We start from the raw sequence: 53,934 nt of genomic DNA, 5'->3' as shown, positions 1-53,934 counted from the left end.
AGTTTAACCTCCAGTTTAACCTTAAACTGGAGGTTAAACGCCAGAAGTGAGAATCTCACCAGGGGAGCAATTCCACGTTTAGCCTCCAGTTTAACCTTAAACTGGAGGTTAAACGCCAGAAGGAAGAAAGGCACCAGGAGCATTCCACGTTTAAGCTCTAGTTTAACCTTAAACTGGAGCTTAAACGTGTTCGACTATTTTTCTCCTCCAGGGTTGCTTTCTCAATTAAATTCATGCAATCACCCCATCCCTTTTAATTTCAGCAATTTAGCTTCTCGCTCTTTAATTCATGCAATTTTACATTCCGCAATTCTCATCTAAATTTTGATTCCGCTCAACTAGAACACACTTCTAATCTGAATTGCTCACTCAACCAATCCTTGTGGGATTCGACCTCACTCTATTGTGAGTTTTTACTTGACGATAACCGGTGCACTTGCCGGAAGGAATTTTGCCGATCGTGCAATTTCCTACATCGTGGCATAACTAGTTTATGCGCATCACGTGATCCACGCAGACGCGTCGTAGCGGCAAAAAACCTGTGTGGCAGATTTCATCTCCAGCAATTTCTAGGCTGTTTTCGACCCAGTTTGCGGCCCAGAAAACACATATCAGAGGCTATAAAGTGGGGGAATGCATTCATACATGTAAAAAAGCTCCCAATTCGCAATTTTAGGAGTAGGTGTAGTTTTTAGAGAGAGGTTCTCTCCTCTCTCTTAGGATTTAGTTTTAGGATTTAGAATTATTTCTTCTTCATCACAGGTTCAATGTTCTTTTTATTTATTTTCCTAATTTAATTTATGAACTCTTCCATGTTACATTTGATATCTTTATTAGTGCTAATTGAGGTATTTCAGAATTATGATTGCTTTCTTTTATTTATTATATAAATAATTTGGATTTTTCCCTTTTGGCTTTGGTTGAATCATTGGAGACTCTTGAGTTATCAAACTCATTGTTAATTGAAACTTTGAATTCTTCAAGAATTAATTCGAGTTCCACTAACCCTAACTTTTCCCAAGGAAAGACTAGGACTTGAGGAATCAGAATTAATTCATCCACTTAACTTACCTTCATAGTTAGAGGTTAACAAAGTGGGAGAAAAATCCAATTCTCATTACAATTGATAAGGATAACCAGGATAGGACTTTCAGTTTTCATACCTTGCCAAGAGTTTTATTATCTATTTAATTTAATACAATTTACTTTCTTGCCATTTACTATTCTCGCTTTTTATCTTATACATTAAAAAACCCAATTTACAAACTCATAACCAATAATAAGAACACCTCCTTGCAATTCCTCGAGAAGACGACCCGAGGTTTAAATACTTCGGTTATCAATTTATCTAGGGGTTTGTTACTTGTGACAACCAAAACGTTTGTAAGAAGGATTGATTGCTTGGTTTAGTAACTATATTTACAACGAGAGTTTACTATAACTTCTAACCCATCAATCTTCAGTTCTTCAAAATGGCACCGTTGCCGGGAATTGCAAACGTGTGCCTTATTATTGGTTATTGTAAATATTTGCTTTTTACTTGTTTATTTATTTTTATTTTTGTTTTTATTTTTTCTTTTTCATAAATTAAGAGGTTATTGATTTTTATTTAATTATAAAAAAAATTTAAAAAAATTTTTTTTTGGTGTTCATCTTGATCTTCAAGTTGTTCTTCCTGTTCATCTTGACCTTCAAGTTGTTCTTAGTTGTTTTCTTCGTTTTGATCTAAAATATTTTAAGTTTGTTGTCATTTTATTGTTTTTCTCTTTCCTTATTAAATTCAAAAATTCAAAATTTAAAAATCAAATTTCATAATTCAAATTTAAAAATTTTCAAAATTCAATTTTAAAAATTTTTTCAAATTTCAAATCTCAAATTTCAAAATTCAAATTTCAAAAATTTAAAATTCAAATTTCAAAAATTCAAATTTCAAAATTTCAAATTTCAAATTTCAAAATTTAATTTTCAAATTCAAAATTTAAATAACCTTTTAATTCAAATTTGTTTTTATTTTTATTTTTAATTTTTATTTGCTACTATGAACTCTCACCCCTTTGGCTATGAGTCTGGTTACAATTATGTTGCAGGAAGAAGAAATTACAATGAGAACAGGCATCAAGGTTGGAACAATCAAAGATGGGAGGAGCCACAAGGATTTGATCAACCCTCATGGAAACAACCACCTCTAATGGACTATCAACAACCACCACCATATGCCTATGAAACCTTTCCTCAACATGACTTTGGACCACCAAACTCACAAGCCCCTTTACACCATTTACCTCCATATGACCCTAACCCACATCCACCATACCAACCACCTTATGAACCAAATGAACCAAACATAGATCCACCCCAACCTCCATTGGATAATAATACACTCATCTCTAACATCATTGGTCTCACCTCTACACTCTAAAATCTTATATCCCGCATGAACCAACCCTCTACCTCCAATATTCAACCCTCAAGCTCTAGTGTACTTCCTTTTCAACCACATAATGATCTTTTCATCCCATCACCACCCTCCATGGAACAGCACCCACATCCATCAATCCAAGAGCAAGATGATCCCATTTATGCTATTGATATGGAACAGGAAAGAAGGAATCATCTTCGTGAATCCATACTTCATAAAGAGCTAGAGGAGGCCCTACGGGTAAAGGTAGGAGAGACCCTTGAAGATGAAAGAGTAGTTGAAAGGAGTTGTCATGGAAAGCAAATCATCGAGGATGAGTACAATTTTATACTTAAACAACTGGACAAAGCAGCAATTATTAAAAAGGAAGAAGTGGTTGCAGACTTAAGAGATGCTGTACCTCCATTGGAAAGTCCAGTCACAGAGCCTCCTTCCATGCCCTTGGTGAGCAATGAAAAAGAGATTGAACTGGAAGAAAGCTACCAAGAGGAAGAGGTTAATATTGAAGAAACTTGCAAAGAGGTGGAAGTTGTCAAAGAGCACAAGGGAGTGGAGCTTGAAATCACCTTGCCAAAGTTATTGGAGACCCCTCCCCCTAAGTTTCCATCATCCTTCACAACATTCAAGTGGGTAAAATTCATATCCCTTAGCTTTCTAATTCCACTTGAATATGGGCTACTGGAGACGAATGGTCAACTTAGAGCTCTTTGTGGCATACCGAGTAAGAGAAAGATGGTCAGTGGTAAGAATTATCCTGCAAGGTTCATTATGGTTGGAAGCCTTAAGTTTAAACACAAAGGTTGGTGTAGAGCTCAATTGAATGGGTCTAGGAAGCTGTTTAGTAGCTGCAGTGAGAATTCAAATTACTTATCACCCGGCTGGAAAAATACAAATCCCAACAAAAATGGGTGTAAAAGCAAGATTTGGGATCCTGGAATCTGCTCTGACATTTGTCACCCCGGGAGCCTAAGAATCTGTTTGAAGCTTCTTAAGGGCTTTACATGCCTAGTTTGGGACCCCGGAAGTTACTGGTGATACAAACATTGGTGGAGATTCCTGGATGAGTTCAAGCACAAGCCACCATAACAGGGAGCTCACCAAATGTCCAACTTAAGGACTTTAACTAAAAGTGCTAGGTGGGAGACAACCCACCATGGTATAATCGTTCCTTTTTCAATTTTAATTTTATTTTGTTTTGTTTGTTTTTCGTTTTATTTTATTTTTATTGAACCTGGAATTACTCATAACATCCATATCATACTGCATTCTGCATTTTGCATAAAAAAAAAGGCACGCACACGACGCGGCAGCGTCGTTGACGCGTCCGCGTCACCAGTGCATTTTGGAAGAAAAGAATGGAACAGAGAGTCACGCGAGAGCGTGGCTGGAGGCACGCCTTTATTATAATTTGACCCCACGCGACCGCTTCGCTGACGCGACCGCGTCATTAGCGAAATAGCCTTCCCACGCGTCCGCGTCACCTACGCGACCGCGTGGCCCTGTAAATCGATGTAAATGGGTGTATGGCAGTAAGTTGGGATGGAATGAGGCTGGACCCATGCTGGAAGCACAAGCCCACTCACGCGAATGCATGCCCCACGCGTTCGTGTCGTTTTTCAAAAATGGCCATCCACGCGATCGCGTCAACCACGCGACCGCGTCACCCTGGATTTTGGCAATACTAAGTTTCAAACAGAGAGTTGTGCGAGCGCGAGGCTGCCCTCGCGCCAGTAGCATAAATTGTGTCACGCGACCGTGTCAATCCGTATAAGTGCAAATCACGCGACCGCGTGCCCCACGCGTCCGCGTCGCTTGCACCACACAGCTTATCCTAATTTGCCAAATATCTTATCTTTTCTTCCCCAAATCCTAATTTCTTTCTCTTCATCTTTTTAACTTCTCATTCCTTTTTACCTTCATTCTATTTTACTTAATTTATTTGCATATTTCATTCATTGCATCTCAATTTTGTGCATATTTTTATTTTGTTTTCTAAATTAATTATTTTTCCTTTGGTGTTAAAATTTTCTTATTTAACTATTGCATCTTCTCTTGAATTAATTTAGGTGCTTAGTGACTTGTTTTATTCGGATTGAGTAATATTATTTAAATCAATGCCAATCTTTTATATCTGTATTACTTTTGCATTGACATGAATTTATATTATCTCTCCTTCCCCACTCTCTCCCCCATTGTTGCAAATTCTGCACCATTGGTATGCCATGGCTTCTATTGTTTTCTCACGTACATGTTGAAGCTTCCATGTAAATGAGACCCTTTTCATTTGGCATTAACCCACCCATACTTCATTTATTTTCTTATCTTTATTTCAGGGTTACTGTTCTTCTTTTTCTCTTCTTTCAGGCTAGCCACCGAAGACGGAAAAGGGGAGAAACTTCTAAAAGGGGAGACAAACAAGTCCATCTGCACAATCCTTGAAGAAAAGCATCAGTTGGAACAACCCGTCCACCTGCTCTTCTCAGCATGCACTGAGGACGGTGCAATCTTTAAGTGTGGGGAGGTGGATATCGATCTCCATGGGTTAGTTACTCTTCTATCTCAACACCAATGGTTTATTTTCCTTGTTAGTTATTGCATTTGCATGTTTGATTGCATGATTATTTGATTTTGTGCATATTTTACCACATGGTTGAAGTAATATTTTCTTTTTCAAGAAACTTTTTATAATACTTCACTAATTTGAATAAAATTTTTTGTTACAATTTTTCGAAGAAATATTATTTTAGAACATGGTTTAGAGCTCGAACACACAAAACCTGTGAGATTTTTGAGCTTATATAAATTGGTTTCATTTTATCAACCAATATTCTGTTTTAGTGTGTATTTTTCTCTCTAAAATTGTGATCTTTGTCTTGCTTAATTCTATATTTCCATGGTTTGATGTATACATACACTTACATGATTGAGGCCTTTGTTTCACTGAGCTTACATACCCATATGGTCTTGACCTTTCATTATCCCTTGCAAACCAATTTTGAGCCTATTATACCCCTTTTATTCTTTACTTTAGCACATCATTAACTATAAGCAAAAAATAATAATGCCCTTAATGTGAATCATTGGTTAGCTTAGACTATTGAGAGTGCTTATGATTTAAGTGTGGAGAAATTGGCTTTGGAAACATTTGGTTTGAGAATTCTAACTGAAAATGTGAAAGAAATGTTTGGGACATGTTCATGCATTCAATAATTTAATCATATGCATTGAGAAAAACAAAAGAAAATAAAAATATAATATAAAAAAAAGAGAAAAGAGAAAAAAAAAAGAAGAAAAATAGAAAAAGAAAAGATAAAGAACAAATAAGAAAAAGGGGACAAAATGCCCCAAAGTAAATGATGAAAGCAATGCATATGTACTGTACTCAAAATCGGATGCATGAATATGTGGAAAACATAGTTAATCGGTAGTTAGATTTTGCATTGTAATTACATAAGTTAGGTGGGAAAAGTTTAAGTTAATTAGGGATTCAGATTTTAGTCCACTTGCCCAAATACAATCCTACCTTGACCCTAACCCCATTACAACCCTTAAAAGATCTCTTGATATGTGTATCTGTGCATTAAATTTATGTTGATTGTTAGATGAAGAGCAAGCCTTAGAAAGCAAGGTTAGTAGATAATTGAGAGAATCGAACCTTAAACACTTGAGTGATTAGAGTGTATACACTACAAGTGAGGGTTCGATGCTCGATTCCTTGTTCCATGCTTTCATTAGCTATTTTCTTCTTGCAAATTTATTTGTACTTCATTTTCATGATTTGAATTAGTGAAATCCAGTTCATATTTCTTCTTGAAAGATTTGTTTACTTTTAACTAAGTAGGTAGAAACATTTTGCATGTGGTTGCATTCATATAAATAGGTTGCATTTCATACATTCTTACTTTCCTCTTCATTCCTTTATAGCTTCTCTTGAGCTTAACATGAGGACATGCTATTGTTTAAGTGTGGGGAAGTTGATAAACCACTATTTCATGGTTTATCTTGTGCTCAATTGAGTGGTTTTTATCAACTCTTTACCCACTTATTCATACTATTTGCATGGTTTTACATTTGCCTTTCTAATTATATGCTTTGATTGAAAACATGCTTCTTTGGCCTTAAGTTCCCTATGTTTAAATCCTCTCTTATTACCATTAGATGCCTTGATATGTGTGTTAAGTTATTTCAGAGATTACAGGGCAGGAATGGCTCAGAGGATGGAAAGGAAGCATGCAAAAGTGGAAGGAATACAAGAAGTTGGAGAAATTGCTAAGCTGTCCAGCCTGACCTCTTCGCACTCAAACGGCTATAACTTTAGCTACAGAGGTCCGAACGACGCGGTTCCAGTTGCATTGGAAAGCTAACGTCCGGGGCTTCAATTTGATTTATAATATGGCATAGTTTTCCTGACGCTAAGCGACGCGGACGCATCGCAGTGCGAAAAACCAGCGTGGCAGATTTCATCTCTAGCGATTTCTGGGCTGTTTTCGTCCCAGTTTGCGGCCCAGAAAACACATATTCGAGGCTATAAAGTGGGAAAATGCATCCATACATGAAAAAAAGCTCACAATTCACAATTTTAGGAGTAGATGTAGTTTTTAGAGAGAGAGGTTCTCTCCTCTCTCTTAGGATTTAGTTTTAGGATTTAGGATTATTTCTTCTTCATCATAGGTTCAATGTTCTTTTTATTTATTTTCCTAATTTAATTTATGAACTCTTCCATGTTACATTTGATATCTTTATTAGTCCTAATTGAGGTATTTCATAGTTACGATTGCTTTCTTTTATTTATTATATAAATAATTTGGATTTTTCCCTTTTGGCTTTGGTTGAGTCATTGGAGACTCTTGAGTTATCAAACTCATTATTAATTGAAAATTGGAATTCTTCAAGAATTAATTCGAGTTCCACTACCTCTAACTTTTCCCAAGGAAAGACTAGGACTTGAGGAATTAGAATTAATTCATCCACTTAACTTACCTTCATAGTTAGAGGTTAACAAAGTGGGAGAAAAATTCAATTCTCTACAATTGATAAGGATAACCAGGATAGGACTTTCAGTTTTCATACCTTGCCAAGAGTTTTATTATCTATTGAATTTAATACAATTTACTTTCTTGCCATTTACTATTCTCACTTTTTATCTTATACATTAAAAACCCCCAATTTACAAACTCATAACCAATAATAAGAACACCTCCCTGCAATTCCTTGAGAAGACGACCCGAGGTTTAAATACTTCAGTTATCAATTTATCTAGGGGTTTGTTACTTGTGACAACCAAAACGTTTGTAAGAAAGGTTGATTGCTTGGTTTAGTAACTATACTTGCAACGAGAGTTTACTATAACTTCTAACCCATCAATCTTTAGTTCTTCAATCGACCCTTACTCACGTAAGGTGTTACTTGGACGACCCAGTGCACTTGCTGGTTAGTTGTATGGAGTTGTGAAAAGTGTAATCAAAATTTTGTGCACCAAGCACAAATTGGGAGACAATCATGAAACCATGCTATTTTATTGAATAAATGTGGGTAAAAGATCATAAAATCTCCTAAATTAAGCGCAAGATAAACCCTAAAAATGGGGTTTATCACATCACAACACCAAACTTAAATCTTGCTTGTCCCCAAGCAAGCAGTAGAACCTGAGAAGAAATGCAAGAAAACAGAAAAGCATGTTTGTCCTTATTTGAAAGCACTCATCCTAGGTTCATGGGGTTTCATGCAAACTGTAATTGAAGCTCGACTTTTATTAGTTTTCAGTATTGAGATGTCTCTTCAAGTGCTAACTAAGTAGATGCTATGAACCTTGTTATTCATCCATCCTTGGTGTTTGATTTTTTTTTTGTTTTTCTTTTACTGAGAAGCTTACACTTTTATTTGCAGCTAAGTATTATGTGTTGCAACAGCTTTTTAACTTTGTTTTTCAATCAACACATACACACCACAGACACTTGGCTCATTCTTCTCAAGAACATTGATGACCAACACCTCTTTAGGTTACTAAATGCTTTGTAATTAGGTTGCTCTTGATAGTGGATTTTCGGTTGATAATCCCGGATTAGTTAATCCAAGTTACTAAGTTTTAAAATACTTCTTAGAACTTAATCATGCAAGCAGATCCTAATACAATAGCACCACAGGCATGTGTCTCAAGGTCCAAGCCATTGGTGTCTAGCTTTATTATTTGTTTCTTTCATTTTTGTTGCCAATTCTTGGCTTTTCTTCCTATCCTTTTTGCTTTTTATTTTTCCAAGGATCTTTATTCACTAAGATTACACAGACAGCAACCAAGTTTATACTTAAAAAGAGCACTCTACTCTTCTTCTTTATTAGTGAGCTTACTTAAACAATCTAGCACATACCACCACTGAACTTTATTCGTATTCCTATCAAATTGGACAGTTTTCACTTTCTATTTCAACATTTTCTTTTATTTATGCAGAGGGGAACAAGACATACATTCAAGTAGGATGAGTGATCCAGGCAAACTATCATAATAATGCAGAACATGAAAACTTATTCAAAAACATAAATTCAAGCAGATGTGAATGGAGTATATACTTCGGCTAGATCACTTAATTGAAGAATAAAAAGGCAGTAAATAAACATAATGCAGACTACTTAAACTAATCTACTCAGCAGGGGTGCATTTAAGCTTCCAACTAAAGGAGTTTAAAGAAAAAACAGTTGAGTAACAATACAACCTTTTAGCATTTTCTTGCTTAGTCCTTCATCATCCTTCTCAGCTCTCATGCTTTCCTTGCTGATGATGTATAGTACTTCCAAGAAGTTGAATGATTTTCTGCACTGATAGTGGAAGTTGCTTGTCCCCCAAGCACCTAAATGATGGTTAGCATGCATGAATGGTTGTAGGCTTTTGAACTTACTTTGGTGTGTGAACACCAAACTTAATTCCTTGCCACTACCTGCTATGCATCAGATTAATCTCATACATGAAACCTTGTGCTTTTATTAAAGAAAACAAACTGTAAACTAGAAAGCAAACAATGGTTAAGTAGTTTCCATGATTGTTTGGAGCCAGTGACTATTTATGCAGAGGGTTGAAATGTGTTTTTAAATGAAATTTTTGGTGGAACACCAAACTTAACATCTGGTACACGGAATCGTGATCTCACACTTTTCTCACAACTCCGCGCAACTAATCAGCAAGTGCACTGGGTCGTCCAAGTAATAAATCTTACGTGAATAAGGGTCAATCCCACGGAGATTGTTGGCTTGAAGCAGGCTATGATCATCCTTATAAATCTCAGTCAAGCGGATTCTGAAGGTTATGAGGTTTTGATAATTAAAAGATAAATAAAACAGAAAATAAAATAAAGTTACTTGTGTAATTCACTAGTGGGAATTTCAGATAAGTGTATGGAGATGCGTTGTCGCTTCTGAACATCTGCTTTCCTATTGCCTTCTTCCAACCATGCGTTACCTCCTTCCATGGCAAGCTGTAAGATCCTCTCAGTGAAAATGGTCTTCTACGGTTTTTGCACAGCTAATCAACTGTCGGATTGCTCGTCTCGGATGAAAAATACCAGGTACAGCTACCGCATGGCTAATCATCTGTCAGTTCCCGCTAGCATCGGAATAGGATTGATAAACCCATATTTTATGATATATTTTGTGCTTAGTTTGAGTCATTTATTCAATCCTTCACCCACTTATTCATATTAATTGCATAGTTTTACTTTCCCTTCCTCATTATGTGATGTATGTGAAAAACATGTTTCCTATGCTTTAAAACTAATTATTTTAATTACCTTTAATTCCATTCGATGCCGTGACTAGTGTGTTGAGTAGTTTCAGATCTTCTAAGGTAGGAATGACTTAAAGGAAGGAAAGGAAACATACAAAAATAGAAGAAAAGCACAAAACGGAGTTTCTAAAGAAACTGGCATCCACGCGATTGCATGGGTGACGCGGACGCATGCCAAGCGCGAATCAACAGCAATGCGGCACATGACTGACGAGACCGCGCGCCTTAAGCAAAACACATATGATGCGGCCGCATGACTGACGCGACCGTGTGACAAGAAAAGCTCCGAATGACGCGACCGCGTTACCCACGCGGACGCGTGACAGAGGCCACGCACCAGAAATTTCAGAAAACGCTCCCAGCGATTTCTGAAGCCCTTTTTGGCCCAAATCCAAGTCCAGAAGGCATAGACCAGAGGTTATGATGTGAGGGAATGCATCCATTCATAGAGAGACGCCTTTAGTTTTAGTTTTCATGATTTATATTTAGTTTAGAGAGAGATTCTCTCTCTCTTTTAGGATTAGGATTTAGGATTTCTCTTAGTTTGGGAGTAACTCTCGATCCCAGGTTTAATGTTCCTTTACTTTAAGCTTCTCTTTTACTTTTATTCATCACTTTAGTTGATTATTTACTTTTGCAATTTCATTTATGAATTCTTCCATGTTACAGATTATTATTTTGGATTAATGTTATTTGAGGTATTTCAGTTAATGTTGCTTTCTTTTATTTATTAGTTACAATTATTCCCAATCTGAAGACATTCTTATTCCAGTAGATTTACTTTTCTCCTTTTGGTTTTGGTTAAAAAATCAGTAACCCAGGAGTTATCAAACTCAAACATGCTTGATAATTGTTATCTTTGTTAATTGAATTGAGCTTCAAGAATCCCAATCTTTTCTTAGAAAATAAAATAGGACCCGAAGATCAATCCAATTAATCCCTTGACCTTCCTTTATCTTAGTAAAGGCTAACAAAGTGGAATTAAGATTCAATTATTATCATCATTGATAAGGATAGCCAGGATAGGACCTCTAATTTCTCATACCTTGCCAAAAGTTTATTTACAGTCATTTATTTATTTCACTTGCTATTTAAATTACTTGTTCTTCATTTACTTTAATTGCCACTTAGTTTACTTGCTCCTCATTCTCAAAACTCCAATTTACAATCTCCATAGCCAATAATAAGAACATACTTCCCTGCAGTTCCTTGAGAAGACGACCCGAGGTTTGAATACTTCGGTTATCAATTTATTTAGGGGTTTGTTACTTGTGACAACCAAAACGTTTGTATGAAGGGATTTCTGTTGGTTTAGAGACTATATCTACAACGCGACTGTTTTTGTAAAATTCTTTACTGGCAAAAATCCTAACGTCAAAATAGCGCCGTTTACGGGGAGCTGCAATCGTGTGCCTTATTATTGGTTATTGTAAATATTCTTCTTTTATTTGTTTATTTGTTTTTATTTTCCCCTTTTATTTTCATCAGCTACTATGAATATTCACCCCTTTTGATTTGAGTTTGGTTCTAATGTTATTGAAAGGAATGAAAGTTATAACAGGAATATGCATCAAGGTCAGAGCAATCAAAGATGGATAGAGCCAAGAGGATCTTATCAACCCTTTAGGCAACAACACCCTCCAAGATATCATGGACAAAGACCATTCTACAATGCATACCAAGCAAATAGACATGGTGGACAACCTTGTAACTACCAACTAGCCCCACCACGTGCTTATAGGCCATCCTTTCAATATAACTTCGAGCTACCACGCTCACAAGCTTCTTTTCACCATTCACCACCACATGATCCTCATTTACCCCAGTTCCAATCCAATCACTCCCAAACACTACCACTTCCCCCTGTGCCATATCCAAATCTATCACCCCGAGAATCAGAGCTTCGCCTCAAGGAAACAGTAAATCGACTTCAAACAACCCTTCATCAACTGGAGCAAGCAATAAGTCAATTATCTCCTAGATGTTCGAACATTCAAGGACCTTCCACAGCCCCATGTGGACAGTCTAATGAAGAGCGTAGCATGAAGGAAATACTAGAAACTCCAGTGGACAAGACAAAGCATGGCTTCGTACTGGAACAAGTAGAAGAAGCTGTCATTATTGAAGAAGAAGAGTTGGTTGAAGACTTAGGAGACACTGAACTCCCATGGGAAACCAGAGTTGTGGAAAATTCTGTCAAGGATGTTACAATTGATGCTAAGGAGGATTGTGCGCAATCCCCAAGGCAGGTATTTCCTGAAGAACTAGACAGAATAATCCAGGAAGCAAGTTTCCTTGATGATGATAATGAACTTGCATCCGCAAGTGAATTCTCTGAGATTGAAGAATCTTCCCCAAGCGATTACGAAGATGATACGGAGGTAGATTTCTTTCAACCTCCAGTCTATGACACAAGTGATGAGGAGGACATAGATGGATTTGATCAGGATATGGAAACATTTGAAGAATCTTGCAAAGAAGTGGAGAATTTTACAGAAGAGCACAAGGGAGTAGAACTCACAGATCCACTGGAACCACCTACCCCAAGGCCATTACCACCCAATACAAGCTTCAAGTAAGTACAATCCTTAACTTTTAACTGTATTTTTCCACTTGAATATGGTTTGCTTGAAATAGATGGCTAGCTTAGAGCTCTCTGTGGCTTTAATAGTAAAAGGAAAATGGCTCGTACTCAGAGCTAGTGCACAAGGTTCGATAAGGTTCCACACTTCAACTTGAAGTGCACGGATTGGCATCATGATCAACCGGATGGATCTCGGAAAACGTTTGGTTATCCTGGTGAGAATCTAATCTCTAAACCGCCCAGATGGAAAAGTATAGATCAAGACGAAGGCGGATTTAAAAGCAAAGTTTGGGATCCTGGAATCTATGCTGACATTCGTCTCCACGGGAGTCTGAAAATCTGTTTGAAGCTGCTCAGAAGCTTCACGTGCCTAGTTTGGGACCCCAGAGGCTATTGGAATTCCAAGCATTGGTGGAGATTTCTGGATGAATTTAAGCATAAGCCGCCATAACAGGAAGCTCATCCAATGTCCAACTTAAGGACTTTAACTAAAAGTGCTAGGTGGGAGACAACCCACCACGTTATGATCATTCATTTTTCAATTTTTATTTCGTTTTGTTTGTTTTTATGTTTTATTTTATTTTATAATATTAAACCTGGAATTTTGCATCGCATTGATATTAATCATTGCATTCTGCATACTGCATAAAAAAAAAAGAAGGTGCTCCAAGCGACCGCATCATCCATGCGATCGCGTCAAAAGGCGTAAAACATTACCCACGCGACCGCGTCATCCACGCGGCCGCGTGACCTGGAGATCGGCGTAAAGATCCAACGTCCAGAAAGTTAGGCTGGAATCGTGCGTCCATTTTGCGTTTCGCACAATTGACCTACGCAATCGCGTCACCCACGCGATCGCGTCGCATGGATTGCACCACACACCAAAAAGAGACAGAGAGTTGCGCTGAAACGACGCTGGATTTGTGCGTTTAGCACAAATTCCAGCGACGCGATCGCATGCCCCAAGCGATCGCGTCATTCACTCTTTTTGCCCTCCACGCGATCGCGTCATCCACGCGATCGCGTCACACCCTTTTTTCGCTCCAGCCACGCGACCGCGTCCCCCACGCGGTCGCGTGGATTCAAATTTATAACCCCCAGCCACGCGAACCCTACCAGTCGCGCCCCCCCAAACCTTTCTTCTCCCTCTCTTCTCCTCCAATCCAACCATCACCACCCAGCCACCACCACGCCACCGCCGACCACCCAGAACCCGCCGCCACCCACCCCCTTCCTCCTTCCCCCTTCTTTCTTCTTCTTCCTTCTCCTCCCTCCCTCCAACGCCACTGCCCCCTTCCACGACCACCACCCACCGCCACCGACCCATCCCAGCCGCGCCCCCTGATGACAAGTCATCTTAGCCTATTTTAACTAGTCTTTTTCTTTTGTTTTCATTAGAATTATGCACTTTCTTGAGCTACAAGTGTCCCTCCGAACAGCATCACCGCCGCCGCGCCGCCCTTCTCCGCCGCGCCAGATGCCGTCACCACTACCCCTAGCCACCTTTCTGCCCACTCTCCCTAGTTCACCTACCAGGTTCCGCCGAACGCCACCCTTTTATCCTTTCATCGTTAGTTCCTATTTTTTTCTGTTATTGTTCATCTTTAGGCTAGTTAGATATGCATGTTGTAGTGGATTTTAGGATGTTAGGTAGCCTAGGATGTGGTTAGTGGACTTAAGTCTGTTTAATTACACTGTTCTTGTTTCTTGTTTCATTATTTTCACAATTCTACTGATGTTGTGCTGTTAGTTTTGTTCATATGCTATAATTTCTTGTTTCCTGCTGCTCTTTACACAGAATTTTCATGTTTATATTCCTTATATGTAAGTACAGCTTTAATTTTGATTCATATGAACTATTTGACTGTTGTTTATTTTCTGGGACAATCCAATTTTAGCCAGAATGCTGCGCAAATTTCTGTAAAATATTTCCATTCATGTTTTGGTTTTGACATTTTGAAATCTGTTTTACTCTGCTTTAACCAAACCATTCGTGAATGCCCGGGAAAGTTTTCTTATCCTTTTTGATTTCCTGGTTCCTACACTGCATTTTTGATGTTTGATTCCAATTTCTGCTTTCTCTGTATATATTTGAATCATCATCAAACTATTTTACTTGTTTGGATATGAGTTACTTATCGCTTCTAACTGTGAATACTTGTTACTTGGAATATTTTCTTTATGTCACTTACTTTAACCCACTTCTACTAACTCACTAATTTTCACTTCTTAAACTCTTTTTCAATTCTAACTAACCTAACCTTTCAAAAACTTCTTTTCTAATTTTCTTTCACTTTCTCTTAACATTCTAACGTGGCATGATGTTTATTTTTCTATTTAACATGAATTTAATTACATTTTGGATTGTAAATTCTTCTTTTCGAACTTTTAACTCCTATTCAATCCTTAATGCACATTTACTTAGCTCATATTCATTACTCTCCTGCTCCTTTGCCACTATGTGCTTCTTTTGCTAATTGCCTCCTTATTTTCCTATTTTTATTATATCCTTGAATTCTGTTTTTCAGGATATCGGACTCCCAAAGAAAAGGGAAAGGAAAGGCAACAACTGGCAAACAGAAAAGAGGAGAAGCCTCTATGTCTATCATAGATCTCATGCATGATGCCTCCTTGCGGGAGAAAAATTTTACCCCGCAGGAGAAGGCCGACCAGCTAATCCCTGCTACTGATCCAGTAAAGTTTGCAAACCGATACTGTGAGCTGAGGTATCCGGTGTTTGCAACCTCCAGGAACCTATACCTGGAGAGGACTCTAAAGATCCCAGAAGAACTCCAGCAATACACCTCTGAGCAAATCAAACAAAGAGGCTGGTTCTTCCTGGAAAGACCCCTGACTGAGGTCAATGCATCTTGGGTTCGAGAATTCTACTGCAATTACTTCAAAACTTCCCTAGATGCAGTGAACCTTAGAGGAAAGCAGATTCTGGTCATTGAAGAGGCCATTGAAGAAGTTTTGAAGCTTCTGCCTAAGACTGATCAGCTGGATGGTTATCAGAAAGCTGAGGAAGACATGCGCTTCATGCGATTTGATTGGGATGCAGTAAAGGCCCGGATAGCCCTTGACCCAACCATTCCTTTGATTATGGGTCAGAACACCACCATGCCAAAGGAAATCAGGCGGATCTACTTGAATGATGAGGCTCAGCTATGGCATCAGATTCTTAGTAACTTTATTATGCCGAGTACTCACGAGACTGAGATACCAGCCGCTATGATCACTCTCCTATGGTGTGTGATGGAGGGTAAAGACATGTACCTGCCACGCTTTATCCGGAACTATATGGCCAGGGTCCACGTCCGAGGCACTCTTCCCTTTCCTTATCTGGTTACACAGCTAGGCCGTCGAGCTGACGTGCCTTGGGAGGATGCTGATGAAAAGCCACCTGCTGCAGAATGCAAGAAGATTATCCCTCACAGCAAGAACTTTCTGGCTTTGGGCTACAGACCTCCTTTCCTCACTGCTACTGCTGACACAGCCACACCATCTGCCGGCCCCTCTTCTTCCACAGCTACCCCTGCCACCACCACTGCACCTCCACCTGCCCCAGAGCCCATCTATCATCTAGTGCACCGCCTGTTTCGACGGCTTGACCAGATGGAGCATCGCAACAACCGACGCTATGAGCACCTGAAGCTGATGATACGATCTGGCGACATCCCCTCCGAGCCTAACACACCATCCGAGGCATCTGAGGAGGAGGCGGATGCGCCCGAGGCAGAGACCCACTCACAACAGGAGGTAGAGCAGGCAGGCACCTAGCAGGCAGCACACCATCAGGAGGCTCCGCCTCAGATTCTGGCTGTAGACCCTGAGATCCCTCTTCAGTCAGCACCTCCTCCACAGCAGTCAGACCCTCAGATCACCACCTCCGAGACCCCAGCTACCCACCCTTCCAGTGATGACACCCCTTCACACCCTGCTTGAGTGAGCATCGGGGACGATGCTACATTTTAAGTGTGGGGAGGTCGCCATCTCTGGCGTATATTTTTTTGGTAAACCACTACATACTCTTTCTATTTTACTACTTTTTATGTATTTTCTCCTTATTTTTATTTTCATTTTCTTAGTACTTATACATTGTTATTTTTATGTATTTTTACTCTATTTTCTACATGTTGCATTTTAGTCATATTTTCGCCATTTAGTTTTAGTTGCAATTCTAACTTATTAGTTGTAGAAATTGTGGATTAATTAGTATAGTTTACCCTTTTTAGCATAAGATAGCTTAGTTTAAATTGAAAAATATAAAAAGGAAGTAAACTAGGAACTTAAACACAATAGAAACAATCCACACACCTTGTATATATAGCATTACATGTTAGTTAGTTAACAACATTTCATCAAGGAGAAACACTAGAACTTTAAAGCCATTCAATATAAGTTTTACGTTGAGAATAATGAGAATTTTTAACTAAACCTGCATGACATACATAACTGATAAATGATTTTTGAGCTAGAGAACACACAGCCTTTGAGTTTTGAGCTTAATTGTATGGTTACATTCAAACCATAATATTTTATTCCTGTGTGTTCCGCCCTTCTTGTTTATTCTGGTGTTCTTTACTTTGTTTTAATCTATATGTCCGATTATAGAATAGAAATACATACCAAGAGAGTGATTGAGGCCATTATTTGATTTTAGCTAACTTATCCCAAAATAGCCTACCCTTTACATCACCCTTGTTAGCCCCCTTGAGCCTTTAAATCCCCTTTTATTCTATCAGCCACATCACTAGCCTTAAGCAGAAAAACAAAATAAAATCCCAAGTTGAATCCTTGGTTAGCTTAAGATAGAAAATTATGTATAGTTTAAATGTGGGAAAACCTATTGGGAACATGGATGATAAAAACAAATGGGTAGAAAAGAATTAAAATAATTCAAAATAAGAATTTTTGGGAAGCATGCTTATGTGAAATCAAAATAATTGAATTACCATGTGCAATAAAAAAAAAGAGATTCTATTTTTTAGTATTTGAATAAAGGGAACACAAAAGAATTCCAAAATTGTGAAATAAAGCAATGCACATGGGATAAAAATAAATATTGAGATATGAGCATGTAACATCAAAAGTGAGAAAATATGGAAAATAGGTAAAGAAGCTTTGATTTAGAAAGTATGTATGTTAGGTGAGATCTTAGTCTAATTAAGGATTCACTTATTAGCTCACTTAGCCTTATACATATACCCTTACCTTTACCTTGGCCCCATTACAACCTTACTTAAAGACCTCATGATTTTTGGTATGACTATATTCTATGATTGTTGATTGGTTAGATGAAGAACAAAGTTATAGAAAGTAAGAATAAAAAGAAGAATAGAGTGATTAACCCAATAAACACTGAGTGATTAGAGAGTAAACACAAAATCCAGTGAGGGTTCAATAGCTCATTAACATTTATCTCTGTTTAAATTATTAATTGTCTTGCAAGTTTATAAAATGCTTTTCTCTCCCATTTCAATTGTAAAGGCACTTTATCACTATCTAAGGCATGGCTATATATATATATATATATATGATTCCTTGAGAATGTGAGTTAATTCAACTACATGAAAGCTTTATATACAAGTGAATAAAAATTAGAATTGCATGATGCATCATTCATTTAGGTAGTTACATTTAGATTAGATTGCATTACATGACATTCCATCACTTTAACCTTACTTTTCACCTTGGATTTAGCATGAGGACATGCTATTGTTTAAGTGTGGGGAGGTTGATAAAACCATATTTTATTATATATTTTGTGCTTAGTTTGAGTGATTTATTCAATCCTTCACCCACTTATTCATATTAATTGCATAGTTTTACTTTCCCTCCCTCATTATGTGATGTATGTGAAAAACATGTTTCCTATGCTTTAAAACTAATTATTTTAATTACCTTTAATTCCATTCGATGCCGTGACTAGTGTGTTGAGTAGTTTCAGATCTTCTAAGGCAGGAATGACTTAAAAGATGGAAAGGAAACATACAAAAACGGAAGGAAAGCACAAAACAAAGTTTCTAAAGAAACTGGCATCCACGCGATCGCATGGGCGACGCGGACGCATGCCAAGCGCGAATCCACAGCGACACGGCTGGATGACTGACGCGACCGCGCGCCTTAAGCAAAACACATATGACGCAGCCGCATGACTGACGCGACCGCGTGACAAGAAAAGCTCCGAATGACACGACCGTGTGACCCACGCGGACACGTGACAGAGGCCACGCACCAGAAATTGCAGAAAATGCTCCCAGTGATTTCTGAAGCCCTTTTTGGCCCAAATCCAAGTCCAGAAGACATAGACCAGAGGTTATGAAGTGAGGAAATGCATCCATTCAGAGAGAGACGCCTTTAGTTTTAGTTTTCATGATTTAGATTTAGTTTAGATTGAGATTCTCTCTCTCTTTTAGGATTAGGATTTAGGATTTCTCTTAGTTTGGGAGTTACATCCTAGGTTTAATGTTCCTTTACATTAAGCTTCTCTTTTACTTTTATTCATCACTTTAGTTGATTATTTACTTTTGCAATTTAATTTATGAATTCTTCCATGTTACAGATTATTATTTTGGATTAATGTTAATTGAGGTATTTCAGTTAATGTTGCTTTCTTTTATTTATTAGTTACAATTATTCCCAATCTGAAGACATTCTTATTCCAATAGATTTACTTTTCTCCATTTGGTTTTGGTTAAAAAATCAGTAACCCAAGAGTTATCAAACTCAAACATGCTTGATAATTGTTATCTTTGTTAATTGAATTGAGCTTCAAGAATCCCAATCTTTTCTTAGAAAATAAAATAGGATCCGAAGATCAATCCAATTAATCCCTTGACCTTCCTTTATCTTAGTAAAGGCTAACAAAGTAGAAGTAAGATTCAATTATTATCATCATTGATAAGGATAGCCAGGATAGGACCTCTAATTTCTCATACCTTGCCAAAAGTTTATTTACAGTCATTTATTTATTTCACTTGCTATTTAAATTACTTGTTCTTTATTTACTTTAATTGCCACTTAATTTACTTGCTCCTCATTCTCAATACCCCAATTTACAATCTCCATAGCCAATAATAAGAACATACTTCCTTGCAGTTCCTTGAGAAGACGACCCGAGGTTTGAATACTTCGGTTATCAATTTATTTAGGGGTTTGTTACTTGTGACAACCAAAACGTTTGTACGAAGGGATTTCTGTTGGTTTAGAGACTATATTTACAACGCGACTGTTTTTATAAAATTCTTTACTGGCAAATATCCTAACGTCAAGATCCATTGATACTTTTGCACACTGTCACTTGCACCTAACATTCGCAGGTTTGAAGCTCTTTACAGTCATCCCTTTCCAGATCCTACTCAGAATACCACAGACAAGGTTTAGACTTTTCGGATCCCAGGAATGCTGCCAATAATTCTAGCCTATACCACGAAGATACTAATCTCACAGACTCGGTCCGTGTATTAGATATCCAAGAGAGTATACTCCAACTGTCGTCCAACGACTACGTTGAACATCATGTAGACCGCTTTGTGGTTGTCAGGCACGCGATCCTGGCTAAGCGAGTAACGAAGATTTGGTGATTGTCACGGGTCACCCCTTCATTCTGACTGAACTGAATTAAGTACGAGAGTATATCTTGGAGAAGAAGTAGGCGTGAATTGAGTAGAAAATAGTAGTAATTGCATTAATTCATGAAGAACAGCAGAGCTCCACACCTTAATCTATGGGGTGTAGAAACTCCACAGTAGAAAATACATAAGTGAAAAGAGGTCTAAGCATGGCCTTGAGGCCAGCCTCCAAAAACGTGTACAATGGTCTATGATAACATAAGATAAAAGCTGTAAAATAAGTCTCTAAAAGTAGTTTTTATACTAAACTAGTAACATAGGTTTTACAGAAAATGAGTAACTAAGTGCGGATAGTGTAGAAATCCACTTCCGGGGCCCACTTGGTGTGTGCTTGGGCTGTGCATTGAAGCTTTTTCGTGCTTAGGCTGTTTATGGAGTTAAACGCCAGCTTTGGTGCCAGTTTGGGTGTTTTACGCCAAGATGTTTTAGGCTAACTTTGAACGCCAGTTTGGGTCATCAAATCTCAGGCAAAGTATGAACTATTATATATTGCTGGAAATCTCAGGATGTCTACTTTCCAACACAATTAAGAGCACGCCAATTGGGCTTCTATAACTCCAGAAAATCCATTTCGAATGCAGCAGGGTCAGAATCCAACAGTATCTGCAGTCCTTTTTCAGCCTCTGAATCAGATTTTTGCTCAAGTCCCTCAATTTCAGCCAAAAAATACCTGAAATCACAGAAAAACACACAAACTCATAGTAAAGTCCAGAAATGTTATTTTTAAATAAAAAACTAATAAAAATATAATAAAAAGTAATTAAATCATGCAAAAAACTATGTAAAAAGAATGCCATAAAGGGTATAAATTATCCGCTCATCACAACACCAAACTTAAATTGTTGCTTGTCCCCAAGCAACTAAAAACAAACTAGGATAAAAAGAAGAGAAAATACAATGAATTCCAAATATCAATGAAGCTCATTTCCAATTAGATGAGTGGGGCTTGTAGCCTTTTTACTTCTGAACAGTTTTGGCATCTCACTTTATCCTTTGAAGTTCAGAATGATTGGCATCTATAGGAACTTAGAATTCAGATAGTATTGTTGATTCTCCTATTTCAGTCTGTTGATTCTTGAACACAGCTACTTTATGAGTCTTGTCCGTGACACTAAGCATTTTGTTTTCCAGTATTACCACCGGATACATAAATGCCACAGACACATAACTGGTGAACCTTTTTAGATTGTGACTCATCTTTGCTAGAGTCCCCAGTTAGAGGTGTCCAGAGCTCTTAAGCACACTCTTTTTGCTTTGGACAATGACTTTAACCGCTCAGTCTCAAGCTTTTCACTTGACACCTTCACGCCACAAGCACATGGTTAGGGACAGCTTGGTTTAGCCACTTAGGCCAGGATTTTATTCCTTTGGGCCCTCCTATCCATTAATGCTCAAAGCCTTGAATGCTTTTTACCCTTGCCTTTTAGTTTAAAGGGCTATTGGCTTTTTCTGTTTGCTTTTTCTTTTTCTTTCTTTCTCTTTTTTTTTGCCAAAATTTTTCTTTTTTTCTTTTTTTTTGCAAGCTTTTCACTGCTTTTTCTTGCTTCAAGAATCAATTTTATGATTTTTCAGATTATCGATAGCATTTCTTCTTTTTCATCATTCTTTCAAGAGCTAACAATTTTAACATTCATAAACAACAATATCAAAAATATGCACTGTTCAAGCATTCATTCAGAAAAAAAAAAGTATTGCCACTACATCAAAATAATTACATTATTTTCAAGATGTAATTCGAAATCCATGTACTTCTTTTTCTTTTGCAATTAAAAACATTTTTCATTTAAGAAAGGTAAAGGATTCATAGGACATTCATAGCTTTAAGACATAGACACTAGACACTAATGATCATGTAATAAAGACACAAACATAGAGCATAATTTTTGAAAAACAAGAAAATAAGAACAAGGAAATTAAAGAACGGGTCCACCTTAGTGATGATGGCTAGTTCTTCCTCTTGAAGGTCTTATGGAGTGCTTAAGCTCCTCAATGTCTCTTCCTTGCCTTTGTTGCTCCTCCCTCATGGCTCTTTGGTCCTCTCTAATTTCATGGAGGATGATGGAATGCTCTTGGTGCTCCATCCTTAGTTGTCCCATGTTGGAACTTAATTCTCCTAAGGAGGTATTGATTTGCTCCCAATAGTTTTGTGGAGGAAAATGCATCCCTTGAGGCATCTCAGGGATTTCATGATGAGGAATTTCCTCATGCTCTTGTTGAGGTCCATGAGTGGGCTCTCTTGTTTGCTCCATCATTTTCTTAGTGATGGGCTTGTCCTCATCAATGAGGATGTCTTCCTCTATGACAATTCCAGCTGAATTGCATAGGTTACAGATGAGATGAGGGAAGGCTAACCTTGCCAAAGTGGAGGGCTTGTCCGCCACCTTGTAGAGTTCTAGGGATATGATCTCATGAATGTCTACTTCCTCTCCAATCATGATACTATGGATCATGATGGCCCGGTCTATTGTAACTTCAGACCGATTGCTAGTAGGAATTATAGAGCGTTGGATGAACTCTAACCATCCCCTAGCCACGGGCTTGAGGTCAAGCCTTCTTAGTTGAACCGGCTTGCCTCTTGAGTCTCTCGTCCATTGAGCTCCTTCCACACAAATGTCCCTAAGGACTTGGTCCAACCTTTAATCAAAGTTGACCCTTCTAGTGAAAGGGTGAGGATCTCCTTGCATTATTGGCAAGTTGAATGCTAACCTCACATTTTCTAAACTAAATCCAAGTAATTCCCCCGAAACATTGTGAGCCAATTCTTTGGGTTCGGGTTCACACTATGGTCATGGTTCCTAGTGATCCATGCATTAGCATAGAACTCTTGAACCATTAAGATTCCAACTTGTTGAATGGAGTTGGTGAGAGTTTTCCAACCTCTTCTTTGAATCTCATGTCGGATCTCCAGATATTCACTCTTTTTGAGCTTGAAGGGGACCTCGGGGATCACCTTTTTCTTGGCCACAACTTCATAGAAGTGGTCTTGATGGACCTTTGAGATGAATCTCTCCATCTCCCATGACTCGGAGGTGGAAGCAATTGCCTTCCCTTTCCTCTTTCTAGAGGTTTTTCTGGCCTTAGGTGCCATTAGTGGTTATGGGAAAATAGAAAAGCTTAGCTTTTCCAACACCAAACATAGAATGGTTGCTCGTCCTCGAGCAAAAGAAGAAAGAAAGGATTAGAAGAAGAAGAAATGAAGGAGATGGAGGTGAGGAGAGGGTTCGGCCAAGGGGGGTGTATTGTGTATGATGTGTGAAATTGAAGGTGGAAAGGAGGGGTATTTATAGTCTAAGAGAGAGAGGGAATTCGGTTATGAATGGGTGGGTTTAGGAGGGAAATGGTTTGAATTTGAATGGTGAGGTAGGTGGGGTTTATGATGGATGGATGTGAGTGGTGAAGAGGATATGGGGAAGAGGGTAAGATTTGATAGGTGAAGGGTATTTGGGGTAGAGTGTTATGAAAAGGTGTGAAGAGGAGAGAAGAAGATGTGGGGTATGTGGGGATCCTGTGGGGTCCACAGATCCTGAGATGTCAAGGAATTCTGCTCCCTGCACCATTCTAGCGTTCAAATTCCCATTGTGTGCCAATCCTGGCATTTAACGCCAGCTCTGCTACCTTTCCTGGCATTAAACGCCAGCTCTGCTACCTTTCCTGGTGTTAAATGCCAGTCTGCTGCCCATTTTTGGAATTTAACGCCAGCCAGACGCCAGACAGCCCTTTCTGGCGTTAAACGCCCAGAGTGCTGCCCATTCTGGCGTTTAATGCCCATAATGCTGCCAGGCTGGGTGTTAAACGCCCATTCTGCTATCCTTACTGGCGTTTAAATGCCAGTAAGCCTGTCCTCTAGGGTGTGCTATTTTTCATGCTGTTTTTTATTTTGCTTTAATTTTGCAGTTGTTTTTATGACTTCACATGATCATCAACCTAAGGAAAATATAAAATAACAATGGAAAATAATTAAATATAATTAAATAACATTGGGTTGCCTCCCAATAAGCACTTCTTTAATGTTAATAGCTTGACAGTGAGCTCTTAGAGAGCTTCACAGAGACTCAGAGCTTGATCTTGGCCTCCCAACACCAAACTTAGAAGTTGAGTATGGGGACTCTGTTTGACTCTGTATTGAGAGAAGCTTTTCATGCTTCCTCTCCATGGTTACAGAAGAAGATCCTTGAGCTTTAAACACAAGGTAGTCCACATTCAGTTGAAGGACTAACTCTCCTCTGTCCACATCAATCACAGCTCTTGCTGTGGCTAGGAAGGGTCTTCCATGGGTGATGGATTCATCTTCATCCTTCCCAGTATCTAGGATTATGAAGTCAGCAGGGATGTAAAAGCCTTTCAACCTTCATTAAGGCATCCTTTACAAGGCCATAAGCCTGTTTCCTTGAATTGTCTGCCATCTCTAGTGAGATTTTAGTAGCTTGTACCTCAAAGATCCCTAGTTTCTCCATTACAGAGAGTGGCATGAGGTTTATACTTGAACCAAGGTCACACAGAGCCTTCTTAAAGGTCATGGTGCCTATGATGCAAGGTATTAAGAACTTTCCAGGATCCGGTTTCTTCTGAGGTAATTTCCGTTGAACCAAGGTATTTAGTTCATTGATGAGCAATAGAGGTTCATCCTCCCAAGTCTCATTACCAAACAACTTGGCATTCAGCTTCATGATTACTCCTAGATACTGAGAAACTTGCTCTTCAATAATAACTTCATCCTCTTCAGAGGAAGAATACTTATTAGAGCTCATGAGTGGTGGTACACGAAATCGTGATTGTTTGTTCCTTGGCTACAGCGCCAAAAACTTGGTGTGGGAGAACGTGATGTCAAGACTTCTTACACAAACCCGCGTAACTAACCAGCAAGTGCACTGGGTCGTCCAAGTAATAAACCTTATGTGGGTAAGGGTCAATCCCACGGAGATTGTCGGCTTGAAGCAAGCTATGGTCATCCTTGTAAATCTCAGTCAGGAGGATTCAATTGGTTATGAAGTTTTAATAATTAAAAGATAAATAAAACATAAAATAAGATAAAGATACTTATGTAATTCATTGTGGGAATTTCAAATAAGCATCTGGAGATGCTTTGTTGCTTCTGAACTTCTGCTTTCCTACTGACTTCTTCCAACCATGTGTTACCTCCTTCCATGTGTTACCTCATTTATGTATTTTCTGCTGTCACCGCACGGCTAATCATCTGTCGGTTCCCGCTAGCATCGGAATAGGACCATTGTCCTTTTGCACACTGTTACTGCGCCCAACATTTGCAAGTTTGAAGCTCATCACAGTCATCCCTTCCCAGATCCTACTCGGAAAACCACAGACAAGGTTTAGACTTTCCGGATCTCAGGAATGCTACCAATGGTTCTAGCCTATACCACGAAGATACTAATCTCACGGACTTGGTCCGTGTATTAGATATCCAAGAGAGTATACTCCAGCTGTCGTCCAATGACTATATTGAACATCATGTAGATCGCTTTGTGGTTGTCAGGAACGCGATCTTAGCTAAGCGAGTAATGAAGATTGGGTGATTGTCACGGGTCACCCCGTCATTCTGACTTAACTGAATTAAGAACAAGAGTATATCTTGGAGAAGAAGTAGGCGAGAATTGAAGGAAAAGCAATAGTACTTGCATTAATTCATGAAGAACAGCAGAGCTCCACACCTTAATCTATGGGGTGTAGAAACTCCACCGTTGAAAATACATAAGTGAAAAAGGTCTAAGCATGGCCAAATGGCCAGCCTTTCCAAACGTGAAATATGGCATTAAGCTCTACCAAAAGATGATAAAATAAATCTCTAAAAGTAGTTTTTATAATAAACTAGTAGCCTAGGATTACAGAAAATGAGTAACTAAGTGCAGATAGTGCAGAAATCCACTTCTGGGGCCCACTTGGTGTGTGCTTGGGCTGAGCATTGAAGCTTTTTCGTGCTTAGGTTGTTCTTGGAGTTAAACGCCAGCTTTGGAGCCAGTTTGGGCGTTTAACTCCAATTCTGGTGCCAGTTTGGGCGTTTTACGCCAAGAGGTTTTAGGCTGACTTTGAATGCCAGTTTGGGCCATCAAATCTCAGGAAAAGTTTGGACTATTATATATTGCTGGAAAGAACAGGATGTCTACCTTCCAACGCAATTTAGAGCGTGCCAATTGGGCTTCTGTAGCTCGAGAAAATCTACTTCGAGTGCAGGGAGGTCAGAATCTAACAGCATCTGCAGTCCTTTTTCAGCCTCTGAATCAGATTTTTGCTCAGGTTCCTCAATTTCAGCCAGAAAATACCTGAAATTACAGAAAAATACACAAACTCATTGTAAAGTCCGGAAATGTGATTTTTGAATAAAAACTAATAAAAATATAATAAGAAGTAATAAAAACATACTAAAAACTATGTAAAAACAATACAAAAAAGGGTATAAATTATCCGCTCATCACAACACCAAACTTAAATTGTTGCTTGTCCCCAAGGAACTAAAAATAAAATAGGATAAAAAGAAGAGAAAATACAATAAATTCCAAACTTATCAATGAAGTTTAGCTTCAATTAGATGAGCGGGACTTGTAGCCTTTTTGCTTCTGAACAGTTTTGGCATCTTACTTTATCCTTTGAAGTTCAGAATGATTGGCATCCATAGGAACTTAGAACTCAGATAGTGTTATTGATTCTCTTAGTTTAGTATGTTGATTCTTGAACACAGCTACTTTATGAGTCTTGGCCGTAACCCTAAGCATTTTGTTTTCCAGTATTACCACCAGATACATAAATGCTACAGACACATAACTGGGTGAACCTTTCCAGATTGTGACTCAGCTTTGCTAGAATCCCCAGTTAGAGGTGCCCAGAGCTCTTAAACACACTTTTTTTGCTTTGGGACACGACTTTAACTGCTCAGTCTCAAGCTTTTCACTTGACACCTTCACGCCACAAGCACATGATTTAGGGACAGCTTGATTTAGCCGCTTAGGCCAGGATTTTATTCCTTTGGGCCCTCCTATCCATTAATGCTCAAAGCCTTGGATCCTTTTTACCCATGCCTTTTGGTTTAAAGGGTTATTGGCTTTTTCTGCATGCTTTTTTTTTTCTTTCTTTTTCTTCTCTTTTTTTTATTTCTTTTTTCGTCAATTTTTTTTTTCGCAAGCTTTGTGTTTTTCACTACTTTTTTCTTGCTTCAAGAATCAATTTTGTGATTTTTCAGATTATCAATAACATTTATCTTTTTTCATTATTCTTTCAAGAGTCAACAGTTTTAACATTCATAAACAACAAATTCAAAAATATGCACTGTTCAAGCATTCATTCAGAAAACAAAAGGTATTGCCAACTGACGATCGGATTTCTTGCTAATAAAGAATTTTATAAAAAATATAATCGCGTTGTAAGTATAGCTTCTAGACCGACAAGAATTCCTTTCGTACAAAAGTTTTGGTTGTCACAAGTAACAAAACAAAATAAAATTTATAACCGAAGTATTTAAACCTTGGGTCGTCTCTCAAGGAATTGCAGGAAGTATGAATTATTATTGGTTATGAGTAAAAGTGTATTTTTGAGTTTTTGAAATAAGGAACAAGAAATTTAAATGACAAGAAAAATAAATTAATAATTATAAAAATCTCTTGGCAAGGTATAAGAAATTGAAGTCCTGTCCTCGTTATCCTTATCAGGTGTGATGAGAATTGGATTCTGCTCCCACTTTAATTAACCCTTGCTAACAAAGGAGAGTCAAATGAACAGATTAATTTGATCCTCAGATCCCAGTAAACTCATATGGAAAGACTAGAGTTATTGGAGTACAAATCAATTAGCAAAGAATTCCAATTTCATTCAACAGCTGAGTTTGATAACTCAAGTATTGTTAATTACTTAACCAAAGCCAAATGAGGAAAATAATTCTAATGTGAAAGCATCATAAATAGAAAAATCATTAATCTAAAATACCTCAAAATATATTAATTAAGAAAATCATAACATCAATGGGGCATAAGCCAAATCGGAAAGATAAATATTAATTAAAGTAATGAAATAAGTAAAAGTAGAAAATAATTTAGAGGAACATTGAACCTGAGATTGAAGAGATCATAGCTTAAACATAATAGAAATCCTAAATCCTAATCCTAAGAGAGAGGAGAGAACCTCCCTCTTTAAAACTACATCTAATCCTTAAATTGTGTATTACTAAGTTGTTCTCTCCGTATCCCTTTTGATTCCTCCATTCTTTGGCTTATATTCTATGCTTCTGGCTTGGCTTTGGGCCGAAAGAGGGTCCAGAAATTGCTGGGGGCATTTTCTGTAGATTTTTTTACGTGGCGTCTGTCACGCATTCGCGTGGGTCACACGTTCGCGTCATCTGGGAGTTTTCCTGGTCACGCATTCGCGTCAGTTACGCGTATGCATCATTTGCGTTCTGCTCAAGGCACGCGTCCACGTCATCCATGCGTACGCGTCGCTGCCCTTTCGTGCTAGGCATGCGTTCGCGTCATCCATACGTTCGCGTCGTTGCCCTTTTCTTCAAAACTCCATTTTTGTGCTTTTCCTTCCATTTTTGTATATTTCCTTTTTGTCCTTTGAGCCATTCCTGCCCTATGAGATCTGAAAATACTTAACACACAAATTATGGCATCGAATGGTAATAAAGGATAATTAAAATTGATATTTTTAAAGCATAGGAAACATGTTTTTCACATATATCATAAAATAAGGAAAGAATAGTAAAACCATGCAATTTACATGAATAAGTGGGTGAAGAATTGATAGAAACACTCAATTTGAGCATAAATTATATCATAAAATATGGGTTTATCAACCTCCCCACACTTAAACAATAGCATGTCCTCATGCTAAATCCAAGAGAAAGGGTAAAGTTAGAATGGTGGAATCTCATGCAATGCAATTTATTCTAAATGCAATCTACCTACATGAATCATACAATTTTAATTATTATCCACCTATATATATAGAGCCTACATATGGTTAATTTGATTCATATTTTCAAGGAATTATGTATGTATAGCCAAACCTATATCATGTTAAAGCACTGTCACAATTGAGTTGGGTTAAAAATATTTCATAAGCTTGCAAGACAATTAAATAATTAAACAGAGATATATGGTGATGAGCTATTGAACCCTCATTGGATTTTGTGTTTACTCTCTAGTCACTCAGTGTTTGGGGTTAATCACTCTATTCTTTTCTATTCTTGCTTTCTAAAACTTTGTTCTTCATCTAACCAATCAACAAATATACAATGTGTACATACAAACATCATAAGGTCTTTTAAAGGTTGTAATGGGGCCAAGGTAAAGGTAGGGGTATATATATAAGGCTAAGTGAGCTATAAGTTGAATCCTTAATTAGTCTAAGGTCTCACCTAACATATAGATAAAAAATTCCAAACTATCCTGGTCTTCCCAATTTTTTCACTTTTGTGTCACATACTCATGTACCAAATTTATTTTTGCTCTTACTTCCATGTGCATTGATCTCTAAACTTATTATTGGGGTAATTTTGTCACCTTATTTATCTATTTATATTATAAAAAGGTTGTTTTTTTTTTTGAAACATAAGCATATATCATCGCACATGGTGTTTTGGTTTAATTTTATTTTACATGAACATGCTCCCAAATTCCTGATTATTTTATTACCGTAATCCTTTCCTATCAACCCATGTTCCCACGTTTCCCCACACATAGTGTGTATCACAATTTCTATCTTAAGCTAACCAAGGATTCAAATTGGGATTTTTATTTTGTTTTTCTGCTTAAGGCTAGTAATGTGGTTATAGAACAGAAGGGGATTTAAAAGGCTCAAGGGGGCTAACAAGGGTGATGTAAAAGGTAGGCTAATTTGGGATAAGTGAGCAATTTAAATAATGGCCTCAATCATATATTGGTATGTATCTACATTCTATATTGGACATATAGATTAAAACAAAGTAAAAATTACCAGAGTAAAAAAAAAGAAGGGCGAACACACAAGAATGAAATAATTATGGTTAAATAATGTAACCATACAAATAGACTCAAAAACTCACAGGTTGTGTGTTCTCTGGCTCAAAAACCATATATCAGTTATGTATGTCATGCAAGTGGAAATCAAGAGTTCCCATTATGCTCAATGTGGATCTTAGGGTGGCTCTTAAAATCTTAGTGTTCTTCCTTGAAGAAATGTTGTTTAAATTAGCCAACATTTATTGCTATATATATACAGTGTGTGGATTGTTGTGATTCTGTTATACTAAAGTCTTTGGTTTACTCTTTTTATTTCCAATTAATCCAAGTTATCGTATGCTAAAAGGGTAAACTTAAACTAATTAATCTATATATTTTATATCACAACTTAATAACTAAAATTGCAACTAGACTAAACTACATATCTAAGATAAATATATAAACCAAAGTGCAAAATGAAGAAATACTATAAAAATACAGAAAAAGAATGTGCAAGTACTGGAAGACAAGATAAGATAAAAATAAAAATAAAGATAAAAATAAGCAAAATAGGATAAAAAAAGTGTTTGAAAAGTGGTTCACTAAAATAATGTATGCCAGAGATGGCGACCTCCCCACACTTAAATGATAGCATCGTCTTCGATGCTCACTCAAGCTGGGTGTGAGAAGTGTCCTCTCTGAAAGGATGCGCAGTAGGTGTCTCGGTGGTAGGCTGAGGGTCTATAGTCTCGGTAAGCGTCGGAGGAGCTGCCTGCTGAAGTGAAGGCTCTGTCTGTAGAGGAATTGCCGGATCTGCGGCCTAGATCTGGTGGGGTTCTTCATGGTGTGGTGTAGCCTGCTCAGGTCCTCTCTGCTCAGCCTGGGCATGTGCCTCCGCCTCATGATCATTTGCCTCCGCATCAGATGGCTCAGAAGCGGTGTCAGGCTCGGAAGGGATGTCGCTGCCAGATCGGATCATCAACTTTAAGTGCTCATAGCATCGCTTGTTGCGATGCTCCATACGATCCAGGCGTGCGAAGAGGCGGTACACCAGATGAAAAATGGGCTCAGGAGCAGAGGGAGGTGCAGTGGAAGGAGCTGGGGCAGCAGTGGATGCAGAAGGGGCAGCTGAAGATGTGGCTGCCTCACCTGAGGCAGTGAGAAAAGGAGGTCTATACCCTAATGCCAGAAACTTCCTACTGTGAGGAATGATCTTCTTGCAGTCTACAACAGTTGGCTTCTCATCAGCAAGCTCCCAAGGCACGTCAGCTTGGCGGCCTAGCTGGGTAATCAGATAAGGGAAAGTGAGAGTGCCTCTGACATGGACCCTGGCCATATAATACCTAATGAAACGTGGAAGATACAGGTCCTTACCCTCCATCACACACCAGATGAGGGTGATCATAGTAGCGGGCACCTCTGTCTCATGAGTGCTAGGCATAATGTAATTACTCAGAATCTGCTGCCAAAGCCGAGCCTCATCATTCAAATATATCAGCTTGATTCCCTTAGGCATCACTGTATTCTTTCCCATGACCCATGGGGCAGTAGGATAAAGGGCTATTCTCTGCTTGACTGCATCCCAATCAAATCTCATGTATCTCATATCCTCTTCAGCCTTTTGGTAACCGTCAGGCTGATCTGACTTAGGCTGAAGCCGGAGGATGTCCTCAATAGCTTCCTCAGTGACTAAAATTTGTTTCCCTCTGAGGTGCACTGCATCCAGGGAAGTCTTGAAATAGTTACAGTAAAATTCTCTAACCCAAGAAGCATTGACCTCTATCAAGTTCCTTTCCAAGAAGAACTAGCCTCTTTGTTTCAGCTGTTCGGAAGTGTACTGGGTGAGTTCTTATAGAATTTTAAGAGTTCTTTCCAGGTAGAGGTTCCTAGAAGTGGCAAACACTGGATACTTTAGCTCACAGTATCTGTTTACAAATTTGACTTGATCTGTGGCAGTGAGGAGCTGGTCGGCCTTTTCCTGCGGGGTAAAGTTCTTTTTCCGCCAGGAATCATCGTGAAGGAGATCCAGGATAGAGGTAGAAGATTCTTCTCTTTTCTGTTTGACTGTAGTTGCCTTGCCTTTTCCCTTACTTTTGGGATCAGACATCCTGAAAAGAAGAAGGAGCAGGATATAATTGAAGAACTAAAGCAGGAAAACAAGTAGGCAAGTAAGGTTTGTCAATGTAAGCATAAAGGGAAAAGAGAAATAAAAGCATGAAATGAGGTAAATATATGTACATTTTGGATTGAATTCGAGTTAAAAGTCTGAGATTAAAAATCACAATCCAAAATGTAATAGAAGTGGAATTCAAGTTAATTAGGAAAAATAGTAATCATGCCTTGAGTTAGAAAGTGAAAGTAGTTTGGTAAAAACCAAAAAGAGAGGTTAGAAAGTTAAACTGGTTAGGGGTTAAAAAGGAAGTTAAGGTGAGTGGCATGAGTATGGTTTTCCTAGTTACCAAGAATTTCTCAGACTTGAAGAATAATTAACTCATATTCAAGCAAGGATTGCAGTTTATTGATGATAATTCTGATAGATAAAGTAAGTGTAAAATGAGAATGAAATCATCAATAAGTAATTTATTACTCAGGGAACCAAAAGGAATAAGAATGCCAGTCCGTGCATTCATGAATTGGTTTGGTTGTAGCCAAGTAATGCAAAATATTGAATTTCCAAACCAATACATGAATGAGGGTAGATTAAACCATAAATTTGCAGAAAATTGGGCAGTATTTTGGCTAAAATTGGATGTTCCCGGGTAATAAACAACAAGAAAATCAGTTCATATGACAGTAAATAGTGCTGAAAATATTAACATGGTATAATAGCAGCATCAAACATGAAAGAACAGCATATGAACAGGACATCATTACAGCCAATTCAGAATTGCTAATCACATAAAAACATGTAGCAGGAACGGTGCAATTATCAGGCTTAAATCCACTAACCATATCCTAGCTAGCTAACCACCTAAAATCCACTACAATCATGCATCTCTAACTATCCTAATTTTGAAAAAAAAATCGAAAAAATTATTAACTAATTAACGGAAAACAGGATTCAGTGTTCGGTGGAACCTAATATGCAGAGGAATAAATGTATGGAACAGAGAGATGGTGGGAATGTGGTGGTGGTGTTGGTGACGCGGCGGCGATGGGTGGCAGCACGGCGATGGTCCATGGTGGGACAGGTTTGGGTGGATAAGGGTTAAGGGGGGAGAGAAGGGGTTGCTGGTTGTGTTGTGGTGGCTGGTGGTGGCGCGGTGGTGGCGGCTCGGTGATGGGGCGGCGGCAGTGGGGTTTGGTGGTTGTGGAGGGAGGAGGAAGGGGGAGAAGGGGAAGGGAAGAAGGGGAGGGAGGAGAAGAAGAAGGGGGGAGCGTCGGCGGTCGGGATGGCGGCGCGGCGGTTAGGTCTGGGCGGCCAGGAGTGGTGGTGGTTGGGGGATGAGAGAAGAGAGGTTGCAGATGGGGGTGGGGGGGTTTGGGTGACGCCATGGGTAGGGTTTCGCGTGAATGGGGGTTAGTGTTTTTGAATTCACGCGATCGCGTGATTTGGGCGAAAAAGGTGTTGACGCGAACGCGTCATTGACGCGATCGCGTGATTGTGGGATAATGAAAGTGACGCGTACGTGTGGGGCACGAGAACGCGTCGCTCAGAATTATGCGAAACGCACGATTCCAGCATCGTTTTGGCACAACTCTCTGTTTCCATGAGGTTTCCTAAAATCCATGCGTCGCATATGCGTCGCTCACGCTTTCGCGTGGGATGTGCGTAGTGCATGTGACGCGTTCGCGTTAGGGAGGCGAACCCGTGGGCCGATTTGTGCTAAACGCACACCAGCCACACAATTCCAGCCCAACTTTCTGGGCGTTGGTTCTTTACGCCGATTTCCAGTCGACGACCACGCGTGGCCTGCACACTCGCGTGGGTGATTTTTTTTTTATGCAATTATGCAGTATACAATATGCGGTGCTAATATGGGTGATATGAATAATTCCAGGTTCAATAAAAATAGAATAAAATAAAATTTAAAAACAAACAAAACGAAATAAAATTGAAATTGAAAAAGGAACGATCATACCATGGTGGGTTGTCTCCCACCTAGCACTTTTAGTTAAAGTCCTTAAGTTGGACATTTGATGAGCTCCCTGCTATGGTGGCTTGTGCATGAATTCATCCAGAAATCTCCACCACTGTTTGGAATGCCAATAGCTTCTGGGGTCCCAAACTAGGCATGTATAGCCTTTGAGTAAATTCAAACAGGTTCTCAGGTTCCCGGGGTGTTGAATGTCATAATAGATTCTAGGATCCCAAACCTTTCTTTTATATCCGCCTTTGTCTTGATTTATATTTTTCCAGCCGAGCGGTTTGGAAGTTGCATTCTCACCAAGATGGCTGAACATTCTCCAAGACCCTTTCAATCGAACTCGAAACCAATCCTTACACTTCAGATTGAAGCGTGGAACCTTATTGAATCTTGCATACCAGCCATGAGCACGAACAATTTACTTTTTACTCTTAAAGCCGCAAAGAGCTCTAAGCTGACCATCTGTTTCAAGTAAACCATATTCAAGTGGAAAGGTAAAGATAAAAGCTAAGGATTTTACCCACTTGAATTTAGTATTGGGTGGTAATGGTCTTGGGATATGTGTTTCCAGTGGTTTTGCAAGCTTTTCTCCCTTGTATTCTTCTGTGAATTCCTCCACTTCCTTGCAAATTTCTTCAATGTCAACCACATCTTGATCCAAGTCTTCGATATCTTCCTCATCACTCAAGTCATAAGTTGGAGGTTGCAAAAAATCTACCTCCGCATCATCTTCGTATTCACTTGGGGAAGATTCTTCCATTTCGAAGAATTCACTTGCGGATGCATGTTCGTTACTAGGGGACTTTGACTCGTGATCTTCATTATCAAGGAAGCTTGCTTGTTGAGTTATTCCGTCCAGTTCTTCATAGGATACATGCTTCGGGGGTTGTGCACTATCCTCCTTAACATCAACTACACTTTTTCTGACGGAATTCCCCACAATTCTGGATTCCCATGGAGGTTCAGCATCTCCTAAGTCTTCAACCAATTCTTCCTCCTCTATAATTTCAGCTTCCTCCACTTGTTCCAGTATAAAGTCATGCTCCGTGCTGTCCAGTGGGGTTTCTAGCATCTCCTTCATGCTGCGTTCTTCATTAGTTTGTCCACATGAAGCCATGGGGTTCCTTGAGTGTCCGAACGTCGGGAAGGTAGTCTATTTATCGCTTGATTCAATTGGTGAAATGTGGCATGAAATTTTTCAAATGTTTCCTTGAGTTGCTCCCTTGATTCTTGGAGTGATGGATATGGACATGGTGCATAGCGAAGTGGTGGTTCTTGGGAGTAATTAGGTTGGAATTAGGGTGGATACGGGTTAGGGTTATATGGAGGTGAATGGCGGTAGTTGGCTTGTGAGTGTGGTGGTTCAAAGCTGTGTTGAGTTGGTGGTTCATAGGCGTATGGTGGGGCTTGTCGGTAATTACAAGGGGGTCCACCATAACTATTGTTCTGACATGCATTATTGAATGGTCATCGTCCATGATAGTTTGGAAGGTGTTGTTGCCTAAAGGCTTGATCAAATCCTCGTGGCTCTGTCCATCTCTGATTGTTTTGACCTTGATGGATGTTCCTGTTATAGCTCCCATTCCTTTCAACATTATTAGAACCAAACTCAGAGCGATAGGGGTGAGAATTCATAGTAAATAATAAAAATTAAAAGCAAAAATAAAAACAAATAAACAAGCAAAAGAAAATATTTACAATAACCAATAATAAAGCACACAATTGCAATTCCCCGGCAACGGCGCCATTTTGAAGAACGGATCTATTGCTAAAAAAGAATTTTATAAAAAATACAATCGCGCTGTAAGTATAGCTTCTAGACCGATAAGAATTCCTTTCGTACAAAAGTTTTGGTTGTCACAAGTAACAAAACCCAATAAAATTTATAACCGAAGTATTTAAACCTCGGGTCGTCTCTCAAGGAATTGCAGGGAGGTATGAATTATTATTGGTTATGAGTAAAAGTGTATTTTTGGAATTTTAAAATAAGGAACAAGTAATTTAAATGGCAAGAAAAATAAATTAATAATTATAAAAGTCTCTTGGCAAGGTATAAGAAATTGAAGTCCTATCCTCGTTATCTTTATCAGGAGTGATGAGAATTGGATTCTACTCCCACTTTAATAAACCTTTGCTAACAAAGGAGAGTCAAGTGAACAGATTGATTTGATCCTCAGATCCCAGTCAACTCATATGGAAAGACTAGAGTTATTGGAGTACAAATCAATCAGCAAAGAATTCCAATTTCATTCAACAACTGAGTTTGATAACTCAAGTGTTGCTAATTACTTAACCAAAGCCAAAAGGGGAAAATAATTCTAACGTGAAAGCATCATAAATAAAACATTCATTACTTTTAAATACCTCAAAATATATTAATTAAGAAAATCATAACATGAATGGTTCATAAGCCAAATCGGAAAGATAAATATCAATTAAAGTAATGAAATAAGTAAAAGTAGAAAATAATTTAGAGGAACATTGAACCTGAAATTGAAGAGATCATAGCTTAAACATAATAGAAATCCTAAATCCTAATCCTAAGAGAAAAGAGAGAACCTCCCTCTCTAAAACTACATCTAATCCTTAAATTCTGTATTACTGAGTTGTTCTCTGATGCACGGAAAACTTGTCTCTCAACAAATCTCCCTTCGGCAAGTGTACCGAATTTGTCGTCAAGTAAAAACTCACAATAGAGTGAGGTCGAATCCCACAGGGATTGATTGATCAAGCAACTTTAGTTAGAAGAATGTTCTAGTTGAGCGAATCCAGAATTTGGGTTGAGAGTTGTAGAAAATAAAAATGGCAGGAATGTAAATAACAGAAAAGTAAATGCTAAAATTAAAGGACTGGAAGTAAATGACTGAAAATAAATTGCAGAATTGTAAACGGGAATGGGGGATTTGCTCATAAAAGTAAATGGCAGAAATTAAAGAGAATGGGTAAGATAAGAGATGGGGAGTTCATTGGGCTTAGGAGATGTTGCAATTCTCCGGATCAAGTTCATTTTCATCTATTCCTCAATCAATGAAGAGATCCAAGTTTGAGTAGCTTCTCTTCCAAGATAACTACTCAATTGGATGAAGATCGAAAGCTTTCAAGTAAAATCAAGAGGAAAGATAGAAGAAGAATAATGAAAATTAGTATTGATCCATCAAATTACAACAGAGATCCCTAACCCAATGAAAGGGGTTTAGTTGTTCATAGCTCTTGAAAATGAAAACAAAGATGGAGAATACGTCATAAAACTAGAAATTGCAAAGAAAGTAAAATACAGAGAGTAGTTCTCTTTTTTCCAGCCTCCAGAACTCCTTCTCAATTCAAAGCTACTTCTATATATACTACTCTTCTCAGCTTCTAGCAAGTTACCTCCCCTTTTCTTGCTTCCTTTTGGTCCTGAAATCAAGCAATAAAGTGCATCAAAGCTCTAGTCCAAGTCATGAGTAATGCAACATAATATTTGTCACTAAACTTATGCAAAATCCTCATGATATTATGTAAAATGCACAATGTATGCTTGAATCAAGGCATAAGTTAATATCTACCCAAAACTAGCTTATTTCCTAAAGAAATGCATGAAACTAACCAAAAAACAGTAAAGAAAAGGTCAGTGAAACTGGCCAAGATGCCCTGGCATCACAAGACCAAACTTAAAGCTTGCTTGTCCCTAAGCAAGTACTGGAACAAGAGAATGATGAATGGAATATCGAGAGGAATGAGTCATTTTTGTGGAAGTCATGTTACTGATTTTATGATGGTTTCATGCATAGCAACTTAGGTTCATTCCATTACTGGCTTTCAGACCTTTATCATGTCTCTAAACACTTACTTTGTTTATATCCCATGAGGCTTTTATTCATTGATCCTTTTATTGTTATTTCAAGGGTTGTTTGTGTTATTTAGGCTAAGTGCTCTGTAAGGGGGCAACTCTTTAAGATAAGTTTTCAGCCAACACTCCCGAACCAGTTGGTTCAAGGTGCTAGGTGTTGAAGCACCCCTAAGGACTTACTCCCTCAAGTCTCTCCCCCATACATACACACCACAGGTATATAGTTTGTTTATTTTCTTTTCTTGAGACCTTGGTGTCCAGCACCTCTTTGGGTTACTAAATGCTCTGTAGTGAAGGTTACTCTTGATAGTGGACTTTCAGCTGATAATCCCGAGTTAGTTAAGCCAAGTTACCAGGTGATAAGGCACCCCTAAGAGCTTATTCATCCAAGTAGCTCCCTCACACAGGAGCACCACAGACACTTGCCTCAAGATTAAAACCATTGATGCCTATCCTTATTGCTTACTCTTTTTCTTCTGTTTTTCACTTCCATTGTTCTTTCCCTTTTCTCTTATTAGGATCTTGTTATTAACTTAGTCTCATGAGTGTATCCAAAGCAAAGTATTCAGGCCAGACAATTGTCATCCCAGCCTTGTGGTTGAACCAACTTAGCTAACTTATGACTACCCCAAAGATTCGTGAATGCACTTCCACATTATGAACTCTACTTCTGGTCTTTTAAAAAAAATCATTCTCTTTTTATTTGATTTAAAGGGACAGCATACAAGTAAGTTAAGTGATGGTGCAGTAACATAAAGACTAGTGTACATAGACCTATTCAGAACTTAAAAGACAGAATTTAAAACGGTAGCTTACATGTATGCTTGTGCCTCTTGAACTCAATTTGGTGTGTGAACACCAAACTTAGTTCTTTGCCCAGTACAAAACATTGCATATATGCAGAGACCCTCATATCTTGTTATTAACAAAGCAATGATCACCTATAGTCTAACTACATCTAAGTGGTTTCTCTTGATTGGATGGAGCTAGCAATGTTCTTTTGGAGTGGAGTGTAATTCTAACCAATGTCTTTTAGTGGAACACCAAACTTAGAACTACACTACCACTCTTGGATTGTTCTGGTGTGGAACACCAAACTTAGCTCCTTACAATACAGGGGAAACAAATTGTGATTTTTATTGAAATAAAGATGAAAGTGAAACTACCTGAGGTTGGGTTGCCTCCCAACAGAGCACTCTTTTATCATCGCTAGCTCGACGAGTCCTTAATTACTTGAGATGGTACTTTACTCTGGGGTTTTCCCCCATGTTGCCCAGGTAATGCTTGAGTCTTTGTCCATTCACTATAAAAGTCCTCTCTGAACCTTCATCCGTGATTTCGATGTGGCCATATGGTGATACTTTTGTAACCATGAAAGGTTCGGACCACCTTGACTTGAGTTTTCCTGGGAACAGCCTTAATTTAGAATTGTAAAGGAGTACTTGTTGCCCTTTTTCGAAACTCCTGGGTGCCAGATGCATGTCATGTTTTCTCTTTGCCTTTTCTTTATACATCTTAGTGTTTTCATAGGCTTGTGACCTGAATTCTTCCATCTCTTGCAGCTGCAAGATCTTTTTTGCACCAGCAGCAATGCTGTCAAAATTTAGTATCTTAATAGCCCAAAGAGCTTTGTGTTCCAGCTCCAGTGGTAAGTGACAAGCCTTCCCATAGACTAGTTGATATGGAGACATTCCAAGTGGAGTTTTGAATGCTGTTCTGTATGCCCAAAGAGCATCATCCAACTTCTTCGACCAATCCTTTCTAGATGCACCCACAGTCTTTTCCAGGATCCTCTTCAGCTCTCTGTTGGATATCTCAGTTTGCCCACTTGTTTGAGGATGGTAAGGTGTGGCTACTTTGTGTTTTACCCCATATCGTAAGAGGAGAGCTTCTAGTGGTTTGTTACAAAAGTGGCTCCCTCCATCACTTATGAGAGCTCTTGGGACTCCAAACCGGCTAAAGATATTCTTCCTGAGGAAGTTCATGACTACCTTGTTATCATTAGTTGGGGTTGCTTATGAAGGAAAGACAAGGATCATCACTTAATGAGAGTGATTGGTTCGGTCTTCAAGGGTCTTCTTTCTCCAATGTTGCATGGCAGCGTTTCCCCATGCGTTCCCTCTTGAGACATGTGTGTAGTGCTCTTCATTAAGTGGCGAAATCTCCCGCATTTAATTGTCCAATCAATCCCTTTTCATGCTTCTTTTCCTCTCCTATAAAGATTTAAAATAAGGCAATTAATATCATAAAAAAATTGAAACTCTACGGCTAGAATAAAATGAAAGAAGGGATTTGATTGTTCATTTATGAATTCCAACTAACTAACTAACTATTGGTGGGTCCTTATATGCATTTTGGTGGCTCCATGAGGTGACACCAAACTTAGTTTGGATCACTGTGATGGAAGTTTTGTGTTCAAAGCTTCCCAAGACTAGCATGCATCTTGGTTTGCTTTGAACACCAAACTTGTTCCTCACTATATTCTGCATAAGAAGATTTACACCAATTGTTTGTCAAGTTTGGATTGAAGCTCATAAAGATTGACTTATTCATTACCATCTGAAAGCATATAAAACATGGGTTGCCTCCCATGAAGCGCTTCTTTAGCGTCACTAGCTTGACGTTTTTCCTTCATCATGGTGGTTGGTAGTGCTTAAAGTCCTCCCCTCTTGCTGTGGACTTGTATCCATTGGTTGGATCAATTATCTCCACATGTTCCAGGGAAAGAACTCTGTTGATAGTGAAGACCTTAGGTAATTGAGATGGCACAGTAGGGAGAGTAGGGGGAATATCTGGGAAGTAAGCTGAGACAACTCTATCCCCTGGAGAGAAGTCTTCCGTAGGGATCTTCTTGTTCCTCCATCTCCTTGGTACCTTCTTCTTTGTTTCTTTTGAGGTTGCCTTCCCCTTGGTGACCTCTTTTCTCCAATGAGTTGGGATGCTGTCTTCACTTGCCTCTAGAGGTTTAGTGTCCTCTAACTTTTCTTTGAGCTGTGGCAATTGCTATTTTCCTTGTTTATCAATTGAGGGGGTTTCAGAATGAACTGGCTGTGCTTCAGTGCTTGTCTCTTCCTTCAGTGTCTCCTTATCGTTTGTGCTTAGTTCCTTGTCCTTTTGATCTGTTTCTTGTGAGAGTTTGAAGACATTGAAGCTGAGTCGTTCATCATGGATTCTCAATATTTGCTTCCCTTTCTCTACATCGATAAGTGCTCTGGCCGTAGCTAGGAATGGTCTTCCCAATATGATTGGGTGAGTGTGACTTTCTTCCATGTCCAGAATGACAAAGTCTGTTAGGAGAAAGTACTTCCCAACCTTTAGCAACACATTTTCCACCACTCCTATTGCTTGCTTTTGAGTTTTGTCAGCCAGTCTAATAATGACATCTGTGGGCATTATCTCATTAATCTGCAGCCTCTTCACCAGGGATAAAGGCAGTAAGTTGATGCTGGCCCCCAAATCACATAGTGCTCTATCGAACATAGTTTCACCTATGGCACAAGGGATATGAAAACTTCCTGGGTCTCTTCTTTTTGTAGGCAACTCAGGTTGGATAAGGGCACTACATTCCTTGTTCATCACTATAATCTGCCCTCCCTTGAGTGAGCTTTTCCTGGGAAGAAGTTCCTTCATATACTTGATGAATGTAAGCATTTGTTGAATTGCCTTGATGAATGGTATGTTCACATGAAGAGATGCAAACAAGTCTAGGAACCTTGAGTATATTCTTTTTCCCACAGCACCATTGAGCAGTTGAGGGAATGGTGCATAGAGCTTCAGCAGCTCTTGTTGTGAGATTTCTAGTTCTTTGTGATCTCTATCCTCCTCCTTTGTTGAGTTGTCTTCAGGTTGTTTGCACATTTTGCCTTGCTTGTCTTCAATCTCTTGATCACTTGTAGTGACCATTTTGTAATCTTCCCATCTTACTTTCTTTGCTTCTCCCTTGGGGTTTTTCTCCGTGTCACTTGGGAAGCTATCAGTAGGTTTGGGAATCTTCTCAGCTAAATATCCCACCTGGAATTCTATCTTCCTAATGGTCTCTCCCTGGTTCTTAATATTGACTCGCACCTCCTCTTTGAACACCTTATTTTCTTGAATCTCATGGCATATTCCTTCAAGTAAGGCTTCAATCTTAGAGAGCTTGTCATCAATTGATCAGTGATTTGGAGCAGATGTGAATTACTGGTGAGCTGCATTGTTGTTGGAGTTGTAACGTCTCTGGTCTTGGTTTTGATCTTGCTCACTTCCCCACCCAAAGTTTGGGTGGTTTCTCCATCCAGGGTTGTAAGTCTTGGAGTATGGATCATAGTTTTTCCTTGGTGAATTCCCAATGTAGTTGGCTTGCTCCTAACTCCCCTCTGCTTCTTCATTCACCCCTTCTTGGATTGTTGATGAGGATGAGATTGCTACTACTTGGTTCCTCTCCATCTTCTTGGTGAGGTCAGCCAGCTGCTGGGTAATGAGCTTGTTTTGGGCCAACAGAGCATCTACATTGTTTAGCTCCATCACTCCTCTTGTGTTCCCTCTTTCGGAAGTTTCCATGCTTCATATAGAGTCTCACCATCTTGTTGCCTGAAGGTTTGAACGTAACCTCAGCTCTCAGCCTATTGATTTGTTGAGGAGGGTAGAATCTTGCTAAGAATTTGTTCACCACATCCTCTCGTGTTGTCAAGCTCTCCCTTGGGAAGGATTTCAGCCACTTGGCTGCCTTGTCCCTGAGTGAGAAAGGAAATAAGAGCAGTCTATAGGCGTCAGGATGAACACCATTAGATTTCACTGTGTCACATATTCTCAGGAAGGTGGTCAAATGCTGATTGGGGTCTTCTTGGGCACCTCCTCCAAACGAACAGTTGTTCTGAACAAGGGTGATGAGCTGTGGTTTAAGTTCAAAGTTGTTGGCATGGATTGTTGGCTTTTGGATGCTACTTCCACAATTGCCTGGGTTTGGATTAATGTAAGAGCCCAAAACTCTTCTATCCTCCCCAGCATGATTTGCTCCACCTCCTCTGCCATGGTTGTGAGTCCCTTCTTCATGATGATTTTCCATGTTTTCTTCCATGTTTGGTTCAAAGTATTCCTCAAAGTGTTCCTCCTCTTCTTCAGCACCAACTACACGTTTTTCTTTTGCCTCCCTCCTTAGTCTAAGGAAGGTTCTCTTAGGTTCAGAATCAAAGGAAGTTGAAGCCCCGCTTCTTCTCCCTGTCATACAACCAACAAGTATAAGCAAAGAAAATAGATGAAGACAGTATTTGTGTCAGAATTGCTGTTAGTTGTGGGTGATGCAATATATCAAACAGTTAGTGGGTTAGCAAACAGAATTGAAAATAACAAAGAAAAACAAACGAGTAGAGGGGGAAGGGAAGAAGTTTAACTAAAACAAAAAGTAAATCACTCAAACAGAAAAATGAAATTCACAAAAAAAAATGCTCAATCTAGTGATCTTCCAATTTAATCATTGTTGATGCACAATCAATCCCCGGCAACGGTGCCATAAACTTGATGCACGGAAAACTTGACTCTCAACAAATCTCCCTTCGGTAAGTGTACCAAATTTGTCGTCAAGTAAAAACTCACAATAGAGTGAGGTCGAATCCCACAGGCATTGATTGATCAAGCAACTTTAGTTAGAAGAATGTTCTAGTTGAGCGAATCCAAAATTTGGGTTGAGAGTTGCAGAAAATAAAAATGGCGGGAATGTAAATAACAGAAAAGTAAATGCTAAAATTAAAGGACTGGAAGTAAATGACTGAAAATAAATTGCATAATTGTAAATGGGAATGGGGGATTTGCTCATAAAAGTAAATGGCATAAATTAAAGAGAATGGGTAAGATAAGAGATGGAGAGTTCATTGAGCTTAGGAGATGTTGCAATTCTCTGGATCAAGTTCATTTTCATCTCTTCCTCAATCAATGCACTCATTGATCTCCTTGGCAATCTTGAGTGATTGAATTACAATTTCTTGCAATTCAATCTCTCTAATCTTGATCAACAGCCAATTCCTTGGTCAATTGCTCATGAGAAGAGATGAAGTATGGTCACTGATTATACCACATGCATTTCCCAAATCAAGTATTGAGAGGGTTATAGTCACATACCCATCCAACCCCAATTTGGTCCAGCATGAGAAAGCATTTCTAGCTTGATCTCTTCATTCCTCTTTCAAAGTTCAAAAGAGATCCAAGTTTGAGTAGCTTCTCTTCCAAGATAACTACTCAATTGGATGAAGATCGAAAGCTTTCAAGTAAAATCAAGAGGAAAGATAGAAAAAGAATAATGAAAATTAGTATTGATCCATCGAATTACAATAGAGCTCCCTAACCCAATGAAAGGGGTTTAGTTGTTCATAGCTCTTGAAAATGAAAATAAAGATGGAGAATACATCATAAAACTAGAAATTGCAAAGAAAGTAAAATACAGAGAGTAGTTCTCTTTTTTCCAGCCTCCAGAACTCCTTCTCAATTCAAAGCTACTCCTATATATACTACTCTTCTCAGCTTCTAGTGTGATTCTTCAAGTCTTGGGCCTTTGGATCTTGAGTTTGAAGTATTTCCTTTCTTTATTTGGGCTTGGCTTTACTTGCAGAGAGAAAGTGCGAAGTGGGCAGAGACTTTAGTTCAGGACATTAGGGGTGTTAATATTTAGTGAGAATATAAGTTCGAGAACGTTAGTGACACTTAACATTGTCACTAACGTTGGCAATTACTCATAAGTGGCCACGTTAGAAGCCACGTTAACCTAGTTAACGTGGACTCTGACGTGAGACCTAGGGGCACATCGGAACGTTAGTGACAATGTTGAATGTCACTAACGTTCTCGAAGGATGGCAAGGGCCACGTTAGAAGCCACGTTAACCTAGTTAACGTGGACTCTGACGTGAGACCTAGGGGCACATCGGAACGTTAGTGACAATGTTGAATGTCACTAACGTTCTCGAAGGATGGCAAGGGCCACGTTAGAAGCCACGTTAACCTAGTTAACGTGGACTCTGACGTGAGACCTAGGGGCACATCGGAACGTTAGTGACAATGTTGAGTGTCACTAACGTTGGCTCAACTTCTCTTCTCCACGTTAGAGTTGACGTTAACTTAGTTAACGTAACTCTCTAACGTGGGCATTGATGGCTTTTTGAGAGTGTTATTGGCAATCACTTTGCTCATTAATCTTGCAAGTTACCTCCCCTTTTCTTGCTTCCTTTTAGTCCTGAAATCAAGCAATAAAGTGCATCAAAGCTCTAGTCCAAGTCATGAGTAATGCAACATAATATTTGTCACTAAACTTATGCAAAATCCTCATGATATTATGTAAAATGCACAATGTATGCTTGAATCAAGGCATAAGTGAATATCTACCCAAAACTAGCTTATTTCCTAAAGAAATGCATGAAACTAACCTAAAAACAGTAAAGAAAAGGTTAGTGAAACTGGCCAAGATAACCTGGCATCATTCTCTCTATATCCCTTTTGATTCCTCCATTCTCTGGCTTATATTTTGTGTTTCTGGCTTGGATTTGGGCCGAAAGAGGGTCCAGAAATCGCTGGTGGCATTTTTCTGCAGATTCTTGTACGTGACGTCTGTTACGCGTTCGCGTGGGTCACACGTTCGCGTCATCTGGGAGTTTTCCTGGTCACGCGTTCGTGTCAGATACGTGTACGCGTCATTTGTGTTATGCTCAAGGCATGCGTCCACGTCATCCATGCGTACGCGTCGCTGCCCTTTCGTGCTAGGCATGCGTTTGCATCGTCCATGCGTTTGCGCCGTTGCCCTTTTCTTCAAAACTCCATTTTTGTGCTTTCCTTCCATTTTTGTATGTTTCTTTTTTGTCCTTTGAGCCATTCCTGCCCTATGAGATCTAAAATTACTTAACACACAAATCATGGTATCGAATGGTAATAAAGGATAATTAAAATTGATATTTTCAAAGCATAGGAAACATGTTTTTCACATATATCATAAAATAAGGAAGGAATAGTAAAACCATGCAATTTACATGAATAAATGGGTGAAGAATTGATAGAAACACTCAATTTGAGCATAAATTATGTCATAAAATATGGGTTTATCAACCTCCCCACACTTAAACAATAGCATGTCCTCATGCTAAATCCAAGAGAAAGGGTAAAGTTAGAATGGTGGAATCTCATGCAATGCAATTTATTCTAAATGCAATCTACCTACATGAATCATGCAATTTTAATTATTATCCACCTATATATATAGATCCTACATGTGGTTAATTTGATTCATATTTTCAAGGAATTATATATGTATAGCCAAACCTAAATCATGTTAAAGCACTGTCACAATTGAGTTGGGTTAAAAATATTTCATAAGCTTGCAAGATAATTAAATAATTAAACAGAGATATATGGTGATGAGCTATTGAACCCTCACTAGATTTTGTGTTTAATCTCTAGTCACTCAGTATTTGGGGTTAATCACTCTATTCTTTTCTATTCTTGCTTTCTAAAACTTTGTTCTTCATCTAACCAATAAACAAATATACAATGTGTACATACAAACATCATGAGGTCTTTTAAAGGTTGTAATGGAGCCAAAGTAAAGGTAAGGGTATACATATAAGGCTAAGTGAGCTATAAGTTGAATCCTTAATTAGTCTAAGGTCTCAACTAACATATACATAAAAAATTCCAAACTATCCTGGTCTTCCCAATTTTTTCACTTTTGTGTCACATACTCATGTGCCAAATTTATTTTTGCTTTTACTTCCATGTGCATTGATCTCTAAACTTATTATTGGGGTAATTTTGTCCCCTTTTTTATCTATTTATATTATAAAAAAGATTTTTTTTTGAAACATAACCATATATCAACGCACATGGTGTTTTGGTTTAATTTGATTTTACATGAACATGCTCCCAAATTCCTAATTATTTTATTACCTTAATCCTTTCCTATCAACCCATGTTCCCACGTTTCCCCACACTTTTGTGTGTATCACAATTTCTATCTTAAGCTAACCAAGGATTCAACTTGGGGTTTTTATTTTGTTTTTCTGCTTAAGGCTAGTAATGTGGTTATAGAACAGAAGGGGATTTAAAAGGCTCAAGGGGGCTAACAAGGGTGATGTAAAAGGTAGGCTAATTTGGGATAAGTGAGCAATTTAAATAATGGCATCAATCATATAGTGGTATGTATCTACATTCTACATTGGATATATAGATTAAAATAAAGTAAAGATTACCAGAATAAAAAAAGAACCACGAACACACAAGAATGAAATAATTATGGTTAAATAATGTAACCATACAAATAAGCTCAAAAACTCACAGGTTGTGTGTTCTCTGTCTCAAAAACCATATATCAGTTATGTATATCTTGCAAGTGGAAATCAAGAGTTCCCATTATGCTCAATGTGAATCTTAGGGTGGCTCTTAAAATCTTAGTGTTCTTCCATGAAGAAATGTTGTTTAAATTAGCCAACATTTATTGCAATATATATACAGTGTGTGGATTGTTATGATTCTGTTATACTAAAGTCTTTAGTTTACTCTTTTTATTTCTAATTAATCCAAGTTATCGTATGCTAAAAGGGTAAACTTAAACTAATTAATCTATATATTCTATATCACAACTTAATAACTAAAATTGCAACTAGACTAAACTAAATATCTAAGATAATTATAGAAACCAAAGTGCAAAATGCAGAAATACTATAAAAATACAAAAAAAGAATGTGCAAGTACTGGAAGACAAGATGAGATAAAAATAAAAATAAAGATAAAAATACAGAAAAATAAGCCAAATAGGATAAAAAAAGTGTCTGAAAAGTGGTTCACCAAAATAAAGTATGCCGAAGATGGCGACCTCCCCACACTTAAATGATAGAATCATCCTCGATGCTCACTAAAGCTGGGTGTGAGAAGTGTCCTCTTCGGAAGGATGCGCAGTAGGTGTCTCGGTGGTAGGCTGAGGGTCTGCAGTCTCGGTAAGTGTCGGAGGAGCTGCCTACTGAAGCGGAGGCTCTAGATATGGTGGGGCTCCTCATGGTGTGGTGTAGCCTGCTTTGGTCCTCCCTGCTCAGCCTGGGCATGTGCCTCCTCCTCATGATCATCTGCCTCCGCATCAGATGGCTCAGAAGCGGTGTCAGGCTCAGAGGGGATGTCGCTGCCAGATCGGATCATCAACTTTAGGTGCTCATAGCGTCGCTTGTTGCAACGCTCCATACGATCCAGGAGTGCAAAGAGGCGGTACACCAGATGAAAAATGGGCTCAGGAGCAAGGGGATGTGCAGTGGAAGGAGCTGGGGCAGTAGTGGATGCAGAAGGGGCAGCTGAAGATGTGGCTGCTTCACCCGAGGCAGTGAGAAAAGGAGGTCTGTACCCTAATGCCAGAAACTTCCTGCTGTGAGGAATGATCTTCTTGCATTTTGCAGCAGTTGGCTCCTCATCAGCAAGCTCCCAAGGCACGTCAGCTCGGCGGCCTAGCTGGGTGATCAGGTAAGGGAAAGGGAGAGTGCCTCTGACATGGACCCTAGCCATATAATACCTGATGAAACGTGGAAGATACAGGTCCTTACCCTCCATCACACACCAGATGAGGGTGATCATAGCAGCGGGCACCTCTGTTTCATGAGTGCTCGGCATAATGTAATTACTCAGAATCTGCTGCCAAAGCCGAGCCTCATCATTCAAATATATCAGCTTGATTCCCTTAGGCATCATTGTATTCTTTCCCATGACCCATGGGGCAGTAGGATCAAGGGCTATTCTCTGCTTGACTGCATCCCAGTCAAATCTCATGTATCTCATATCCTCTTCAGCCTTTCGGTAACCGTCAGGTTGATCTGACTTAGGCTGAAGCCGGAGGATGTCCTCAATAGCTTCCTCAGTGACCAAAATTTGTTTCCCTCTGAGGTGCACTGCATCCAGGGAAGTCTTGAAATATTTACAGTAAAATTCTCTGACCCAGGAAGCATTGACCTCTTTCAAGTTCCTTTCCAAGAAGAACCAGCCTCTTTGTTTCATCTGTTCAGAAGTGTACTGGGTGAGTTCTTCTAAAATTTTAAGAGTTCTTTCCAGGTAGAGGTTCCTGGAAGTAGCAAACACTGGATACTTTAGCTCACAGTATCTGTTTGCAAATTTGACTTAATCTATGGTAGTGAGGAGCTGGTCGGCCTTTTCCTGCGAGGTAAAGTTCTTTTCTCGCCAAGAATCGTCGTGAAGGAAATCTAGGATAGAGGTAGAAGATTCTCCTCTTTTCTGTTTGCCTGTAGTTGCCTTGCCTTTTCCCTTACTTTTGGGATCAGATATCCTGAAAAGTAGAAGGAGCAGGATATAATTGAAGAACTAAAGCAGGAAAACAAGTAGGCAAGTAAGGTTTGTCAATGTAAGCATAAGGGCAAAAGAGCAGTAGAAGCATGAAATGAGGTAAATATATGTACATTTTGGATTGAATTCGAGTTAAAATTCTGAGATTAAAAATCACAATCCAAAATGTAATAGAAGTGGAATTCAAGTTAATTAGGAAAAATAGTAATCATGCCTTGAGTTAGAAAGTGAAAGTAGTTAGGTAAAAACCAAAAAGAGACGTTAGAAAGTTAAACTGGTTAGGGGTTAAAAAGAAAGTTAAGGTGAGTGGCATGAGAATGGTTTTCCTAGTTACCAAGAATTTCTCAAACTTGAGGAACAATTAACTCATATTCAAGCAAGGATTGCAATTTATTGATGATAATTCTGATAGATAAAGTAAGTGTAAAATGAGAATGAAATCATCAATAAGCAATTTATTACTCAGGGAACCAAAAGGAATAAGAATGTCAGCCCGTGCATTCATGAATTGGTTTGGTTGTAGCCAAGTAATGCAAAATATTGAATTTCCAAACCAATACATGAATGGGGGTAGATTAAACCATAAATTTGCAGAAAATTGGGCAGTATTCCGGCTAAAATTGGATGTTCCCGGGTAATAAACAACAAGAAAATCAATTCATATTACAGTAAACAGTGCTGAAAAGATTAACATGGTATAATAGCAGCATCAAACATGAAAGAACAGCATATGAACAGGACATCATTACAGCTAATTCAGAATTGTTAATCAGATAAAAACATGTAGCAGGAACGGTGCAATTATCAGGCTTAAATCCACCAACCACATCCTAGCTACCTAACCACCTAAAATCCACTACAATCATGCAACTCTAACTATCCTAATTTTGAAAAAAAAATCGAAAGACTAATTAACTAATTAACGGGTAACAGGATTCAGTGTTCGGTGGAACCTGGTGCGCAGAGGAATAAATGTATGGAACAGAGAGATGGTGGGAATGTGGTGGTGGTGTTGGTGATGCGGCGGTGAAAGAGCTGAAGATTGATGGTTTAGAAGTTATGGTAAATACTCGTTGCAAGTATAGTTACTAAACCAAGCAATCAACCTTTCTTACAAACGTTTTGGTTGTCACAAGTAACAAACCCCTTTTAAAAATTGATAACCGAGTATTTAAACCTCGGGTCGTATTCTCAAGGAACTGCAGGGAAGTATGTTCTTATTATTGGTTATGGAGATTTTAAAGTTGGGGTTTCAAGAATGAGGAACGAGTAATTTAATGACAATTAAATTAAATGGCAATTGAAAATAGGTAAACACTGTAAAGCAAACTCTTGGTAAGGTATAAGAAATTAGAGGTCCTATCCTAGCTATCCTTATCAATGATGATGATGGTTGAATCCTAATTCCACTTTGTTAACCTTTACTAAGATAAGGGAAGGTCAAGGGATTAATTGGTTTGATCTTCGAATCCTATTTATTTCCTAAGAGAAGATTGGGATTATGGAAGTTCAATTCAATTAACAAAGATAACAATTATCAATTATGCTATTGAATTGGATAACTCCTGAGTTACTGATTTCTTAACCAAGACCAAAAGGAGAAAAATAAATCTACTTGGAATAAAAATGTCTTCAGAGTAAAAGTAACAATAGCATGAATAAGAGTAATCAATATTAAACTGAAATACCTCAAATAACATTAATAAAAGAGTAATCTGTAACATGAAAGGATTCATAAAGTAGCTTGCAAAAGTAAATAAAAGGAATATTGAACCTGATCAAAGAGATAATCCTGAAAGTGAATAAAAATCCTAAATCTAAATCCTAATCCTAAAGAGAGAGAGAATCTCTCTCTAAACTAAATCTAATTCATGAAAAGTAAAAATTGGCGAGCTCTCCCTGAATGGATGCATTCCCTCACTTCATAACCTCTGGTCTATGCCTTCTGGACTTGGATTTGGGCCAAAAAGGGCCTCAGAATTCGCTGGGAGCGTCTTCTGCAATTTTTAGTGCGTGGCCTCTGTCACGCGTCCGCGTGGGTCACGCGGTCGCGTCATTCGGGGCTTTTCTTGTCACGCGATCGCGTCAGTCATGCGGCCACGTCGTATGCGATTTGCTCAAGTCACGCGGTCGCGTCAGTCATGCGGCCGCGTCGCTGCTTCTTCGCTCTTGGCACGCGATCGCGTCATCCATGCGATCGCGTGGGTGCCAATTCTGCAAAACTCCGTTCTGCACTTTCCTTCCATTTTTGTATGTTTCCTTTTTCATCCTTTAAGTCATTCTGCCTTAGAAGATCTGAAACTACTCAACACACTAATCACGGCATCGAATGGAAATAAGGGTAATTAAAATAATTAATTTTAATGCATAGGAAACATGTTTTTCACATACATCACATAATAAGGAAGGGAAAGTAAAACCATGCAATTAATATGAATAAGTAGGTGAAGGATTGAATAAATCACTCAAACTAAGCACAAAATACATCACAAAATATGGGTTTATCAACCTCCCCACACTTAAACAATAGCATGTCCTCATGCTAAATCCAAGGTAATAAGTAAGGTTAAAGTGATGGAGTGTCATGCAATACAATCTAATCTAAATGCAACTACCTAAATGCATCATGCAATTCTAATTTATTCACTCATATATAAAGCTTACAGGTAGTTAAATTAATTCACATTCTCAAGGAGTCATGTATGTATATATAGCCAAGCCTTAGATAATCAATAAGTACTTTTACAATTGTGATGGGAGAAAAAAACATTTTATGAACTTGCAAGACAATTAGATAATTCAAACAGAGATAAATGTTAATGAGCTATTGAACCCTCACTGGATTTGTGTTTACTTTCTAGTCACTCAGTGTTTATTGGGTTAATCACTCTATTCCTCTTTTTATTCTTCCTTTCTATAACCTTGTTCTTCATCTAACCAATCAACAATTATAGAATACAGTCATACCAAAAATCATGAGGTCTTTAATTAAGGTTGTAATGGGGCCAATGGTAAAGGTAAGGATATATGTATAAGGCTAAGTGAGCTAATAAGTGAATCCTTAATTAGACTAAGATCTCACCTAACATACATACTTAGTAAAATAAAACTTCTTTACCTATTTTCCCATATTTTCCCACTTGATGTTACATGCTCATGTTTCAACTTTTGTTCTTATTCCATGTGCATTGCTTTTATCTTGCGTTTGGGGAATTCTTTTGTATCCCCTTTATTAAATACTAAAAAATAACTTTTTTTTTAAATGCACATGGTAATTTAATTAATTTTATTTTTTTCATGAGCATGCTTCCCAAAATTTCTTAATTTGAGTTATTTTATTCCTTTCAACTTTTCTACCTTTTGTTTTTATCATCCATGTTTTCCATAGGTTTCCCACATTTTAAACTATTCATAATTTTCTATCTTAAGCTAACCAAGGATTCAACTTGGGATTTTATTTTGTGTTTCTGCTTAAGGCTAGTAGTGTGGCTAATAGAATAAAAGGGGATTTAAGGTTCAAGGGGGCTAACAAGGGTGATGTGAAAGGTAGGTTAATTTGGGATAAGTGAGCTAAAATCAAATGATGGCCTCAATCATTCTTTTGGTATGTATCTATTTTCTATATTCTATATTCTATAATTGGACATATAGATTAAAACAAAGTAAAGAACATCAGAATAAATAAGAAGGGCGGAACACACAGGAATAAAATTTATGGTTTAAAGGTAACCATACAATTAAGCTCAAAACTCACAGGCTATGTGTTCTCTAGCTCAAAAATCATTTATCACTTATGTATGTCATGCAGGTTTAGTTAAAAATTCTCATTATTCTCAATGTAAAACTTATATTGAATGGTTTTAAAGTTCTAGTATTTCTCCTTGATGAAGTGTTGTTAACTTAACTACATGATGTAATGCTATATATACAAGGTTTATGGATTTAAATCTGTTATGTTCAAGTTCCTAGCTTACTTCCTTTTTATATTTTCAATTTAAACTAAGCTATCTTATGATAAAAAGGGTAAATTATACTAATTAATCCACTAATAAGTTAGAATTGCAAACTAAACTAAATAACTAAGATATGAACTAAAGTGCAAAATACATAAAAGTAGCAATGTATAAGTACTCAGAAAATAAAAATAAAAATAAAGAGAAAAATACAAAAAAATATCCAAAATAAAGGAAAAAGAGTCTGTAGTGGTTCACCAAAATAATACGCTAGAGATGGCGACCTCCCCACACTTAAAATGAAGCATTGTCCCTGATGCTTGATGACAAGTCATCTGAGCCTATTTTAACTAGTCTTTTTCTTTAGTTTTCATTAGAATTATACACTTTCTTGAGCTACAAGCAAGCTAATTGAGTAGATTTTCATGTTTCCCTTGATTGAACCAACCA

At 38.4% G+C, this 53,934-nt stretch overlaps 1 protein-coding gene across 1 annotated transcript; it reads right to left on the bottom strand.

The window, feature by feature from the left end:
• LOC107636558 (leucine-rich repeat extensin-like protein 3) lies at positions 33,407–33,823 on the bottom strand. Its single transcript, XM_016340058.1, has one exon. It carries the CDS (start codon positions 33,821–33,823, stop codon positions 33,407–33,409), a length of 417 nt encoding a protein of 138 aa, XP_016195544.1.

The sequence above is a fragment of the Arachis ipaensis genome, chromosome B04 (assembly GCF_000816755.2).
Source record: "Arachis ipaensis cultivar K30076 chromosome B04, Araip1.1, whole genome shotgun sequence".
Lineage (NCBI taxonomy): Eukaryota > Viridiplantae > Streptophyta > Magnoliopsida > Fabales > Fabaceae > Arachis > Arachis ipaensis.
The sequence above is the reverse complement of the archived record's forward strand: the minus strand, read 5'-3'. Positions and strand labels throughout refer to the sequence as shown.

Coding starts and splice junctions, on each gene's coding strand:
- LOC107636558 (XM_016340058.1), bottom strand. CDS start 33,823: ATGGCGTCACCCAAACCCCCCCACCCCCATCTGCAACCTCTCTTCTCT.